At 48.6% G+C, this 58968-nt stretch overlaps 1 protein-coding gene across 3 annotated transcripts; it reads right to left on the reverse strand.

The window, feature by feature from the left end:
- Positions 1–11765: 11765 nt before the first annotated feature.
- LOC138811382 (alpha-actinin-1-like) lies at positions 11766–54584 on the reverse strand. 3 transcript variants are annotated; one of them, XM_069999117.1, is made up of 20 exons: positions 54467–54584; positions 46550–46636; positions 44693–44780; positions 44075–44153; positions 40706–40787; positions 37806–37891; positions 30583–30675; positions 28874–29104; positions 26735–26882; positions 22560–22710; positions 21885–21993; positions 21257–21397; positions 20136–20318; positions 19717–19851; positions 18130–18309; positions 17106–17252; positions 16176–16256; positions 15737–15802; positions 14399–14557; positions 11766–12478 (listed from the first exon to the last, which is right to left on the reverse strand). In XM_069999117.1, the coding sequence occupies exons 1-20, from the start codon at positions 54552–54554 to the stop codon at positions 12320–12322; spliced, it is 2493 nt and encodes an 830-aa protein (XP_069855218.1). In that variant the 5' UTR covers positions 54555–54584; the 3' UTR covers positions 11766–12319. The 3 variants fall into 3 exon arrangements, with proteins under 3 accessions (XP_069855218.1, XP_069855220.1, XP_069855219.1); XM_069999119.1 differs by lacking the exon at positions 16176–16256; XM_069999118.1 differs by lacking the exon at positions 15737–15802.
- Positions 54585–58968: the final 4384 nt, after the last annotated feature.

Consider the following 58968-nt stretch of genomic DNA (forward strand, 5'->3'; position numbering starts at 1 on the left):
GGGAGGAGTTGGGGAGGTGGGGAGAAAAGAAATGGTAGGAACAAGGAGGGGTTAACAATGCTTGATAGGAAATGGACTCATTACCTTGCTCCTGTAACTATAACCCCTCTGTACAGTATCTTTACAATAATATATATGTAACAAATAATACAATATAATATAAAAGAGGCTGTAGAGACCACCCCCATTCCTTTTGTCTGGTAAGAAGAACACAGAGAAAGAAGGCTCCATCTATGAACCTTCACTGCACACCAAAACAGCCAGTGTCTTGACCTTGGACTTCCAGCTTCCAGAACTGTGAGCAGGAAAATCTGTTATTTATAATCCACCCAGTCTGCAGCACTCTGTTATATTCTGTCTTTGTGGACAACATAACTATTCCACTTCTAAAAAGCCTCAGTTCTCAGCTACAGCCCACCTGGCCCCATAGCAGCTCAGTAAACTTGGCCTCCAGGATCTCTCCCTCCCTCCCTCTGTCCCTCCCCAGCCCTAGCTGTGGTTTCCTGTTGCCTTTCCAGGCCTACTGAGGTTTTTACTGGCCAAGCCTGTTCCTCCGCCCACCCCAGGCCCTGGGGTAAGGGAGGCTGAAGCTTTTCCCCAAGGTGGTAGTTTGGGGGAAAGACAGTAATTGCAAGGTCTCTCAGCAGACTGGAACTGGCTGGCACAGTAGCCTCCCAATTTCAAAGCAGCAACAACAGAAGCAACTGGGAAGGCCTATTTGGGTTCCAGCCTGGGGGGACAACAGGTTAAATCAGAGTTTCTGTACCTTAAAGAGGCAGAGGGGCATTTCTTTCTCCTTCTCCTCACCCCATGCCCTGGCTTTGTTCTGGTAGATCTATGTGAGTTCAATTTCTCCCTGCCAAGTCTTGTGGCATAAGTTTATGTTTGGGGCTTGAGCCTCTGCTGAGAGGCCACCTCCAGGCAGCCGTCAGTGTTCCCAGGCTCTGTAGCCCTGGCCTGTGCCCAGGGAACACTTCCCTGATGGCTGGCCTCACAGTACCACGGTGCCTCTCTCAGTCTCCGGTACTCAACAAAGATGTGAGCCTCTGAAGAGTGGACCTGTGATGAGAACCGGGGCAGTTGGTGCTTCAGATTGGGACGATGCAAACCTTCTGGAGAAGATGGTGGTGATGGTTGTATAATATGAAGGTACATATTATCTTCACATCATTCTGTCTTAAAGGACTACTTAACACCCACCCACTGTACACCCCCAAAATGATTAAAATAGAAACTTGATGTTGTATCTAGTCATATATTTAACCATAATTCAGAAACTCCACAGAATCAAAAAAAAAGTTTGAGAACTGATACAGGGGTTTGCCTCAGATGCCAAGTGGAGATGCTGTGGAAGGATGCTGGCCTGGGGTTTGGGGATGAGGAGCATTTACTGAGATGCACATGGCATTCTGTCCTCTTCCACCAGCCACTCAACCAATAAGCAAATTAAAAGTTAGAGAACTAAGCCAGATGTAAATCCCAGCTACTCAGGAGGCTGGCAGTTCAAAGCCAGCTCAGGCAGGAAAGTCCATGAGATCCTTTTCTCCACCTAACCACCAGGGAATCGGAAGTGGTGCTGCGGCCCAAAGTGGTAGAGCAGTCTTGAGCAAAAAATGCTGAGGGACAGTTCACAAGCTCTGAGTGGAAGCTCCATGACAGATTAAAAAAGAAGAAGCACTGAAATAATTTGTCAAGGGTGAGCACCCTTGGGAGCTGGGCCTAGGCAGATGGCCTGAGCCCACAGTACTCACTCAAACTCTGGATGAGCCTCAGGCATGGTGGTCACATCCATGCTGGACCACCAGCAGCAGAAGGGTCTACCTCAGCCAGGGCTGCTTCCCTAAGGAGGACATGTACCAAGGCCTCCACCCCACCACAGAGTTGTCAGCCAGTCATTTCCCCAGCTCTAAGATCCTTCTCCCACTGATGAACAAAATCTCAGAGGGGGCTGGCATCACCAAACACATCACCACTACAAACAAGAAGGGGAAAGCTGCACACAGGTAAACAGGATGACACAGGCAAACCCATCCTATGGAGAGAACAGCGTCTGCTCCTTGGGAACCCCAAGAATGGAGTATCAAGGATGGTGCTGCTGCAGACACTTTTACTTCCTTAGAGAAGTTGTCTGCATAACAAAGATGCCTTGACTCCCTCTCTCCCTCCTCCCTGTGACTTGTGTTCCCATCACCCCGCAGAAGTCTCAATCTCCACTCTTCTGGAGCGCAGGGAGCTACAGAAGCTCCCGTCATTTGACCCCTCCCTGACCTGTCTAGGACATGTGGGCCTTGCTAAGTCTCCCCAGTGTGTGACTTTAGTTTGGACCTTGTTAAAGACTTGGTCACCAGCCTGGGGTGGAACCTTTAGGAGTTGGAGCTTAGGGGGAGGAAGTTAGGTCCGTAGGGACCCAATCCCTTCCACTCTCACATTGCTTCCCCGCCTCTGTGAAGTGAGCAGATTGTCTTCCATGTGGCCTCTGTATGATGTGCTATGCTGCTACTGCAGGCCCAAAACAGCAGGGACAAACAATCATGGAGTGAAAGTGCTAACACTAAGTTCCAAATAAATCCTTCCTCTTTGTAAGTTGCTTAGCTCACATCTTTTGTCACAGTGATAGGACACTGACTACCACAATACCCTAAAGTCATATCCGTTTTTTATCCAGGCATTCTCCAGCATGAGTACCCACTTAATCAAACCTAGGCATAGAAATACACAGCTTCCCAGGGGTCTATGCATCTTCATTTCTGAAGGTTCTCATGTCATATAAAACTGATTCAAGATGGGGCTGGGAAGGTGGCTCAGTGGCAGAGCGCTTGCCTTGCATGCATGAGGCCCTGGGTTCGATTCCTCAGCACCACATAAGCAAAAAGAAAAAAGCCGGAAGTGGTGCTGTGGCTCAAGTGGTAGAGCACTAGTCTTGAGCTAAAGAGCTGAGGGACAGTGCCCAGGCCCAGAGTTCAGGCCCCACGACCAGAACCCCCCCCAAAAAAAAAACCCAACTGATTCAAGAGCCAGGTGCTGGTGGCTCACGCCTGTAATCCTAGCTACTTAGGAGGCTGAGATCTAAGGATCGTGGTTCAAAGCCAGCCCAGGCAGGAAAGTCTGTGAGACTCTTATCTCCAAAAAAACTACTAGAAAACCAGAAATGGCACCGTGGCTCAAGCGGTAGAGCACTCATCTTGGGCTGAAGAGCGCAGGGACAGCACCCAAGCCCAGAGTTCAAGCCCCACGACGGACCAAAAAAAACAAAACGAAACTGATTCAATAAACTGTTCATGCTGTTCTCCTGCTAATCTGTCTTTTATGGTGGAGTATAAGCCGTGGCCTTGACATGGTAAGGCTTTGCTTCTTCTCATCCCTACATGTCACTCCTCTCAGAATCAGCTTGGAGCTGTGTGTGGTAGTACAGGCCTGTACTCTCAGAATGTAGGAGACAAACAGCCTCAGCTACATAGTGAGACCTTGCCTCAAAAAAAAAAAAAAAAAAAAAAAGAGATTTTAATAGACTAAAACTAGGCTAAAGGTCCAACTTAGAATTTCCCAAAGTCAATTCTGGGAAAGTTTGTTTAGAAAATCCCTTGTTAGTCTGTCTTTTGCTATAAGGTCTTAGCCATGAGCCTACGAAGGGTGTGTAACGGATACTTTTTCTTCCTTCAAACCTGGTTTTCTGAGATTTATCCAAGTTGTTATCTTCTTAAAAGAAAAGAAAAAGAGAATATATTATCATAAAAGTAAACCTTGCTTCAAGCAAACAAAAAAAAAATTCCCATACAAAATAGTACCAAGGGGATCTTGGGAACGATGGGAGCATGCTTGGGAAAAGGGCCTCCTGGGTTTTGGGGTGGGCAGTGAAGAGGCCCTACCTAGTGACTGTGAGGAAAGTGAGGGGCCTACCCTTGTTTCAAAGCAAACCTTAAACCCACTGCAGCTGACCTCTGACCCTGGCCCCTGCTCTCCTTGGGCCCCAGCCCCCAGAATTCATCCTCAGCTTCCAAGAATGGAAGTAAAACTTATACAGCCTGGCAATTGCCAAAGATACCCCCCCCCCAACACACACACACACACACACACACACACACACACACACACACACACACACACACACACACACACACACACACACACACACACACACACACACACACACACACACACACACACACAGATTTGCCAAAGATACCCCCCCCAACACACACACACACACACACACACACACACACACACACACACACACACAGAGATTGAAAACACATGGTTGGTGCTCCTGCTTGGCTTCCCCAAACAACAGCAAGGTGTCCCTGACCAAACTGCCCTTCCTTCCAGCAACACATAAAAAACTTCACGGAAACCTCACCTGTGGTCATGAAGGTTAAAGGCCCAGAGCTCCTAGAGCTAAGGACAAGGGTAGACAGCACATTCTTCCCTCTGCCACTGAGGGCTCCACCATAGAGCCAACAACCTCTTCCCCTCACGGCTGAGAGGGCTCAGCCATTGTTCCTCAAGCATGGTTGAACAACTCTCCCATGTCTTTTCCCCTCCAAATCCCTGAAGGTGCAAACAGAAGCCTCGAAGACCTCAAAGCCTTGGAGTCTGGGAAATCAGCAGTCTTGTGGCCCCTGGCCAGGAGTTTTCCCATCTTCCCTCAGTGCCACCGATCAGCTGGAAGGCCGGCCAAAAGTTCCCTGTGTGCAAGGCAGTTGGGGGCCTGATTGTGGGTGGTCTCCCCACCAGCCCTCCTCAGAGTCTTTGCAGGACCCTGGATCCTGGGGCGCTGGCAGGACGCTGGGCTTACCTTTATGGAACCCCTTCCCTGTAAAGGATGTGTACTGATTGATAGACTCCTGTGAGTCCCTAGGAAAACAGTCCATGGTGGCCAGGACTCAGCTCCCAACAACCCATTCAGTACCGCACCTGCCCTTTCGGATTCCCCAGGAGTCAGCTGCTCCGGATACCTGGATTGCTGCTACCCCAGCAACACCTGGGCAGCGGGCCTTTCTCACCCCAGCCTATTCACAGAAGAGAGGTATTTCAGCTCCACAGACACTGGTGTGCACAGACTGTGACCCTGGCCAGGCAGCACAAAGCTCCCTGCTGTCATGGAGGTGTGGATTCCCACGGGAGACCCATGGGAATTCACAATGGAATGGGGAACACAAGTGGGTACAGGACCACACGTTAAAAGAAAAAAAGGAGAGATCAGACCCAGGTACCACACCTACAAATTGGGGACGCCCCACTTCAAAGAGCCACCAAGGGAAGGAAGTGAGTATGTGCATGTGAGAAACCTATTAAAATGTTTGTATATGGCCGGGCACCGGTGGCTCCCACCTGTAATCCTAACTACTCAGGAGGCTGAGATCTAGAAGATCTCACTTCTAAGCCAGCTCATACAGGAAAGTCCCTGGGACTCATCTCCAACCAGCAAAAAGCCCAAACCAGAGGCACGGGTCAAGTGGTAGGTAGAATATCAGCTGTGAGCAAGATAGCTGGGTGAGAACACAAGGCCATTCAAGGCCTCATAATGAACTGGAAAAAAAAAGCTTACATGTGGAATTAATTAAATCAGAGTATGTGTTTATCCAAAAGTTCTTCTTTGAAGCCTGACAAATTCTCTTTCTTAGTAGTGATGAGACTTCAATGCTTCTCAAAGTTGAGTTTACAGTGCTTCCTGTGTCTCACTCAGAATATCCAAGGGACAGTTGTCTTTGGCCTTTTAAGACCAATTCACTCAAAGCTTTGCCATACTGTTTCTTTTTAAAATGGTGATACTGACATCATATTACAAGTACTTAAGGATTCAGGGTCTCTTTATAGACTTATCCCTCTATATTGAATGAAAGCCTCTGTGATTGTGTTTTGACTGGAAATTCCTTTAAGTGTCAGTTATTTGGAAGCCAATGATGTTTGCCACTGATATGTTCATATAAGTGTGTTGTATTTTCGTGAACTTTGTTTTAAGTGACATGCATACAGGGGTCATTTCTAGCTCTTGTTAGAACTACACGACTTTGAAAGCTGTGGCAATTAGTTTTATCTTACTGTTAAAAATCTAATTACAAATGCTTTTTTCTTTTTTTCCAGTCCTGGGCCTTAAACTCAGGGCTTGGGCACTGTCTCTGAGCCTCTTTTGCTCAAGGCTAGCACTCTACCACTTGAGCCACAGCGCCACTTCCGGCTTTTTCTATGTATGTGGTACTGAGGAATCAAACCCAGGGCTTTATGCATGCTAGACACACACTCTACCACCAAGCCACATTCTCAGCAAGCCTTTGAATTTTCGGAAACAGTCCTTTGGATCCATGTAAGTGACTTTTGATGTAATAACTGCTAGTGAACTTATATACAAACACTGTTTTACAGAAATAAAATGGTGGTACTAATAGTATGAACAAAGATTAGAGGCACGTACATCGATTAAGAGTTAGGCTGACTGAAGTTAATGCTTGACAAATGTTAGCCATTGTTTTTTCCCAACCAAATGTGCTTAGTTGCTTCTTCTGTACCTCTACACCACAATGTAAGTCCCTCACCATCCCTCCCCTGCCTGCCCCCACCCCGCCCCCCCCTTCCCCCTCTTCCCAACAGGCCCCACTTATAAAATGCTGTAATGGCACATTTGACCACTGGAGGGCAGCATCCACCCATCTACATTTTCCCCTGTACTTGGGAGAAGTTTGGACAATGGCAGATTGAAGCAGGATATTATAGCTGAAATGCAAAAAGAACAAGGCCAATAGAGAAGTTCATTGATGGCATATGGTAGGAAGTGAGCCAATAAAATCCTTCATAGAAAAGTAAACTCAGGAGAGAAAGGACTTCAGCTTAGAGAAAAAGGAAAGTCCCTACAAACAACCCCTTACAATTTTGTGAGTTGTAAGAAGGAAATGGAGATCATGTTGGAAAGGAAAACCAGCATCCCCTAAGCCTTGGGACTTATGACTCTGGAAATCATATACTTTCCTCTCCATTTGCAGCTTTTCTATTTTTTTTTCTGACCTTTATCACAGGATGGAAGAAGTTCCATATGAGTATCCAGTGTGCAGAAAATACTCAAACCATCTGGCAGGATCACTTCATATTAAATTTGATGGCTCAGTGGTAGAGCGCTTGCCTTGCATGCATGAGGCCCTGAGTTCGATTCTCCAGCACCACATAAGCAGAAAAAGCCAGAAGTGGCACTGTGGCTCAAGCGGTAGAGCACTAGACCACTAGCACTAGTGGAAGAGCTGAGGGACAGTGCCCAAGCCCAGAGTTCAGGCCCCAAGACTGGACCAAAAAAAAAATGCATATTGAAATAAAAGCACAATTTCCCACAATCTATTGCTAAAATAGAAATGTTTGTTGAAATGTCTTCTCAAAGGGTGCTGCGTAGTAGCATAAGGAGTTCTATTGTATTGTAAATGTTACTTTCAATATGGACTTCTTACTGTATTTGGTATTCCACAGATAACAGAGATTGGCCCCTATGTAGGTTAACATCAAAACGAGGAACAAATGGCTGCCACCATACTGGAGGCAGAGTTGGTTTTTGGGTTTTTTTTTTGTTTTTTGTTTTGTTTTGCTGGTACTAGGTCTTGAACTCAGGGCCTAGGCCCCTGAAGACTGGCACTCTACCACTTAGCCACAGCTCTTTCAGCTTTTTGATGGTTCACTGGAGATGAGTCTCACAGACTTTCCCACTGGGGCTGGATTCGAACCATGATCCTCCGATCTCAGCTCCCTGAGTAGTTAGGATCATAGGTGTAAGTCACCAAAGCCCAGCTAGCTATTTGTTTGTATTCCCAGGGGACCCCACAGTGATGCCGGTGGTTCGGATTCCTGTGCCCCAGTGTGAGCCAGCTTTTGAACTTGATTTCGCTGAAATACAGGAAGTAGCAATGACAGCCACAACTCAGGCTCCCCAAATGATCTGATATAAGGAAAGCAGTGAAGAGTTCCAGTGTCTTTCAAAACCACAGTGCGCCTTGAGTGGAGGGGAAAGTGGGGTGCTGCCCCCACCCAGCTGGGTGTGCCCCTTCACCTTTGCCACCCAGCAGCCATGAGGGGGACCAGCCAGCCCTGTGCTACTTGCTCCCCAGAATGTCCCGCCTCGCCACACAGGTCCAAAGAAAACAAGGCCAAGTGACTGTGACCCACAATCTCTGAAGCCATGGACCAAATCTGTCTACTTTATTAACTGGGATCTCTGCATCAATGGAAATCTAGCCCACCTAGCAACTCTCTAGCCACGTGACTGCACTGTGTGGGCATTAATCAAGGTCCAGGAGCCGGGTCTGAGCTAGTTCAGAGATGGAGCTGGGTACTCAGAAGAATGATGAAAGTTTAGGGAAGGATTAACAGGGCGGCAGTGGTGGTGGGAGATGCTGCTTACATAGATGCCCCTTCATGAGTCTGTCAACCAGCTCTAGAGTATCAGGAAGGAGGTAGATTAAAATACAAAAGAAGTGCATGGTCCACACAGGTAGGAAGAACTCACTCCACTGCTGCAAGGACAACCCTCTGGCCGCTGGGTCAGGTAGGGAACGCATCTACACCAGCACTTAGTGACAGGTGATGCTGGACTGATGGTAGGCACAGACTCTGGGCCCCTGGTGCCAGAGCGGAATCTATGAGAGGTGACACTGAGTTGCCCTTGAGTGAACTTGCGTGGAATGGCGTTGGAAGGGAGAAGGCTCCTCACTGTGCGTCACAACCCCTGTTACTATATAATCCCAGTTCTGACAGCCCGATTCCCCAAAGTCAGCAGCAAGTAGTGAAGGGTTTAAAAATCTGTTTAAAAAAATAAGCAGATAAACTCGGTACTAATACATTACCAATGTTCAGTTGAATACCCATTGTGGCAATCTATAGATTAATTTAAGAGAATGAACACCTAAGGGAATCTCGCCTATATTAGCTTTGTGGTTTTGGTCTGAAATGTGTCACTGAGATCAGACACGTGACTTTAATTTCGGAGGTGGAAGGGAATTGCTGGTTGGTAAATTGCATTAGAATGTTCTGTGGTAATAATAATTTTTAAAAGAAGATTGCTCTGCGGGCCTTGGTTTACCACATGGACATTTGCAATTGCTTTGTGCTGAGCCAGATGCCACTGCTTGGATTTGAAAATGCCTGAGTTGTGAATTCCATGTCCTAGAGAGAATTAGGAAGGCTTGTAAATACAGTTTACCATGTTTAAAGGAATTTAATGAAGTTTGAAAATGGGGTTAATTGCTCTGGGGGAACAGTCTGTGAACTTGTTTTGATTTTTACAGAAAAAAATTGTACTATTATACAACATGTGCTTGACAACCCTAATCTAGGTTTTTTTTGTTTGTTTTTTCAGTTGTGGGGCTTGAACTCTGGGCTTGAGTGCTGTCCCTCAGCTCTTCAGCTCAAGGCGAGAGCTCTACTGTTTTAGCCACACGGCCACTTCCAGTTTTCTGGTGGTTAACTGGAGATGAGTCTCGTGGGCTTTCCTGCCTGGGTTGGATTTGAACTGTGATCCTCAGATCTCAGCCTCCTGAGTAGCTGGGATTACAGGCGAGAGCTACCAGTGTCTGGCCCCTAATCTAGGTTTTAAGGGCTGAAGTGTAGCTCAGTGGCAGGGTGCTTGCCTAGCATGCATCACACTGTGGGTTCTATTCCTCACTATTGAGCCCTTCCTCACTAAAGCCCTTCTGTCCAGATCTTCATTCCCAGGGCTGATAGCATCCCAGAAACTCACTGAACTCATCTCTAAATAAGAGGACCTCAAAATGAAGTTTGTCACTCTTCATCCCAGCCATGGAAGTTCTTAGTCTTAGTCCTCATAATTGAGGGGGCAGATCTTATTAGGAATTCTATTTTTAAGACTGGATCCCCACAAAGCTAAAATTGGACTGGTCATAGCTAACACCTATGCACTAGTGTTCTCTGATCACTATGTTATATTATCATGACCAGCCCCAGTTAGAAAAGAAACTGCAGAGCACAGCATATCATTTGTTGTTGCTTCTAATGTGCGTGTATGTTGATACTGTGGCTTGAACTCAGGGCCTTGAGCTGTCACTTGGCTTTTTCTGCTCAAGATTGGTGCTCTACCATTTGAGCCATACCTCCACTTCTGCCATTTTGCTGGTTAGATGGAGATATGAATATCTCAGATTTGTCTGCCTGAGAGAGCTTCAAACCTCAATCCTCAGATCTCAGCGTCCACAGTAGCTATGATTACAGGAATGAGCCATCAGCACCCAGCTAGTTTATTTGGTACGGGTCCTGGGGCTTGAATTCATGGCCTGGACACTGTCCCTGAGTACAAATTTTTTTTCTCAAGGCTAGCCCTCTACCACTTGAGCCACAGCTCCACTTCTGGCTTTTTGGTGATTAATTAGAGAAAAGTCTCGTGGATCCTCCTGCCCAGGCTGGCCTCCTGAGTAGTTAGGGTTACAAGCATAAACCACTAATGCTGCTAGTTTACCATACTTTTAAAAGGCGATCATGGGCTTAAACTCTACCTAGATTCCAGGACACCCCCACCCCCCACCACCAATGCTAAAGTAATAGTTCTGTACCACAGTCTGTAGTTCTCATGACTCTCTTCACTGCCCTCTACTTTTCATGGAGGCCTCAGGGAGGGGACAGAAAAGGAAAAGAAAATGGGGAAAGCACAAATCACCTGGGGAATCTTTCAAAGCACTTGGACTGATTCCATATGGCTGGGACAGGACCTGAAACTCTGCATTTCCAACAAGCAGGCGATGCTGGACAGCTGCTCGCTGTGAGACTGGGCTCTGGGCCTCAACCTCACACATGATGGTCACACACCCTACCATGGAGCCACACCCCCAGCCCCTGTGGGACATTGTAAAGAGGAAGGGGTAAGGTGACAGGCAACTCAAGCAGCTGCTGCAGCAAAAAACAAAAGGACTAGGCTACATCCAGAAGTCACAGAGAGTCATTCGAAGCCACCAAGGACAAACGAAGGCAGAGCCTCTCATCACAGGAGTCTCCTACACATTCATGACTTCATTATGAACTTAAGTCCTGTGAGCAAGCCACCTTTTCCTTTTTACAATGGAGAAACAGGTGTAAGAGTACTGAACCCATCAGGCTCAAAAAACCACACTCCCATGACTAGGAAAAGAGCAAGCAAGGAGCAGAGTTGCAATGAGAGCAGTGGTTTTACACAATCAGTGCCACGCAACATCAAAGGTATCCGAGAGCTCCAAATGTGTCCTTTTTTTTTGGGGGGGGGGGGCAGTAGTGGGGCTTAAACTCAGGGCCTGGTTGCTGCCCCTAAGCTCTTTTTTTAAGGCTAGTGACAGCTTCACTTCCAGCTTTCCAGTGGTTAACTGGAGATTCAGAGTCTCACTTGGACTTGAAGGGCTAGCCTTATATTTCAGCCTTCTCAGTAGCTAGGATTACATGAGAGTGTCTTTTTAATAGGCTATATATAGTGTGCCAATACTAGAGCTTGATCTCAGGATCAAGGACACAGTTCAAGGGAATTGTCCCTTAGCTTTTTCTACTCAAGGCTAGCCCTCTACCACTTGAGCCACACCTCCACGTTTGGCTTTTTGGTGCTTAACTGGAGATGTGTCTCATAGACTTCCTGCCCAGGCTGGCTTCCAACTGTGATCCTCACATTTCAACTTCCTGTGTAGCTTTTAGGATTACAGGCATGAGCTACTGCACCTGGCTAAAAGTGCCTGGCTAAGATTTAAGTATGTTCTGATAAGGCTAGTCACCCCTCTGAGATTTAAAACTAAGCCACACAAATTAACTTCCTTATAAAACAGCCATTTCAAAAGATTTCCTTTAATATCATAAAATATTTCCATGGACAAGTGAGCTAGCAAACACACATGCACCCATGTGCCTTCCGACAGGACCCACCCCCATCCCCCACCTAGTGGACATGAGATCAGAAAGATGAATACAGCAGATGGAACAGAAGAAAAATCAGCAGAAAGAATGGAATATAACTTTGTGCTTGGTTATTTTCCTACTGTCACGACAAAACGACATCTCGGTGCAAATAATTTTTCCTCTTTTCCGTGTAAGTCTGGTAGAGAAAAAAAATACTTTTTTTCTATAATAAAATATGTAGGTTTTTTTTTTTTGGTGTGGTTTTTTTGTACTTTTTTAATGTAGTTTTTTTTCTTTTTTTTTTTTTGCAGAAAATATTTTTGTAAACTGTCCCTTGGCGGGTAAGGTGGCTGGAGGCCGCGTGGGTCCCTGCGCATGCGCGTTCCACGGGAGGCCCTGTGGGAAACCCCGTGGGAAACCCCGAACCTGGGCGGCAGACGCGACGGCCGAGGCAGCGGGGCGCGAGTGCGCAAGCGCGAGGGGCAGGTTAGAGATCACTCTCGCCGTACAGCGCCGTGGAGAAGGACATGTAATCCAGAGCACCGGGCACGGAGTCAGGACCTGCATAAGGCGCCATTCGTGCGATGCAGTATTCAGCCTGGTCCGGCGGCAGCTCCCGGCGTAGCTCATCCTCTGTGATGTAGTTCTGTGGAGACAGCATGGCCATCGGTCGCAAAGCCAGCAGCGGCTGTAAAGCGACACTGTGCGGCAGTGCCGCAAAACTGGCCAAGCTAAACTTGCTCTGCACGTTAGGGACCCAGGGTGTCCGCTTCTTCCCTCCCTGCGGGGCCTTTGGAGCTATGCATGCACCCAGGCACGCATGCGCACACACACAAATGTATTTTTAAAAATAATTTCTTTTAATTGACACCTATTTTACAGCCTTCACAAAATAATTTCACAAGATTACTCTAGTTTTGTTTTGTTTTGTTTGGGGGCTTGAACTCTGGGCTTGGGTGCTGTCCCTGAGCTCTTCAACTCAAAGCTAGCGCCCTACTACTTGGAGCCATAGCGCCACTTCTGTTTTTCTGGTGGTTAATAGGAGATAAGAGGCTCACAGCCTTTCCTGCCTGGGCTGGCTTCAAAATCGTGATCTTCAGATCTCAGCCTCCTGAGTAGCTAGGATTACAGGTGTTAGCCACCCACACCTGGCCTCCTATATTCTATATTTGTCCTGCTCCTCACTCATCTGCACTAAACATGCATTTTCAACAGGCACAATAAAGGGACATATAGATTCCTGGCGTTTTCCAGACCCACTCATTGGACTCTGTGGAGGCCTACAACACTATCTTTAAGGAGTGCCAACAAGGTTAAGATGGGTGTCCAGTATGAGAATCACTACTACACACTGCACCTTGGCTAGCAGCCAAAATGTCAACCTTGTTCTAACTCACTAAGCTCCCAGCCTGGGTTGTTCCTGCCTTCCCTGCTCCCTCTACTTGAGAGGTGTGTGTGGAAGCTGCTTCATACAGGAGCTCAAGGGTCCAAGAGCCTTCACCCAGCTCTGCACCACAGGGTAGTTCCACAGACTATCCCCGAGTTCCCTGAAAATGGGTGTGAGGAAGAATAGGGCTGCCTTCTTGTCACCTGAAAGTTAGGCCTTTCTGGGCTTATGTTCCCCTCCTACAAAATTAGTCAGATGTTTTCTGAAGATCTTACCAGCTCCAAGGTGCCCTCGCTCTAATGAGAGGGTCCTTGTACTTAAGTTAGAATTTCAGAGAACCCCCTTCATCGCTTTATCTTTACTCCTTTATAGATTGAGATATTTCAGAAGTTATGCTCCCTACTGGGTTTTGCCTTTTCATTTCAGTTTTGAAGCAGAGATGACATAAAGGTTCCCCTGCGAATTTTACAGAAAGGAAACCCAGCCCTCAGGCATTCCCTTCCACTGTAAATATTCTCTGGATCCTCCTTGAATCTTTTCTTAATATTTAGGGGGAATCTGTGGCTCCTGAAAATCCCTCCAAACCCCAGGACTAAAAATGGCAGTGGGTCTGAGTGACATCCAGGTCCACCGATGTCAAGGCCTGGACTGAGCTTCTGGCCTCCATGGAGACAGCCCCTCTGTACCCTGCCTATTTTCCTACTGCCAGGCATGGAGTCAGAGGGTATCTGGAAGGTTTGGGAAGCTGAAGCAGTCTACTCTTGGGATAGAAAAATGAGACGTTCCCTACTTCTCTCCATCTTCGTCCTGCTAATCACCAGCATTCTACGCCTGTGCCCCAGGAGGATTTAATGGCCAAGACTTAGATGTCTTCAGATGGACTTTTCCATTATCCAGCTCTACCCCCCCAACCCACTCCATTGCCCCCAAACCATCACAAGGGCCCCTCTCTGACTTGCAGCTTGCCAACTTGTAGGAGCCCCCTTAAGCTAATACTATGTCCTAACTCCTTAGCTGAGCCCAAGGCCTTATAGAAATAAGTAAATAGGTAGAGGCTCATAGCCATGGGAGACCCAATGGGGTCTGGGAAGAAAGGATGGTTGAAGTGCTCACACTCTGGCCTTGTCTCCTCCAGATCAAAGTCTAGTCAGTGCCTGTCACCCCCAGCGCAGTGCTCACCTTGTCCCCAGCCAGGATCTTGAAGGAAGCCATGACTTGATCTGCAGTATCTGTGTCGGCAGTCTCTCGGGACATGAAGTCAATGAAGGCTTGGAATGTCACTACCCCCAGTCGGTTGGGGTCCACAATGCTCATGATGCGGGCAAATTCTGCCTCTCCCTAGAGGGAACAGCCAAGCCAGGCCTGTCAGTCCATGGCCTGCTGAGAATCTCAGGTGGACCTCAAACCCCTGGGTAGCATGTTGTTTAGAAGAGAAACATACAATAGCCAATGACCTAACCTGGCTTTGGGTTAAGCCCAACTCAGGGCTTCCCATCCATTATAGGTATCTGGATTCTCCTTAGAAAAAAGAACACTGCTACTAATTATAATAACAAAGGCTAACATCCACACAGCATAGATAGTATGCTACATATTTTATATATTTAATCCTTACCACTACCATATAAAATCTTATCATTTCTGTGCACGGATAGGAAGTCCGAGGCCTATTCAGGCTAAGTAAGCAGAATTTGACCTCAGGCAGTCTGGCTCCAGAATCTGTAGATTCTCTCTACAACTCTGTATTTTCTAAGTGCCAGACACGTGCACAGTACTGTGTTAAGGTCCTTTGTTTAATCCTTAAAATGGTCCTTCAGGGCTCTTCTCACTTTGTATCTGAGGTCACAAGCTGGCGATGGCAGTGTGTTGCTAATTCCTAAATTGACATTGCCTAGCACAAGCCCTTGGCCCTGCCTTGTGCTTCATGTAGGAGGTGAGGACTTGGGGTTGTTACCTATATCACAATCCAAACTAAAAAGGTAGGACTCTGCAAGTAAGCTCTGCCCTTGTCACCATGTCTGGAGTTATCTGCCTGCCCAGAAAGCCGGATGACAGAGGGCACATGAAGAAGGTTAGAGAGGAGCCTGGGATAGTGGCAGAGTGATGGCAGACTTGGTTGGAGTCATCATCAGGGCAAAGGAAAAAAATCTAAACCTCCATGCCTCATGTAAGATGAGGTAGAGCCAAGCATATAGTGGGAACATCCACCAATGCTTCCTGCTTGCCTCAGGCACAGACCAGGTACCCACACGAAAAATAACAAAGCCCAGTTGCCATAATAAATAACAGAGGACGAGCAGGAACAAAGACTAAGGCAAAGAACTCTGCGTCATCCGACTACACAGACCCTTGGCTTGGCCTGGCTTTTCCCAAGGAAGGACACTTGACACTCCTCGGGGAAGGAAGCCTTAGGCAGAGGGCTTGGGCCCCCCCATTACTAAAGACTTGGCCTCTTCTGTGTGCTGGCTGTCTCCTGGCCAGGGCAGGTTAAGGCCAGGAGGGTGGGGTTTACGTTACCATGTTGTAACCCATGGAGATCAGGCAGGCGCGGAAATCATCCGTGTCCATCATGCCTGTCTTCTTCTGTGAGCCAGTGTCACAAGGCACAGGAGGAACAGACAGGGAGGAGGAAGAGGAAGAGCCATCCCGGGACCAGGAGGACAGGGCACAGATGGAAAGGAAAAGGAAGGTTATGATTGGAGGTCAGGAAGGGCAGAGGAATGTAGGAGAAACATGGCCACAGAAAGGAGGAAGCGGAGCGGGAGATGTCAAAGGTTGGAGCAGAGGACGGAGGAGCCCGACACAGAGGAGGCAGGGACAGCAGAAGACGAGCCCCATGGCCCACAGGAAGGAGGGACAGGAAGATCCAGACAGGGAGAAAAGAGAAAAAGAAGAAACGCGTTATTTCTCGCCCCAGAGGCCACCTCTGAGCGTGCTCCATGCAGGAGGTGAGTACCTGGGGGTCGTTGCCAATATCATAACCCAAGCTGATGAGGCAGGCTTTGAACTCCTCGGGACCCAGCGTGCCGGAGTGATCCTGGGGCCGTGGTGCGCCAGGCAGCGAGCCATGCGGTGCCAGGGAGGTGGAGGCCGTGAGGGGTGGGGGACGGGGTGGGCCATGCCCCAGGGGGAGAGTGGTGTGTGTGGAGGAGACACAGGAACAAGGCATGCGGGTGGAGAGGGTGGAGGGTGGAGGATGGGGGAGGAGGGAAATAAAAGTGTACACGGTTAGACACACGGACGAGCTTCCACAAGGGGACCCTGTCCCTGGCACACACAGCCCTGCTTCGGGAAGCAGGGCCACAGGGGTGCACAATGAACCAAGAGGGTGAGAAGCTCCCCCAGAGGGGTCCTAGGCCACCCCAGTGTCCCCAAGGGCTCCACCCACCCAGGTGCCTGGAGGGCAGTGAAGCAGGCAGGTGGGACGCAGCACCTGACCCCATGCTCCCCACCCTTACGGCTGCCCTACATCCCAGGGAACTGGGAAAGGACAGCCCCATCCCCCAGAATTGAGATGGGACACAGGCCTCTGCTTCTCTGTCTTGGGGCAATGGGGACAGCCAGAGGCAGAGGCCTCCAGCTGAGACTTTGGTAGCCTCTTCTCCAAGGGTTGAGTCCTCACGGGAGGAGAGGAAGGGTTAAGGGTCAAAGGCCCTCTTCCCACCAATGACATTAGCACTCTCCCCGGGAAAGCAGGGAGGCTTATGGGACACCAGGATGGCTTTCTAAGGCTAGCTCAGAAAGCCTGACTCTGAGGTGCACTGAGTCAGAGCAGGCCCCAAGAACTTAGGCCCAGCATAGTGGCCCACACCCTGGGCGGTGCCCTCCAGGGCCCTGGGTCAGGGGCTGGGAGCTGCTCTAAGTGAGAAAGGAGTGGGGCTCTCACCCGGTCAAAGTGATTGAAGGAGGCCCGGAACTCATTCATCTGCTCCTGGCTGATGCCCTTGGCATCTCTGGTCAGGATCTGGTTCTCCACCTCATTGATGGTCCTGGCAATGGTGGTGAGCAGCTGCTCCCAGCCCACGCGGATGTGCTGGAGGTAGGGGTGAGGTTGATGGGGTATCAGGCCTGGGCTCTAAGTTGTCCCTGCCCATTCCTTTCTTTTGACTGTTATGAGCAGTCAAAGCAATCAAACTCAGCCTTCTGTCTGGAGCCATAGTATCAGCAGGGTAAGGAGCAAGGACACCTTACCAGGTCAGAAGGACCTGGAGGATAAAGGGGGCTGGGTGTTGGTCTCCGCCTGGAACAACATTGAGACCAGGACTTGCCAATGGGGGTCTGATAAGAAAGGGAGGTAGATCTGATAGTGGGAAAGAGCAAAAGACAAAACGTGTGATTCCTTGAACATCCCACCCCACAGCCACACATGAACGTGCATACCTACACATACAAGTCAAAACAAGTACAGCCATGTGCCACATAATGGCCTCCTAGCCAATGAAAGGCCAAATACACCACGGTGGTCCCAGGGACCACCTAGTGACATTGTAGCCATAACAGTGTGTCACTGGGGTGTCAGAAAATCACCTAAGGACACATTTCTGAGAAGGTACCATCAGTAAGAGATGAATGGCTGTAGTCTTTGAAAGGTAGGTGCCCATTCCGCTGAGACTTGGAGGAGTCCACCAGCATCGGAATTGCTGGTGAGGTTTGTGAAACATTGAGAATTAGGGAGTCAAATTTTGTAGCTGGGGCCTGCGTGAATTCATTTTTCAAGGAGCTCCTGGGGTACCCAGAAAGCCCTGCAGATTGAAGACACAGAGCTTCAGGGATGCAGAGAAGTGAGCATTCATCTTCCTGCTAGGACCAGATTCCTTGGGGAGACGGGTAACAACCCTCACCCTAGCTCGGGTGGAGGGCAGAAGGAGATGCGCGCCTCTCCTCTGAGAACTGGGGCTAGCCCCACCCACCTCCATGGTGTAGTTGGTGTGCTTGTTGTCGAAGATGAGCGCCTCCTGGATCAACTGGTGGTCGCCCTCCAGCTGGTCAATCTTTGGCTTGTAGTTGACGATGCTCTTCTCGTACTGCCGCAGGTGATTGAGCTGGTCCTCCAAGGTCCCGTGCATCTCGATAGAGATCCTGCCGATCTCCTGCTCGTCCAGAAAGCAGCACCTTGTCAGACCTCTCTCTTCCATAGAATTAAAGCCCTCCAGGTCATTAGTTACCCCCACCTTTCTCCCACACACTTGGTGATTCTGGGTTTCTATCTCAGCCCTAGGGAGGCCAGCACCGGGAATGAAGGATACACAGCTAGCATGGGTGCATCTTGGTATGGAAATAGCATCCTAAAAGTATATAATAAGCATCATCATTGCATCAGAGCTCTGCCATCCCTTAGGTTAGACTCAGAAAGGAGATGCTGGCTCACTTGCTTCCCATTCAAACTCCCACTCCAAGCCTTGCTCTCAGTTATTTCCTCCCATGAGGGCCTTCCTGGTGCCCACTGAACCAGGATTGCCACAGCCTCAGAATGCCTGGCTTACCTCTTCAGAAGCTACACTCTGCTCTTTTGACTCCTAAGATGCCTACCCAAGTTCCATCCCTCCCCACAGGTCCGACCTAATGTCTATTTCCACCTGTCATTCATCCATTGTAAGGAGCGCTTGTGTGTAAAACCATTTCTGTCCATTCAAGTCAGCCCTGATTTGATATTGAATATCAACTAAGCACAGTATCTTGGGGGCAAAGGAAGGGGTGCATACAGTACCAGGAATTTGACCTGGTCTCTGGCCTTAAGAATCTCAAAGATTTAGCTGGGCGCTGGTAGCTCATGCCTGTAATCCTAGCTACTAAGGAGGCTGAGATCTGAGGATCATGGTTCAAAGCCAGCCTATGCAGAGATCAGAGACCAGTCTCTGTGAGACTCTTATCTCCAATAAACCACCGGAAAACCAGAAGTGATACTGTGGCTCAAGTGGTAGAGCACTAGCTTTTAGCTGAAGAGCTGAGGGACAGCACCCAGGACCAGGGTACAAGCCCCATGATAAAAAAAAAATCTCAAAACCACATTCCACTCAAGCTAATCCCCTATGAACCCCAACATCTAGCCTAAACAATTAAGCAAAAAAATTCTGCATTTCACTGGGGATGGCTCGGCTCTCTGGCAAGATCATACTCTTTGACTAGGCCCTTTGCCAGTGAACAATAATAGAGGCAGGAATACCTGGCGAACGCAGCAAGCCAAAGGGTTAATGAAGCTGACCCAGGCATTCAGGAGCTGGTCATCCTGTGGTACTTTCTTATGCAGCTCCATAGAAATGCCCTCCTGTCTATCTTTGCTCCCAATCAGACATCAGGATCAAGCTTTCCTTGCACAAGCCTCCACACCCCACCAGAGGGCATCCCTTAATCAGGGGCTTGTAGTGGACAATGCTTTTCTTGTACTGCCGCAGGTGACTGAGCTGGGGTTCCTGCCCCAGGGGAGACAGTTGACCTGCCTGGCACAGATGGCACTAAGGAGAAATGGGAAAGCAAATACTTCTCACAAGGGGACTCACCTCCATTTTGGTCTGGATCCAGGGCCCAATGACATTGGCCTGGGCTCCAAACTGTTTGCGTAGCCTCTCATTGTGCTGCTGGCGGGCATGCTCTTCCGTCAGAGCCTGGTCTCTCCGTGGCACCAGCTGCCGAACCTGGGGCAGGAACAATCATGAGACCTTGGGGATAGGCCAGCCGGCTCCTCATGCGGCCAATGAAGAAATGAAGAGCCATGAAAGGGAGGGGTGGGTCAAAACCAGAACAATAGCAAAGATGCTGACCTCATCCAGCAATTCATGCATTATTTGGGTCATGTTTTACTACATGATAATGAAGTAAATGAAATCCATGAAAATCAATGAAAAGAAACAAAACACTTTGTCCTTATCAAATATCCAATGGCTCAGCCTGTGCCCTTCAGCCCAGCCCTTCCACTCACGTGGTCCCATTTGCCATTGATCTCCTGAGGTGCGATGCTTGTATAGGGATTGGTGCCCGCCATGTTGACATGATAGGTCTGGACAATCTTGGACACCTCGTTGTGGATACCCAGGATGGCCAGGCGTTCCTTGTCAGCATCGGGAAGGGTGGCCTTGAACTGCTCATGGGCTGTGGTCAGTCCCTGAAGAGACATAGAGATATAGGACAAAGATAGATATTCAGTGGGGCTGGTGCTTTCCTTGGGTAAGATAAGCAAAGGGAGCCCTAGAGGTCCCAGGTAGAAGATCACAGGACAAAGGATGCAAAGTCCCACACCAATGGGAGAGCCAGAGGCATCAACTCAGATTCTCCCAGCTGAGGACTAAGGCAGGGCAGCTACAGGAAGGAGAAGACAGGGCTAGCAGTACAATGGCTGCATCCCTGGAGCTGGTGAGATTGACAGCCATCTCCCTGAGATATTCACCATCCCACAGGGGACCAGGGAAGCTCTAGATGACCTCTGGGTCAATACTGGCCATGGGAGCACTCTGCACAACCTTCTGAATCTAATACCCTGTAGTTACATCAAAGATAAAGGAAGGAGCTCATTTCAATATAAAATGAACTCCAGGATTCATGGTTTTCTAATTGTTATTATAAAAGTGATATACAGATGGGTTATAGTTTCGTAAGTCAGGTAAAGAGTACATTTCTTTTTGGACAATGTCACCCCTTCCCTGGCCCTCTCCTAGTTTTCTCCTTCCATCCCCACCCACAAGTTGCATAGTTGATTTTCAACAAAGTGTCTAGTGAGTTCTGAGATTAATGTTAAAAGTCAAAGACCTGGGATATAATCAAACTACTTTTTATAAGCAACAACAAAAGAAGGGTGTAGAGAAGAAGGTGCAAATAAATATGTTGACTATGTGGCCATATGGCTTATACTTGTTGAAGGGAGTTGGAGGGGAGGGGATGAAGAGTAGCAGGGGACAGGACCATAAATGTCTTTACCATTTGGTCAAACTACTTGGTCAAACTAACAAATCAAAGGTTTTGGATGATCATCTTCAGTCTACCCTACAGGGCAATCCTACAGGAATGTGATCCAGCGCAGGGGCTTGGGGGGTATGACTGGCTCACCTGGATCTCCTCAATGGTGTGCACAATGAAAGTGTCCTGAAGGTCTTCCATGGCCCCTTCCATCCAGTTGTTGAAAGGTGCAGCCCGCTTGGCGTACTCCAAGTACAGCTGGTCAATGGTCTCCAGTAGCTTCTCTGTCCGCTGGAAGTTGCCAAGCAGGTGTTTAACAGAGTGATATTCAGAGCTACCTCCCACCTCCATCATAAGCCTCCAGGCCAACCCCAAGGGGTCCTGGTCTGGAAGCACTGGACTAAAGCAGAAAGAACCAGTTCCACAAGGGCACTGGTTCAGTGCATCAGGTGATGGATCACCTCACAATGAAATCACTTGGCCTGGCCCCCACAGAGCCTGATTTGTAGCCCAGATAAGTTCTCAAATAGCTGGGGTTGGGCTGTTAGGTGCTGAGATGCCACAAACACTAAAGAGGACGAGACACCATTAAGGCACAAAAGGAGGCATCTCCACGAGGGCCTGTGCCAAAGTGAGTCTCCCAGTTAGGCCAGGGTGGGGATGGATCCAGGGAACCTTGCAGACCTTTAAAGCACAGAGAACCAAGGAGGAGGAAGATGCATGTGCACATACATGCGTGCATCCATGCACACAGCCCTGCTCTCTCCAGGGCCCTTACCTCTAGAGCTTCTCTCCGCTTCTGAGTCAGGGCCCCCAGATTGTCCCACTGGTCACAGATCTTTTGACAACGAGCGTTAACACTGGGTGAGTCGTAATAGTCCAGCTCACTGGGGTTGGGGAAGGAAAGACAAGGAGTCAGGTGATGCATGACACAGGCTGATTATGGAGACTGATCTCCCTTTCCGTGGGTGGGGTGGGCTGGGGATCACTACTGGTGCTGGAAGAGTCAGGGGTGCTTCCATCTGCATGACTTGCAGTCCCACCTCCTTGTCCTTGAGGAGACCAGAGGTGGGAGACTGAAGGCAGCCATTCTTCTTCTCTGACGCCCCTTGCCTCCAACCAACGCTGGAGGTGAGGCTGGCCTTGACCTGATGCTCAATGACAGGGAATCCTAGGGTCTATGAAAAAGTCTAGCACCTAGAACCAAGGCTTGATCTGCCTTAATGACGATGAAGACCCAAGGTCTGTAACAGGAATGGCGTAGTCCTAGCTCCTTTCTCCCTAAAAGGGACATTCCTTGTTTTCCATATGACTCACTTCCTGTTTGGGCACCATTTCCCATCCCCACTACAACAGTAGCTGACAAAGCCAGGCCCCAGGCCCTCACAATTGGCACCAAAGGATGGGGGGGGGTGTTAGGGGAGGGAGGAGGGGGACACTGGGGCGGGCCTACTTGAGCTCCTGTGCGATGGCGGCAATCTGTTCCACACGATCTTGGTGAGCAGCTAGGTCACTCTCGAAGGCCTCGTGCTTCTTGAGCAGGGCCTTGATCTCTGACAGGGTGGCCGTCTCATAATCCTTCTGCCGCAGCATGGCCTCTTTGCCTGGATGCAGAGATGGGATCACAGCTGAGTAGGAAACAGAGTATCTTCTTAGACCTAGCCACCCACCCCTCAAGGCCCCAGGACTCCACTTCTGGGGTTGCTTCCCTTAGAGGTGTATCCTCCAGACTGTGATCCCCAGTGTGAGAAGCAGATGTGTGGCTGGACATCTAGTCATGGTAAGTGAGGGGGAAATTACCGCTCTCCATGGAGCATCTCCAGAGCATTTAGAGCAGTTATGAATGAAGGCTAGGCAGGAATACATGGGAAGGTAAAGAACACAGCATTTGCAAAACAAGCATTCGCAGGAAGCACAACCAGCTACACCCCATGACATACTTAGGGGAAAAACTTGCCAAGCACACCAGCATTCCTCCAGTCACTATGTGGCTGGCTTCAAACAGCCCTGCAGGGAGCCCCTCCGCAGTTAACTCTCAGTGCAGACCAGACAGTTGGGTGCATCTAAACCTTCTAGAACCTTCTCTGACCATTAGATGCACAACCCTTTCTCTTTAGAGCAAGACGCTTGCATTTCTTGGATCTCTTTCTACAGGAGGAAAGCAGGGATGAGAAACAATCAAAGCTCCTCAGCTGCTTTATGACAGGCACAGGGAAGGAGCTAGCTGAGCTGGTTCTCATGTCCACTTTCAACGTCAACCCTGGGGTTGCTCAGACTGCCAGAAAAGAGCTGCTGAGCTTCAAGCCATTTTTCTTTCCCCCATCATCATAATAAGTAAGACATATTTACATAAAAGAGATGATAACAAATAAGCTTACTTGTCTACCTACTTCTATTTAGTTTTTCCCTGTATGGATATTAACACATTAGATATACATAAATTGTTTAAAAATATTTAGCAGTACATTTTTGTGTGTGTGCCAGTATCAGGGCTTGAACTCAGGGCCTGAACACGGTTCCTTAGCTTCTCCACTGGCTCTCTACCACTTGAACCATACTGCCACTTCTGGCCATTGATAAGTGGCTCATGAACTTTTTCTGCCATGGCTGGCTTTGAGCCATGATCCTCAGATCTCAGCCTCTTGAGTAGCTATCATTACCAGCATGAGCCACTGGCAACCAGCTGAAATATCTATTTGGATCCATTGTCTTCCTATGTAAAGTCTTTCATTGGTATATCTTTAGGAAATTCACTTCAGGATTCTCAAGGATGCCAAAAATCTGAAGATATGCAAGTCTCTGAAATATTTGCATATAACCTACTCATATGCTTTCAACCATCCCTAGATAACATACAATGCCTAATACAATGAAAATGTTAAGATTATTGTTTAGAGAATAATGACAAGAAAAAAAAGTCTACACATACATTCAGCACAGACGCCATTCCTTTTGTCTGAATATTTTGATCTGTGGTTGGCAGAATCCAGAGATATATAACCCACAGATAAGGAGAGAAGACTTTACCAGGCTTTACCTCCAGGACAGAACCACTCACAGACTTACTGTAGGACACGCAGGACCCTTGGCTTGCGTGATGGTACATTTCTTAGCACCAATGTCTCCTGGCACATGATTTCTCCATGTTTAGGGTCAATTCCTTAGTCTCAGGAAATAGTATTTCCATTCAAATATAATGAACTCATTAGGTATGAAGTTGGGTAGCCAAACTGCTCCCCTCTGAGGCTGTGCTGAATGCTAGGGTTCCTCAAGCTCTTGCTGGTGGCTTGCAAACTGGGAGAAGTGGGGAACATCCTTTGCTCTCACATGGCTGTGAGCTGTCCCTAACCCAGGAGAGAATCCCTACAGCACCTAGTGGGCAAACCAGGACCCTCTTCATCCACACCTGCACAGGCACTTAAATAGGGTGCTATACCCAACCCCTTTAGTCAAGAGCCAATGGCATGCCAATCCTTATATCAAGCCAGGCCATTCCCAAATAGCTACAGATCCTTTCTGTTTATCTCCAGCCTAAAGTCAGACACACAAAACAGGGCTAAATTAGGGAAGGGGGGCGGCGTGTCTCAAGCTCAGGGTTCTCTATTAGCTAATTTGGCCTCCAGCTGACAGAGCTAGCAAGGCCCCTCCCTCCCTACTACTAGCCTAGATTGTGAGGTCAAGAACATCCCAAGTATGAATGCCTCTCTTCAGAGTTAATGCCAGCTGACAATAAGAAGACGTTATATATAGCCCGAAAGCCTGAAAGTCAGATTAAGAAGACAAAGGTTCTAATGTAAAGAAAGGCTTTGGACTGGGCGCCAGTGGCTCACGCCTGTAATCCTAGCTACTCTGGAAGCTGAGATCTGAGGATCGTGGTTTGAAAGCCAGCCCAGGCAGAAAAGTCTGTGAGACTCTTCAATTAGCCACCAGAAAACAGGAAGTGACGCTATGGCCCAAGTGGTAGAGTGCTATCCTTGAGCTGAAGAGCTGAGGGACACTGTCCAGGCCCAGAGTTCAAGCCCCATGGCCGACAAAAGAAAAAGAAAGAAAGAAAGAAAGAAAGAGAGAAAGAGAGAAAGAAAGAAAGAAAGAAAGAAAGAAAGAAAGAAAGAAAGAAAGAAAGAAAGAAAGAAGGAAAGATAGAAAGAAGGAAAGAGAGAGAGAGAAGGAAGAAAGAAAGAGAGAGAAGGAAGGAAGGAAAAGAGAGAGAGAGAGAAAGAAGAAAGAAAGAAAGAAAGAGAGAGAGAGAAAGAGAGAGAGAAAGAAAGAAAAGCTTTGGTTCCCTGTACCTAGAGGCCAGAAAGCAGACAGGAAGCAGAGAAAAAGGCCAAGGGCTGCCCTATACTGAGTGTATTTCACCTGCCAGGCATTAAACACTGACGACATGTCCAATTAACCACAGAAAACCTGGAAGCGGAAGTGTTGAACAAGTGGTGGAGTGCTATTCTTGGGTGAAATAACTAAGGGACAGTGCCCAGGTCCTGCATTCAAGTACCAGTACAGGCACAAAGTAATAAACAAATAAATGCTCCTATCTGGGCATGAGTATTTATGGTGAAAAAGTGGACTAGGGATTGGGTTCAGATTCATCTTAGGATGAGTGCTCCCTCAGATCTCACATTTGATATATTTAGTCTTTCTTGCTGCTACAGTTTTTTCAATTGTCCAGCCTTGTTTGATGCTGGCTCTTTTTGAGGTAAGGTCTCATGAACATCAAACCATAATCTTTCCTGAGTTAGCCAGGATTTACAGGCATGAGCCACTAGAGCCTGGCTTGTTCTCTGATTTTTAAGCCTTCCAACCATGGTGTAATGAGGTAGTACTGGCCAAAAAAATAGATTCAACCCTCTTCCACAAATAAAACTCATTTCAACTAGACCATGGAATATAACCTTATTAGGAATAGTTTTTCCTAAGGTAATCAGTTAAAATGAAGTTAAACCAGAATGGGAGGGGCTAAATCTTTTGAGTGGTCCTTATTAGCAGGAGGAGAGATAAAGACAGGAGAGAATAAGGCTTGTAAGAAGGGAGGCAGAGGGTTGGATAATGTAGTTGGGTTCCCACAGTTCTACCCGAAGTCAGGAAGAAGCAGGGATCATCTCTCTGCTGAACCTCTAGAGAATTCAGTGTAGATGCCTGGCTTCCTGCACTGTGAGGATAAATTTCTGTTGTTTTAAGCCACCAAGTGTGTGGTCATTTGTTACAGCAGCCATAACTAATACATAGATTTGGAAACAAGTCAAGTGAATGTTCACCAGTGAACATTTACACTGCTTCTTGGTAGCAGGATTCAAACCCACCACCCCCATTGACTGGGGAGAAGGAAACTGACAGAGACAAGAATAATTAAAGACTAACCTTACCCAGCACTACACGATGCCAGAACTTGTCTCAGCCCTTCCCATGGCCTTACTGATTCAGTTCTCTTAAATGTCTAAGAAATGTGTAGTAATAAATGTAGAAGATAAGGATACTGAGATAATGCAATGGCTAACAAACCTACCTGATGCCAGAGAACTACTGAGAGGCAAGGTGAAACTAATAGAAGGCCAGAGAAGGAATTGTGGCCAGGGGTTGGGAAGATAGACAGTCAGAACCCTTGGGGTGGTGCGGGCTGGGTGGCCTCACCATCTGTCCAAGCCTCGTGGATGGAGGCCTTCTGCCGGAACTTCTCTGCCAGGTGGTCGAGCCGCTCTAGCCTCCGGATCTCATTCAGAAGCCATTCCTCATAGCCCTTTTCCGCCTGTTCCAGGCAGCCCCAAGCATTGTTGATGTCCTGTAGTGATGGTAGGTAGAGGGTAAGGGTCTGGCTTGGGCCTAACTCCTAGCCACCTGACCCTGGGAACCCTGCAGGTGCTTCAGATTTGAGGGAGAATTTCTTCCCAATCTCAGCTCCCAGCCAGAAGTTTCACCCTACCTCTGAGCTCCTACTGTGTCCCTGGGCATTTCCCTGGGCTCTCAGGAGGCAGGCATCAAGGGCAGAGAGAGGGCCTGCATCCGCATGCCCCACCAAGCTATGAGGATCTGACTGTGAAGCTTTATAGGGTAAGAATTCAAGACCCTCTGTGCCCAGACAGGAAGAGCTTCTGACAGACCCCTGGTTCATCCCAGAGGCCATAGGGCCAGCCAGGAAGCCAGAGCAAGTATGACAGGGGAAGTGGGCACTGGTTTCAGGCCTCTGGGTTGTGTGAAGTAGCCTGGGTGAGGGAGCTATGATTGTGACAGGACAGATAAGCACACATACCGGGCAAGGTCATCCTTGCAGTTAGTATAATCTTGTGGCGCAACTGGAGAAGAAAACCTGCGTGCCATCTAGCCCTCTATGGGCCCAGACTGCACCTGGTCCCATGGCAGGGTACTTCTCTTCCTCAAAAGCACTCTCTGGCTAACAGTGGTTCTGGTTGCATAAAAGCTACCAACTCAGCCTGAGAACCTGAGGACTAGTTTTTCAATCCACACATGATACCAAAGGCCTTTCTTTCCCTTCAAGCTTCCCAGATACTGCTCCTGCCTGGTTTTTTGCTCCTGCCTGGGTTTTTGCTTGTCTCTAGTGTCACACAAGACGCCTGAACATTCTCGTGATTCTTCCTGTGAAAGGATAAAAGCTTCTGCCACAGTGAATTCGTTCCATTTCCTTCTGTATGTTTCTTTCTGGCTTCTAAAAATTTCCCCAAGTCCCAAGGATGTAAAAAGGGACACAAGGATAGCTCATGAAATAGAAAGCTGGCTACAACAAAATATTAGGGTTTTACAAATACTGTTGCCAGGGAAGGGGTGACATTATCCAAAAAGAACTATACTCTTTATCTGACTTATGTAACTGTAACCCCTCTGTGTATCACCTTTATAACAATTTTAAAAGCTAAAAATAAATTGTTAACCTAGACAAAAAAAATTATTGTATTAAGTCAATTAAATAAAACGTACCTAGGGGCGGGGGGTGAGGTGAGAGAATGGGTGAAAATAAGGGAAAGCAAAACACTGGTCAAAAAGAGATGTACTCATGACCTTATCTATAACTGTAACCCCTCTGTACATCAACTTTACAGTAAAAATTGAAGAATCAAAAAAATTCCCTTCAAATTACATTTATACAGAAAAACTAAAAAGCTTTTTCAAAAAGTTTTGACATTGGCAGGCAGGGCACTAGTTGCTTAGACCTATAATCCTAGCTACTCAGGAGGCTGAGATCTGAGGATCATGGCTCAAAGCCAGCCCGGGCTTATCTTATCTCCAATAATCTACCAAAAAACCAGAAAATGGCACTGTGGCTCAAAGTGATAGAGAACTAGCCTTGAGCTGAAGAACTCAGGGACAGCTGCCAGGCCCAGAGTTCAAGCCCCATGATGGGAGGGGGGTGGAAAGGGGAAAAAATAAGTAAAAAGAAAGCTGGGCTGGTGGCTAGGATGTTTTCGAGTTGGAAGAGAAAGCCAGACCCAGAATGGTCAGAGGTGACAGGGACCACAGGTGTGGTAGAGGCCACAGAACCAGCCAGGAAACCAGAACAAGGATGAACAAGGTAAGTGGGTTCTGGGTTCTATGAGTTAACCTGGGTGAATGAGCCGCAGTCATTCAGGAGAGCTGCTGAGGCCCAAGCTGGGTGATATGTGGCAGGAAGAAATGATTTTGGAGCAGCCTGGGTGGGCGAAGCACTTGTCTCACTCCCCGACCCACGCCCATGAGGCTGCATTTGGTCTGGTCAGGAGACACTCAGGGATGAAGGCAAGCCAGGCCGGGCTAGGAGCCTAGACCCTATGTGGCACTCACCGAGACCATCCTGCCCTCAGAGGGCATGAAGGCAGGTCGGTTGCTGAGGCGCAGCTTGGTCTGCAGCGTGTTGAAGTTGATCTCCAGCTGACATTTCTCCTGCACTTTGGGTGGCTTGTGCAGGCGCCGGTAGTCACGGAAGTCCTCCAGCTTCTGCTGCATGGCATGCATGGTATTCTCCGGCACACGGTTTTCTAGCCATGGGATGGTGCGGCGGATCCACTCTAACAGCTAGGGTGGGGTAGGCAGAGGCAGAGCGGTAAGGGTACCCAAGGGGGAAGTGTGCAAGGGCATTTCCTCCCCGCCCCACCCCAGCATGCCCTTCCTGCACAGGGTCCCCTGAAAGCACACTCCCTACCCACTACTATCCAGGGACATCCCTAGACAACTACTGACAGGCTGGCTCCAAGGTGCTTTTTCCGAAAGCCATGGCTCTATGATGCCTAGCTCCCAGAGTATGGAACTTAGAGTGACTATCACTAAGCCTCCAAAAGCCACACGCTCCATGATGCTTAGTTACCAGTGTATGACAACTCAACTCAGAGCCAACATCACTAAGCCTCTCTACCCTCCCAGAGGAAGGAACATAGAGCCATTGTCCACCAAGAGGCAGAAGCCCTGAGCTGTAGCCTAGGTCCTACTAACTGGGTGGGCCTTGGTTTCCTCATGTTTTCTAGAAATGTGGGTTCTAGGCCAAAAGGAATACAGGTTGAATTTTGGAACAGAGCTGCCTGGAGCCCAGAGCAGGAAAGTGCCTGGATTGTTTGCCTGCAGCAAAGGTGAATCAAAGGAACATGCAACACCTGCATAGTGCCAGGCCTGTCCTGTGAATTAACTTCCCAATAACCACAGGAATCCCATAGGATTTAAGTGTTGTGATCTGTCAGGTCACGTGTCTTGCTGCCATGACCTAGCAGGGATTTAAGCCTGGGCACCAGGCTCTATCTGTAGAGTTTAAGAAACTGAATTTTCTTTAAAAAAGACTCAAGTGGAATCATAACCCAAACAAAGCCAATGGCAGAATAGCAAACTCAGCCCTGTCCCATCCTGACCCCGGCAGTCTGACTATTACACCAAGCTGAGCCACAGCCTACACCATCTCCATACCAGACACAGCCCTGTTCTAATTCAAGCAATACTCATACAGCAGCAGTATACCAGGGGAAAGCTTTTGAGATTCCCTGGCTCAGATCTCATTTGATAAGTAAAAAATAAAATGACAAGAGTTAGAAAAGTGAAGGGAAGCTAAGCTGGGTGCTGGTGGCTCACATCTGTAATCCTATTTACTCAGGAGGCTGAGACCTGAGGACTGCAGTTCAAAGCCAGCCCTGGCAGGAAAATCTGTGAGACTCTTATCTCCAATTAACCACCTAACAACCGGAAATGGAGCTGTGGCTCAAAGGAGCTCAAGGGCAGTACCCAGGCCCTGGGTTCAAGATCCATGACTGACAAAAAGAGAGAGAGAAAAGTAAAGGGATTTCCCAGGCTCAGGGTAACCCAGACAGGGCCCTCTGCCTTCCATCTCCCTATTTCTAGGAGAGGCAGAGCAGAACCTAAGCTGCCCCACATTAAATGCAGTGGGAGTGTTAACTACACCTAGCCATAATTCTGTGTCCAGAGGGGTATGGAAGTACTGCCTGGGCTATTTGTCTCAGGATGGGGTGCAAGGTCTTGCGGGAACCAGACAAGAAAAACCCAGGGGTACTCACATCGCTGGCCAGCTTCTCATAGTCTTCCATAAGCTGTTCATTCTCCTGGTTGACGGCCAACACTTTGCAGATGCGATTGGCTGCGGTTTCCGCCTGGCAACAAGACAGAGACAGTTACAACCCATGTACCCCAGCAGCAGGGGCACCTGAACACACCAGTGCTGACAGAGCCCCTCCCACACCCTGCAGCTCTCCATGGTTAGAAGGCACTCTCAAGACTCTGAAGCCATCTCTCTCTTCCCTCTCCTCACCAACTCCTTTGCTAGTCCCTGGCTGGGTCTCATGGGCCAAATGAGTCTCACTAAAGGCCTAGAGAAGAAGGGTCTTGACTTCCCAACATGCCTGTCAAGGAGAAACAAATCCAATAACTGATTGCCATCCAAATGCTCTGCTGGGGGGGAGAGGAATGGAAACCCATGGCCATCCTGGAATTCCTAGAATCTCAAGGCTCAGGACCTCAGGCTGGATTGGTTAGAATCTTTCAAGATGTGGGAATTCAAAGCTGGGAGTCTGTCAGAGTCTCGGAGGCTACCTGCAGAACCATTCTGTGTCCCTAGCTCAAAGCCTAGAGCCTTTAGAGAAAGCAAGGGATGGTGCAGTGTACTGGGGACACAACTTAAGGATCACACTCTCGTGGGCCAGAAGCCCAGGAAGCTCAGCATCCCCTGGGCACCACCACGGGGACAGCCAAGCTCACGCTGGGTACCAAATGCTGGGCAAGCAGAGGCCAGAGATGGATAGCCCCAGCAGTGAGAGAAAAGAAGACATGGAGGAATGCAACCAGCCAACAAATGCCTACAGAGCCAAGGGCACAGTCTTCCCTGACTGGGCAGAGCCTAGTGGACTAACACTCTCAAATCCACCTTGCTCTGAAGGTCAGATGGGTCTTTGTACATATTCTAACCCTCTGCCAAGGGGAAGTAAATAAGGACTCCTTTGGAGACCACAGGGTAGAAAGGATATAATCTGCAATACAGATAGGCAACTTGCAGACAATAAAGAATATCTGGTTTAGGCAGAGGAAGACAACCTCTAGGTGAACAAGACAAAATGGGTTTCAACTGGAACAAGACCAACTGAGGTCACGGATGAGAAAGAACTTCCTGAGAATTGGAAGGGATGACTAAGTAGATTTAAACGTTTTCATTTTTTTTTCCCAAGAACTTTTCAAAGAAGATACATGCCCACCAAATCACATGCCTTCTGGGTGACTGTTTTGGGGCAGAATGAGATCATTCTAAAAATCCCTTGAACTGCAAAGTCAAGAAGAATGTACCCCACAGGGCATCCCATCAGGATGGGCCTCCCAGAGAACCTAAGAAGGGGGTGGGAATTTCAAGTTCCAGGTCTCAAGAAACAGAGGCAAGGAACACATCTACAGGCCCTCATCCCCTGCTCCCAACTCAGCTCTGCCCTGGAGATGCCATGGCCTCCAGACTTGCACACACAACTCCTAACTGATTGACACTCTGGAGGACCTCTGAGTAACCACAGGGTAACCAAATTCCTTCCTCAGAGCCTGGTGCACCCAGCTGGAAATTGACATCATGCGAAACCAAGCAGATGTGCCCCCAAGAGGCTGACAATCTGCCAGAAATCACTCAGATTACATCCACTGCAGGTTCAAACAGGGGGCCATGGAGAGAAAATGTGTTCTCTACTGGGATGGCATTTATGTGAGAAGCAGGAGATGCCACAGACCCCGGGGAACCAACATGCTTATAAGCAGCAAAGAACCATGGGGTGACCTTTACTATAAGCAGGAAGCAGCAACTGCTGCTGTGATTTTATTATTATTTTTTAATATGTATTTATTTATTGGTGCTGGTCCTTGGGCTTGAACTCAAAACCTGAGTGCTGTTTCTGAGCTTTTTAATTTTTTTTTTGTCGGTGGTGGGGCTTGAACTCTGGGCCCTGGGCGCTGTCCCTCAGCTCTTCAGCTCAAGGCTAGCACTCTACTACTTGAGCTACAGCGCTACTTCCTATCCCTGAGATTTTTTGCTCAAGGCTAGTGCTCTACCAGTTGAGTCACAGCTCTGCCTCTGGCTTTTAGGTGGTAAATTAGAGATAAGAGTCTCATGGACTTTCCTGCTCAGGCTGGTTTTGAACTGTGATCCTCAGATCTCTCAGCCTCCTGGGTAGCTAGGATTATAGGCGTGAGCCTCCATGCAGCATTCTACAGGCTGCTGTGATTTCTATGGGTAAGGCTCACCTTGACCTCATTCCTAAGACCCTGGGCCATAAACTTTGATGTGTGAATGGATTCAAACTGGTAGACTAGGTGTGTCCTGTGGGCTTAAGGGCCCAGCTGCCTCCACCCCTCCCCGCTGACTGTTGACTGTTTAGGATCAAGGATCCTGAGGGTGTCTTGAGGAGATTTCCTGTGGGACATCTACTTGTTTCCAAGTCCGCATCTCTGCCTGCCTCTCCTGGGCTGGCCTCAGCAGGCCACAAAGACTTAGCCAGTGTAACCCCAGATCTGCTATTGGGAATAACAAGTCACCAAAGGGTGCTTTTTAAATAAAGGGTTTGCTGCAAGTGCACCGCCAGGCTGGAGTGCCTCAGGGGGCAGCAGGTAACTAACTGCAAGGCAGACTTGCTGCTTAAAGACAAACAAGGGGCAGATTCCCTAGAACTCTGTCCCTCCCATACGCTCCCTCTCAACTCCCTCCCATAGGGCACACCCCTGAGAAAGCCTGCTGGGGGGATGGGTAAACAGATTTCTCTGTGGCCACTTTAAGAAGAGGGGCCTAGTCACCCCCAACCCTCAGCCCAAGTGGTGAGACAAGTCAGCTCAGGAAGAAGCAACTGGACCAATTTACAGATACTAGAGGAAGGGGAGGGGAAAGCCACTCCACCCAGGAAATCCAGGTGTTTGGCTTTCTAGCTTTGTCCTCTCACAACTGAGAATGCTAGACCCTGCAGGAGAATGAGGAGCCAGCACCAGAACCACAAGTCCACATGAGACCACAGAAAGACTGTAGTTTAGAGACTTGGCCCAGAAAGACAGAACTACAAAGAACCTCAAAAGAAAACTCAGGCAAGCCCCAACCCCAGCCCCAGGTTCTTGCCAAAAGAGATGGGCCATGCTGGGACCTAAGGAGAGCCAGACGCCCAGGCCTTTCGGATGTGGACAAAAGTGGCATGAGACCACGTGACCTAAGCATAGCTGCGTCAAGGGGCTGAGAAAATAGTCTTTAGAAACAGGCCAAGGTGCTTTATTTCCAGGTGTCAAAGGAAATGACCATGAGAAATGTGAGTTTCATGTTCCATGATTTTTCTATTTTCATGTGCCTTGGTGACCTACTTTTCAATTGCATTACACAGTGGAACATGCAATTTTTGTTTCTGTTGTTATTTTTATAAGTTATGGTTTATTATCCCTGAAGTACTTAATCCATTGTCCCAGGCCAAACTGCTATCCTTAAGACCAGCACCACATTACTTAGAATAGGTATGGTGCAGACAGGGCTGGCACGCATTAAGGTGACATCAAGGTACTATGCTCTACCCCACACAACCCACAGATTCATATGAACGCCACAAGGATCTCACTGCTGACAGTTTTAGCCAAAAATTTCCTTCTTCCCATAGCCCCTCGCTACCTAGTCTCGCCTCTTATCTTGGACTGGCAACTAAACCCAGTGCCCCAGCTGCCATGAGCCCAGGTTGGCCTCCGGTTGGCAAGAATCCCGGCTGCAGTGCTTTCTTAAGATGAGTGGGCAGGAGGAACTGACAAGTAGATCCACAGCATCCTCTCTAGCTGTGCCTCAGTTTCTCACGACTCCCTGCAACATAGCAGCCTGGCAACAATGACTTGCTCTCATGTCACAGGCTTCATCTCTTGATTTCTGCATGTAGCTCCTTTGTTGACACCCACTGTTTATCCCTCTCCGAGCATTTCTCTGCCTCAATATCCCCCCAGAGCTCAAGACTGCAGCCCAGCAAAAGCCCCCTGGCATTGTGCACAGCCTCAGAGAGCAGCTCTGTTCATATCTGCTGCTTCCATGTCTCTGGGGCTCTTCTAGGTGGACCTGAATTCCCAGGGCAGCAACAGAAGGACCATGGAAGTAGATTGAGTAATGACTTAGGGGTTCACTGGATGGATATGTGTGCAGCCCCATTGAACCCTAAAGTAGGCAGGGACAACCATAGCAGAGTTTGGTCAAGACAGCTCAGAAGCTGTTCCCAAGAGATCAGGAATTTCAAAGCACAAACCACAGGAACAAAACCTATTGCTCTCTCCTCATTCTAAACCTCTATGGGGGGGGGGGGGGGGAGACTGTCAGAGAATGAGAAATAAAAGCAGCTGAGAAGAGGCCAGGCCATCAACAAACATGTGCCCCACGTGCTTGTATACATGTGCCTGGGTGTGCCAGCTGAAGCCTAGCTGGTGCCACTGTCCCATGTGAATAGCAACAGGTGTGGAGGGAGGAGGGCTGTGAGTGAGTTTTGGTGCCTTTCCCGGGGATGGTCAAGACAAGAAGAGACAAGAAGAGACTAGGGCAGAAGAGCTCCTCCCTAGCTCTTCCCCAGCCTGCTCGCTCTAAGCAGCCACCTCAGAGGTGGCCAGGTAGCTCTGGAGAAGGCTCCCGACCCACCACCCAAAGGGCTGGGGAGGAGCCCCTCCCCCACCAACACCCCTATCGTACCCAGACGGTGACCCTGTCCTGAGATGCGGACAAAAGCATGAAATGGTTGCAGCAGGGATGAGTAAGAGGGAAGAGGGCGGGGGGGGGGGGCGGATTTTGGAGGGAGAGAAAGCTGCCACACGCACCCCTAACGCCACCATCGCCACACCCCCCCCCCACCACACCACACACATGCATGCACTTTCCCCAGTATACTCAACACACCCCTTCTGAGCAATGTCGTCAGCCAGGATAGAACCCCTGAAGGAAAGGGGGACAAAGAGGAGGGGTGAGAGTCAGACAGAGAGGAAAGGCCATAGCAGAGCCAGCCTGGCTGGAGCTGTGGGCAAGTGCACTCTGGGTGGCCACCAGGCTGGGGGCCCTACCAGGGCAAGCACACATGCTGCTCAGCCCCTGGGTGGGGGTGGGTCTGAGGAAGCCAGTGAGAGAGCAGCACATATAGGGGACAGACAAAGCAGGAGGCAGGCCAGGAAGGGCTGGAAGGGGCCCGGGCAGCTGGAGGCCTCCAGGCTGGGTTTATCTCCGGCTGTCATCAGTGGCCAAAGGGTCTGAGGTACCTTTCCAGCAAGGAATGGGGCTACAACTGGCCCATCTGGGGGTCTCTGTGTTATTTTTTAAAGGTACCTATTCCTAAAGGGACTTCATCTGAGAAAACACTGCACTGCTTTTTTGTGTGTGGTTGTGCCAGTCCTGGGTCTTGAACCCAGCTGTCGCTGAGCTATTGTGCTCAAGGCTAGCTTTCTACCACTTAAGTCACAGTTCCACTTCCAGCCTTTTGTTGGTTAACTGGAAATAAGAGTCTCACGGACTTTCCTGCCCAGGCTGACTCTGAATTGTGATCCTCAGATCTCAGCTTCCTAAGCAGCTAGGCTCAAAGGCATTAGCTACCAGCGCCAGCAGTATTGCTTTGTTTATTTTTAGCAGGCATTTTAGCAGTATTTGAAGATGCACTGAACTGTGGTACACATGGCACTCACACAGTATGCAACCTGTACAATGATCCACAGTTGCCCTGGCTGAGTAGCATCAGGCAGGGATCTGGCCTGGACACTAGGGAGGAATCGGAAGCCTTCTCCTTGCCCTGGCTGCAAGTTGAATTTAAGGACCTGGCCTAACTCAGGCAGGAGGAGGAAAAGACAGAGGGGTAGGGGCCTGGATAGTTAAGGGAACAGCCAGGAAGCAAGGTCAAAAATTGTGCACCTTGGGATATGGGATTCTGTGCAGGGTCCTGGGAAGAGGCGGGGACCACGTCACCCTTCGTGTCATGAGATCTGCTGTGCCCAGTGCATAAACACAGAGGCACAGGAGGCCAGTCTGAGGCTGGGCTTTTCTGGCATCTTTAAGTGTCCTGGCCAGGGCTCAGAGAGCACCCTATCCCCTGATGGAGGTAGAAGGGCTTTGCCATCCTTCCTAGCACCCAGGGCCTAGGGCTGGAGTGCCCAGCGAGGATGGAAGAGATCAGCCAGAGTGTGGCAGGGAGAGTGGGCGAGGCCAAGGGTGAGCTCACCTTCTGCGCACCGAGAAGGCGCGGCAGTGACATGAAACATGAGATCACATGGCCTCCCCTCCGGCCTTAGCGGGCCTACATATCTGCACAGAGAAGGAGAAGAGGTTGAGAGGAGAAAGTAGCAGCACAGCACAGCACAGCACAAACCCGAACAGCTGTAATGGTGGAATGGACAAAGAGGCAAAACAGACAGCAGAGAAGGGAGGGAGCAGAGAGAGGGGGACCGCATGGGGGAAGGGAGGGAGATGGGGTGGGGGCGGGGCCAAGGGCGGGTGAGCTCCCCATCATGCACTTCAAGATGATCAATCAGACAGGGTGGATGGTCACTCAGACACCATGCAGAGCACATGAAGGCCTGTGGACTAAAGCTGTGAATGTTCTGTGGTCAGAGCGACACTGCAGGATGGACATCTGCTGCCCAAGCTGAGCTTGGGAATGAACGTGTTCTAGTCTTCAAGGCGTGTAGTGTGAATGGGACCCTTGTACAATACACAACCTGCACAACTGGACTTTTAGCCTCAGCCCTCTCTGAGCAAACCTGGACCAGGACACGTGTAGGACTCACAGCTACCCACCTCTCTCTCTCCACCCCCGCCACCCTGGGCTTGTGCTGGCTTACATCCCAGAACACCAGTGGTGCAATGATCATGTGGCCCACAGGAGGTTTATAATGCCTTTGCACAAATGGGAAAGTGAAGAGTGGGGATGATGCTCAGACCTGCCTCTGGAGGAAGCCCAGGGAAACCCATCGCGTCCACAGAGGTAGGCCTGGCAGGCTGCAGCCCACACGGCCCTTGCACCCAGCCTTCACTATCTAGCCCAGTCAGCTGGTCCGGAGGTGAGCTCATCTTCCATCATCTCAGTAACAGGAGAAGATGAGAGAGACAGCAGAGGTGAGGCAGGAGAAAAGGGCCGAGCAAGAACACTCCAGAACCAGAGCTAATGCTACCCATCAGAACAGACTGTCCAGATGCCTGCAAAGGGGCAAGGTGGGGGGCAGGAGGGCATGGGTGGGGTCCCACATGAGGTATGCTGGGCCTGGAAGGAGCAGGGGCCCCGGGTACCTTCTGCGCTCCCGAGAAGGCATGGTAGAAGCTGGACACGTAAGTCATGATGGCTTTCTCATCTGGCCGGGCAGTTCCGACAATGTCTGCCAAGAAAGATCTGTGGTTAGAGCCTGCAGGTGAGTACCCGGTACCTCCTATACACAGATGGAAAGAGTCCTGCACATTGGGAGTTCGTCTCACCAAAAATGCCAAGCGAGCCAGGCTGCCAACAGGAACATGGGATGTAGAGGGATGGGGAAATAGGGGATGCTCTGCTGGGAAGCATTCAATGGCAGGAGTGAAGGGGTCAGAGGGAATAGGAAGGTTGTGTAAGTACTGGTGGCTTGTGCCTGTAATCCTAGTGCCTCAGATGGCTGAGATCTGAGGATCTCAGTTCAAAGCCAGCCCAGGCAGGACAGCCCGTACCAGCTAAGAGACAGGCCCTGAGTGCTGCCACAAATGCCTCTGTACTGGCACGTGCATGCATGCATGCGTGTGCGTGCACAAACACACATACACACACTCACACATACACATTTAAAAAAAAACACCTTTTTAGGTCAAGGGGGAGATCTGATTATGAACTGGAGGTAATCAAGGGATGACTGTCATTTTGTTAGATGTGAAAACTGATTTCAAGATACACATTTTTTTATTTTCATTTTTTATTTTTTGCTTGTTATGGGGCTTGAGCTCAGGGCCTGGGCGCTGTCCCTGAGCTTTTCTGCTAAATGCTAGCTCCCTACCATTTGAGCCACAGAGCTACATCGAGTTTTCTGGTGGTTAACTGGAGATAAGAGTCTCATGGACTTTTCTGCCTGGGCTGACTTCAAACAGATTCTCAGACCTCAGCCTCCTGCATAGCTAGGATTACAGAAGTGAGCCACAGTGCCTGGCTCAAAAAATAAAATAAAAATAAAAATAATTATATATGTATGTATTTGGAAGTAGACAGTGGTACCCAAGATCTGATTTAATATATTTCAATAAAGAAAAAAATCCCAATTATCTTATCTAGATGATCCATATATGAGCTCATTATGCTATTCTCATACTTCTGCTCACTTTTTTTTTTTTTAATTGTTTTGTTGGCTGTGGGGCTTGAACTCAAGGCCTGGGTGCTGTCCCTGAGCCTCTTTGTGCTCAAGGCTAGTGTTCTACCACTTGATCCACAGTGTCATTCTGCTTTTTTTTTTTTTTTGTCGGTCGTGGGGCCTGAACTCTGGGCCTGGGCGCTGTCCTTCAGCTCTTCAGCTCAAGGCGAGCGCTCTACCACTTGAGCTACAGCGCCAATTCCGTTTTTCTGGTGGTTTATTGGATATAGGAGTCTCATAGTCTTTCCTGCCCAGGCTGGCTTTGAACCGTGATCCTCAGATCTCAGCCTCCTCAGTAGCTAGGATTAGAGGCGTGAGCCACCAGCACCTGGCCACTTCTGCTTTTTGAGTGGTTAATTGGAGATAAGAATCTCATGGGAACTTTTCTTTTTTTTTTTTTTTGCCAGTCATGGGGCTTGAACTCTGGGCCTGGGCACTGTCCCTTAGCTCTTCAGCTCAAGGCGAGTGCTCTACCACTTGAGCTACAGCGCCACTTCCGGTTTTCTAGTGGTTTATTGGAGATAGGAGTCTCATGGTCTTTCCTGCCTGAGCTGGCTTTGAACTGCAATCCTCAGATCTCAGCCTCCTGAGTAGCTAGGATTATAGGGGTGAGCCACTGGCACTTGGCTAAAGAAATTTTTAGTAGTATTTTCAACTTTAAGATGTCAGTAGGGTTGGGCATGGTGGCATACACCTGTAATCCTAGCTAAGTGGTAGGTGGAGGCAGGAGGATAGAGTTCAAAGCCAAGCTGGGCAATGTTAGCACAAGATTCTATTTTGAAAACTGAAATCAAATCAAAGGGCTGGGGATACAGCTCAGGTAGTACAGCCCTCGCCTGGCATGTCCATGGTTCAATCAACATAGGAAAAAGAAGAGAAGAGCCACCAGGGTGGGGCAGGAAGCAGAGGGGAAGGAGGCAGCCTCAGACTACTTCCATTCCTCTCCTAGCCCCCGGGGGTGGAGCAGACACACTGTACAGGAGGCCTACAGAGCAGAAAAGCCTTCACTGATGGGGTCCCTTCCTCTTCTACCCAGCATGGGAGCCGCCTCCTCCGGCTGGAGCTGGGCACCAGGGCAGTCCATACCAGAGCTTTCTGGCTCTCTCCTCAGAAGCGGGGGGAAGGGTGTGCCCCCAGGACCACAAGGACTTAGAAGGAGGCAGGAACAGGCAGCATAGCAAGAGGAGGTGAGGGTTCTGAGTTCTACGGTCTGCCAACTACCCCAGAGTACAATGGGTTAGGATGATAGGCTCTGCAGGGCGCCTCTCAGCCCGAGGACCCCATCCCTACCACCCCAAATGGTGGGCAGGAGCTGAGTCAAAAGGGAACACTCCATCCCACTCACCCCCACACCCACTCCCCTGACCCCCAAAGATGAGAGCTTCCTTAGGCCACGGGTACCTGCTCAGCCCAAGGCCCGGTGTCGTACCAGCTAGCTCCTCCTCCAAACCACAGGGAGCTGCAGAATCCTGGCATACAAGGAACCCCAGGCTCCTCAAATGGGGTTTAACTGGGGGGAGGGGGGCATGGGGTTTGAACCCTGGGTGCTGTCCCTGAACTTTTTCACCTAAGGCTAGTACTCTACCACTTTGAGCCACAGCGCCACTTCTGGCTTTCTGGTAGTTCACTGGAGGTAAGAGTCTCATGGACTTTCCTGCGCAGGCTGTCTTCGAACTGTGATCCTCAGACCTCAGCCTACAGAGTAGCTAGGATTACAGGTGAGAGCCACTGGCACCCAGCTTCAAATGGGGTTTAGCAGACAGACCAGGCCCTCCCCCTTCTGCCCCGGGGAAGAGCCAGGGGGCACGGAAGGACAGTGCTTACCTTCAGCATCCAGCATCTTGGGGATATCCAGGTACTTCTCTGCCACGTCGAAGGCTGTATTCAGGTTTGTGAGTGGATCGTCCTGGAGGGAGAAGAGGAGAAAGCCATGACAAAGAGCATGACACTCAGCTGTGGTCACCAAAACTGGTTGGGGTGGCTGGGGTACTTCTACCCATCACGTTCCTCCTTGAACTTCCATACAGAGTGAGCAACACTGGCCTGATGCTAGGATTGCTAAGAAATGCATGCTGGGAGCAGGGCAACCATTCATGCTGCCACCAGCCAGTGGGACTCAGTTTCCCCATCCATAACTCAAGAGTTGAGTTACAAGCTCTGAATCAGGAGCCTATGCTACATGAAGTTTATTTTATTTTATTTTTTGTCAGTCATGGGGCTTGAACTCTGGGCCTGGGCGCTGTCCCTCAGCTCTTCAGCTCAAGGCTAGAGCTCTACCATTTGAGCTACAGCTCCACTTCTGGTTTTCTGGTGGTTTATTGGAGGTAAGAGTCTCATGGACTTTCCTGCCTTGGCTGACTTTGAACCACGATCCTCAGATCTCAGCCTCCTGAGTAGCTAGGATGTAGTAGCTAGGATTACAGGTGTGAGCCACTAGTGCCCGGCTCCATGAAGTTTCTGAGCTCTTTCAAGTAGCCAGAGCCTTCTGATTCCCTGATTCCCTGATATCCCTGTGCCTCTGCCACCTTCTTGGGAATGATGAGGTTGTGGGAAAATGGGGATTCCTGCACATTGGGATATAATGCAAACACTGGTGGGGATATAAAACAGTGCAGCTGCTGTGGAGACCATTATGGCCGATCCTCAAAGACCTAAACACAGGCCAGGCACAGGAGCTCAAGCCTGCAGTCACTCAGAAGACAGAGGTCAGTAGGATCACAATTTGGAGCCAGCAGGACCTGGGAGTCCTTTAGTTTTTGTTTGCTCAAAGCTGGTGTTCTACCACTTAAGCTGAAGCTTTACTTCCAGCTTTTTGGTGGCTCATTGGAGCGAAGAGTCTCTGCCCCAGCTGGCTTTGAACCACAATCCTCAGATCTCAGCCTCCTGAGTAGCAGGGATTACACGTGTGAACCACCAGCTCCAGCCAGCAAAGAAGTTTTGTTTGACAGCTCAGAAATCAGTTTTCCTGTATGCTCAATACAAAGCAACAGAGGACTAAATGCACACATTTGGCAGTTTTCAGAGGAAATTATTCAAAATAGAGCAAGATAGGGGTCCTTCTGGGAACTTGACAGTAGCCAGGTTGATAAAAAAATAGCACCCAGCAGTGAAGGTCATTTCCATCGAGGGCCTGGTACTACTGAGGTTAGTGTGCAGGCTCCAAGTGTATTCTCCCCCTCCCCCCCATCCAAAGCCAGGACCAGAAGAAGGAACTTCCTCGTGGAAGCCCCCTACTCTCAAGCACCAGTTGGCTCTGCAGTTGGCTCTGGGAAGTTTTCCCAGCTCTCCAGGCTCAAGTCTGTGCGGGGACCGGGCTGTGCATCATGGATGGTGCTGAGCTGAAGAGAAGGAGTGAACACCTAACAGGCAAAATGGGCAGAGAGGAACAGAGGCTGAGGGGGGACCCTAGCAGGGTGCCAGACACTCCTGGACTCCTGTCTCCCAAAGGCTTGTAGCTTCTGCAGCCTCCAGAGTGGACAAGTGACTTCAGAGGCTCAGCCAGCATAGGTGTCACTTTCTGTGGAAGGTGGGAAATTGCTGTGCACATGGGTGTGACACACCTGCCAGCCCAGCCCAGCCCAGCCCAGCCGCTCAACAGGAAGGCATGTAAGGCTGCCACCTGGAAAGCTTGCTTTGGCCACACAACTCTCAGGATGCTATAGCTTCTCAATCTGTGTGTGTGTGTGTGTGTGTGTGTGTGTGTGTGTTTTCCTTTGCAAAACAGCTAAGCTAGTAGGCTGGGATCTCCTATAGCTTCTCAATCTGTGTGTGTGTGTGTGTGTGTGTGTGTGTGTGTGTGTGTCTCCTATAGCTTCTCAATCTGTGTGTGTGTGTGTGTATGTGTGTATGTGCACGCGCGCGTGTGTGTTTTCCTTTGCAAAACAGCTAAGCTAGTAGGCTGGGATCTCCCCTGTCCCTAGGTTAGCTTGAGGACTAGACTAAGCCACATACTGAGCCAGGCCACCAACTCTTCTCCTTCAGCAGATGGACCCTTGTAGGTGGGCAGAGGTCCCAGCCCCAAGCTTCAGGTGTCCCTTTCTTCCTCACAGGTCCTTGGTGGCAGCTTGTGAACTACACTCCCCCAAATGGAGGGTGCTCAGCATGGATAATGTATACCTTGCTCAGGCATTGGTTGGCTAGAGACCCTTCCCAGGACACAGGCAGGCAGGGACTGTCCTGAGCACACTGCCTTCCAGCTATCAAAAGGCAGTGCAGCAATGCAAGACCCTCATTCCTAGAAGTCCTCTCGCTACAAGATCTGATCATGGACAGGTGACATTTTTATTTTATTCCAGATCACCAATTAGGGGTTTAGGAGGGCTCAAGTGCTCTTCCCATAGATGCCCATTGGTCTCTTGGCCCTGGGATGGATAAGAGGACAGGCCAATGTCTTTTAACCAGTGTGGATGCCAAGAACTGCTAAGCTCGAAACAGCTCCTGACTCCTTATCTCACACACACACACACACACACACACACACACACACACACACACACACACACACACACACACACACACACACACACACACACACACACACACACACACACACCATTACATACTTGCGCAAGAAAACCACCTAGCAGTGCCATGCCAGCTGCACAAATGAAGTTACCGAGATGGTGTACACCTGCAGTCCCAGGCTCCTCAGGAGCTGTGGCAGGATAATCCCTTGAGCTCCAGAGCCCAAAGACCAGTGTGGGCTATGTAGCCAGCAGCATGGCAAGAGCACAAATGTAACCCAGCAGCAACCAAGAGAATCAAACCTACGGATGGGATACCCTGCCTGAAACTGCACAGCAGGGCAGGGACAAGCCTGGGATTAGTGTCTCCTAGGAGATGCAATGATTGAAATCATGGGACTAAAATCTCCACCATAGAAAGCCAGGAATAATAGAAGAGAGAAGTACCATGCAGCCTGCATCACACTAAGGACACAGCCACCACGGCTCTGGTAGTGGCAGTTATCTGGTGGGCTGTATGTGTGGGGTACCATGTCATGCATGCTGGGTAAAGAGGCAACCCTCACAGGGAAGGTGTGTTTCTTATCACTTCTAGATAGGGCTTTGACTGGCTAGTGTATAGGTTCAAAACCCCTCAGCCTGGACTTTCCCAGACAGACTGTCCTGCCCGCTCTCCCAGTCTACCCCACCCACCAGAGACCAGAGGGCCGGGAGGTGGAGGCCCACATACCTTCCGCAGCTTCCCATAGTCAATCAGTTCTGGCCGGTGTCGGTGAATCAAGGCACAGAAGCCAAGGCCGTCCTTCCAGCTGCCGGAGAAGAGGGAGAAAGAACAAGGTACGCTAGTGAGTGAGCCCCCTGGGGGTGGAGGAGGTAGCCCAGCACCAACCAAGGGCACCATTGCAAGCTGGGACCTCTGATGCTCCATGGATGATTCCCTAACTCCACGGAGCAGGATTTAGAAGACAGGATGGAGATTCTGCTTGCCACACTCCTAGGCACTGAGGTCAAGCTTGGGATGGGGTTGGCCAGTTAAGATGAACTGGGAACATCCAGCTTTCCCCACGCCAAGCTTACAGCCCTGGTCTTGCTAGTCTGTAATTTCTCAGTACCTTCTCCTTCCAGCTCTTCCAGTACCATACCCCTCAACCAGAGGGGTGTCAGGCAGTGGATGTGGCCACGGTACTGTGGGGAGGGTGAAGAGGTCCAAAGGCACAGCAACACCTCTTCCCCCAAAAGGCCACTTCCTCCCTGTGAGGGCCCAATGGTGTTCTGGAATGGAGATCATCCAGCCAAGGGGCCTGGAGTTGCTGAAGGAGGCTGCAGAAGTCCTGGCCCCTACACTCACCTGATGTGGAAGTTCTGGATGTTGACATTTTTGTAAGGGGCCGTCTTCCTCTGACACCACAGGAGCAGCCCTTCCTTGGCTGAGGTCTCTGTGGGGAAGGGGATGGGTAGAGGTCAATGCCTGACCCAGGGGAAGCCGGGGGGGGGGGGGGGTTGGCTAACGAAGGGCCCCACCGTGATGTCTAGAGCCCAACCCTGCTGCTAAGGAGAGAAGAAGCCCAGGCTATTCTCCCTGGCTGTTTGGTAGTTTCAGAAGTTATTTGAGAACAGAAAGGCAAGCTAGCCACATCAGACACTGAAAATCAGAGACAGGAGTTGCTTTTCAGACTTTTGGAGCATCGTCCAGGCTCCTTTTCATTCAAAGAAGTGGTAGCAAGACAAGAAAAGTTAGCAACCTCTAACAAGTGGTAGCTCTGGGGAGAACTCTGAACAGTCTTGAAACTCTACAGGTCCAGAGAAGCCTCAGGATGGTATTATACAGCCTACAAAGTGCAAAGAGCACAGGAGAAGAGCGTGATGATTCTGACCCAGGTTTTTATGTTTACTTAAATAAATAATGGCTGCCTATATTTACTAACCGCTGTGTGTACGCAGCAGTCAGGTGTCCGATGACAGGGGACGCAGGTTGCTCTCAGCATCAATAGGCTGCAAACTGCACTGCCCCCTGGGTCATGTCTATGAATTGCAGGTTATGGTACCCAGTGGAGTGGGTTCATGGTTGATCTCATTTATTTTCACAAAGTGGACTTTAAAATGTTAAAATATGCCTACAAAGATTATAACACCTCAGGCAGGAGCATACAAAAATGGTCTCAGCTAGTGTTGCTACTGAGTTCAAGCTCCCATGTTAAAAAAACACACAACAAAATGGATAATTTGAGTCAACAAGAACTCCACCCAAAAGAATAAAGAAAAGCAAGACAACTATTTGAAAAATTAATTTATATCCACTATCACTAACAAGAAGCACACTTTAAGAGAGTATTATGGGCCATACTTCAAACTTCAGACTTTAGACTTCAGTGTTGAATTATAAAGTATCGAAAACCTAAAATTTGCATAACAAAATAAATGACTCACATTGTTCACATCAAGACATGCCTTTGGATAAAACTGCTTGTGATTTCTATGCCACTAAAATGAACCAAATAGTTCAAACCCCATGACTGACAAAAACTAAACTAAACCAAAAATATTTTTAAAACATGATTTCCATTTCATATTTTAAATATTTGTTCTTGTACATGTGTTTTAGCATGTTCACAACAATATACAATATCATAAAATATATACATGCACATCAAACAGCCTCAAAAACTGCTGTACAGAAGGACCACTGATTGTCCCAATCATTGTGCCCCCCCGCAGATCCACAAAATTGCCACTAGAGGGTGCTGTGGGAGCAAAGTGACAGACTTGGGGCCAGCTCCGGGTCTCTGATCTCTACTTTGTTTTTCTCACCAAGACTGTGGTGGGGTTTCTAATAAACTTCCCACCACAGCTCTGGGCTTCCTCAAAGTGGGAGGAGCCATAATACATCTGTAGGTTGTTTACTGGATGATGCTGATGCTTACTGCTATTAACTTTCCCCTCAAGGCTATTTTCCCTGTATCCTTTAAGTTTTGATCCAACATAACCACAGGAAAAAGCTCCATAAAAAAAAGAAAGAAAGAAAAGAAAAAAGAAAAAAGCTCTTTCCCTACACCAGAACAAGAGGCCTAGGGACAGAAATGACCTGTGATCCAGTATGGTTGCCCCAGGAGAAGGAATTTCCCTGGCTGAGCCCAGAGAGGAAGAAAGATGAAGAAGGCCAGGGAATGGTAACAAGCTTGAGGAATGGAAGACAGCAGAGACCTACCTTCCACAGAGATGTCTTGGATGGCAAAGCGAAGGATGATGGTCCAGATCATACCCAAGGTCATTTTCACGTTCCCGTCCACGATTTCTACAGAAAGAACAGCAGGCTACGTGAGTGAGGACTGATGACAGGAGGCCAGAATTACCATCCCCAGAATTCCCACATAGGTCCACACACCTAGGCCTCCAAACCTACAGAGCTCCTTCCAGCTTGTAGAGGAAAAGAGTAGATTTTTATTTTTATTTTTGTGCTGAGGATGGAGCTCAGGGCCTTGAACATACTAAGTATACACTCTACCTGTGAGCCATCCTACCTCTCAATCCCTAAGAGAAAGTTTTTAAGTCAGTGCTATCAACCAACAGTTAGATGCTAGGAGAGAAGTCTATCTTGGGCCACAGAGAAGAGGTGCCTTAAGCTCTGAGCTGTGTCACCAGCCTGACAGATGAGAGGGGCTGGATTTCTAAGTCATCCCACAGTTTTGGACCACTCCATGAGCTGCGTCCTCTATAATCACTATGCTCAGAATGGCAGTCCACACAGAGAGCTGCAGACTTGACAGTTCTATAAAATACACCTTGAATGGTCCTCGGACTCCCCAATCAACTCTCTTAGGCCATTCCTAAGGTACTCACATAGAATTTTATTTTTTAATTATACATCAAGTTCTTCACTCAGAAACCTGCAGAAATTTTTTAAACTCTTAAATGCTGTAAATTCTATTTTTTTTAAAAAAAATACCAAGCCTAGAAGCACAAATACAAACATAAATCAGTTGTGTTTTTAAGGAGCCTAAGTCACAGGGCTCTTTATGGTCTTGGTGGTTGGACAGTGAGATTCCTTAGCAGACCAGGGAAGGCTGACCTATTACAAGGTGCGCTCAGTTGAGAGTAAGAAACCAAGGAATGTCTTATTTTCCCCTTTTTAGGGGAGATGCAGGAGATCCATGAGAGGGATCACTTCCACATGCATGAGGGTCTATACCCACACACCCCTAACCATGGTGATTCCAGTGAGGCAAGCCTTGCTCTAGGATCTTTGCCCCTTCTTCAAAAGCTAGGGCAGAACTGCACACAGCGCTAGAGCCGATAAGTTTCAAAGCAGAGAGCTACTTCCCTCAAGCAGCAGCTCCACTGAGTCTGCGTGTGGGTAACTGGCAAAGGAAGACTGGTATCCACTTGGGACACCAGATAGGACAGAGTGCTTCCCACTAACAGAGCCCCAGGCTCCAGGGGAGCACTAGCCCATGCTGGAGACTTGGGTTATAAAGATACACACAAGCTGGGTGCCCGTGGCTCACTCCGGTAATCCTAACTACTCAGGAAGCTGAGATCTGAGGACTGCAGTTCAAAGCCAGACTGGGCAGGGAAGTCTGTGTAACTCTTATCTCCAATTAACCACCTGAAAACCAGAAGGGGCGCTATAGCTCAAATGGTAGAGTGCTAGCCTTGAACTGAAGAGCTCAGGGACAGTGCCCAGGCCCAGAGTTCAAGCCCCACAAACAACAACAACAACGACAAAGATATAGACCATCCAGCATAAAACTATTTTCAGTCAAACGCAGTGATTCACATCTGTAATTCTAGCTATGTAGGAGGCAGATGTAGGAGGATCACAGTCTGAGGTTGGCCCCAGCCAAAAAAAAAAAAAAGTGCAAGATTCTACCTGTAAAAAACTAAAAGGCAAAGGACTGAGAGCATCTGCCTAGTGAGCAGGAGGCCTTGAGTTCAACACACAGAACTCTAACCCCACCCCTACCCACCAAAAGAAAATCAGCTCATAAAGTGATGATCATTTTATCTATAGCTTCCAATGCTTTGATATCCCTAACACTTAAAGAGTTTAAAGTGATAAGAAAAAGTCTAAGTTCTCAGTAGGTAAATAGGCAACAGGCACAAACAGACATATCACCATATCACAAAACATGAAATATAAATAAACAATTCATAAGCATGTTTAATCTTGCTGGAAATCAAAGAAATAAGATTATTTTTCCAGTGATTAAGTTTGCAAAGTTAAAAAACTAAAACAGGCATACATCTCAGTGCTTTCAAGATTTACAGCTAGAAGTATAAACTGGCTCTGTGTGTGTGTGTGCGTGCGTGCGTGCGTGCGTGCGTGCGTGCGCGCGCGCCCAAGTGCTTGAATTCGGGGGCTAGGCACTATCCCTGAGCTTTTGTGCTCAAGGCTAGTGGAGCCATGGCGCCACTTCTAGCTTTTTGGTGGTTAATTGGAGATAAGAGTCTCACGGACTTTGTTGCTGAAACTGTGCATTCTGTTCCCTTCTAGGATACCAGCTCCACAAGGTCAGGACTTTTTCCTGGTTTGTATCACTGCATCTGGTGCAGTACCTGGCACTGAGGACATTCTCCACTAATATTTGCTGAGTGAATGAATGAATGAATGAATGAATGAATGAATGAATGAATTAACCTTGGCAGGCACTAATATAATGACTGCATGTTCAGAGGCCTCTAGGAACACAGCGGGCTTTCCCAGAGCAGGCCCAGGCATGGGGCAGAGCATGGATGTGCTCAGACAGAAAACATCCAGCAAAGACTGCGTTCATGAGTTTTTAATGACTTAAAAAAAATCTTGAGGGCTGGGAAGATGGCTCAGTGGTAGAGCGCTTGCCTTGCATGCTCGAGGCCCTGGGTTCGATTCCTCAGCACCACATAAGCAAAAAGAAAAAAAAAAGCCGGAAGTGGCGCTGTGGCTCAAGAGGTAGAGCGCTAGCCTTGAGCTGAAGAGCTGAGGGACAGTGCCCAGGCCCGGAGTTCAGGCCCCACGACCGGACCCCAAAAAAAAAAAAAAAATAAATCTTGATAATGACATTTTATGGACAGCATTTCAACTCTAAGAGAAATCTCACAATAAAAAAAAAAAAAGCTGGGCACCGGTAGCTCACACCTGTAATCCTAGTTACTGAGATCTGAGGACCACGGTTCAAAGCCAGTCTGGGCAGAAAAGTCTGTGAGACTCTTATCTCCAATTAACCACCAGAAAACCAGAAATGGTGCTGTAGCTTAAGTGGTAGAGTACTAGCCTTCAGCTGAAGAGCTCAGGGACAGTGCCCAGGCCCAAAGTTCAAGCCCCACAACCGACAAAAGAAAAGAAAAGAAAGAAAGAGAGAGAAAGAAAAAGGAAGAAAGAAAGAAAAAAGAAAGGAAGGGAGAGAGAGAAAGAGAGGGAGGGAGAGGGAGAGAGAGAAAGAAAGAAAGAAAGAAAGAAAGAAAGAAAGAAAGAAAGAAAGAAAGAAAGAAAGAAAGAAAGAAAGAAAGGAAGAAAGAAAGGAAGAAAGAAAGGAAGAAAGAAAGGAAGAAAGGAAGAAAGGAAGGAAGGAAGGAAGGAAGGAGAGAGAGAGGGTGAGGGAGGGAGGGAGAGAGAAAGAGGGAGGGAGGGAGGGAGAGAGAAAAAGAGAGAGAGGGAGAAAGAGAGAAAGGAAGGAAGGAAAGAAAGAAAGACAGAAAGAAAGAAAGAAAGAAAGAAAGGAGGAAGGAAGGAGGGAAGGAAGGAAGAAAAGAGAGAGAGGGAGGGAGGGAGGGAGAAAGAAAGGGAGGAAGAAAGGAAGGAAAGAAGGAAGGAGAGAAAGAAAGAAAGAAAGAGAGAGAGAGAGAAAGGAAGAAAGAAAGAAAGAAAGAAAGAAAGAAAAAGAAAGAAAGAAAGAAAGAAAGAAAGAAAGAAAGGGAAAAGAAAGGTAAAGCAAGCAAGCTTAGAGCATGTGGTGACTGCGGCTCAGCCTTTCTGAGGGGCTATGTATTGCTCCCCCTGTGCCTCACTCCTTGGTGAAGGCCAAACACCTCAAATTCCCTATGGCCAAGGAAGCTCAGGGCCTGCAAATCTGCTCACCCCAAAAGCTTCTTTTGGGGGTCCTAGTTACTTTTCCAGAGAACCTCTCCTCCCCAGTGATGTCTTCCTAAGTTCTAAGGTACAATAAAGAAGCAGTTTTAGTACAGGAAAGAGAGGCACCAAGAACAAACAAATGAAATGCTTTCCAAGAGCTCCCATTTTACCTGACTCCCATCCCACCCTGGGGGAAGGGAGGGAACCCTCCTAAAGAGGGCCCCCCTAAGAAAACAGGAGATGTTTTATAAAGATCACTATGATTACAGCACAGACACCCCGCTTACAGGCAGTTCTGTCAGGGGACTGCTCAGAAGGTTGGGCCCACACCGAAGATTCCAAAGCCCACAACTGGGCGCCTTGGACTAAGCCACAGGGAAGTTAACAAGGTCTGCCACAGGTGTGGGAATAAACAGCTGCCATCCACTGCAATGTAGAGGAGCTACACAGTGGGGACTGCTTCCCCTCACTCCCCTCATCTGCCCAGGTTCAGAGTAGACTGCATGATGTGCACAGAGGTCACATGATGGAAACAGGAACCCAGAAACCACCACCTCCTACACCTCTGCATGGGCTACTGCACCCCCATCTGCTCCCACCCAGATGCTAAATGACTGACACTACCTCTAGTCTCTTGGCACCCAGACACAAAGGTTTTCCTGCCTACAGATATTCAAAAGTTCTCTTGTGTTCCTAACCATCGATCACTCAAGCCCCCAAGCCCCCAAGTCTAAACATTCTAGAACCAAGTATCACTGGAGAAATCTCAGGGATGCATTCAACCTCTATATGTTTGTAAGTGCCCAGGCTCCATCCTCTACCTGGACACCTTCAGGGACAGGGCTGGTATCACCTTCCTGGAACACCAGTTCTATTCCCTAAGGCTCAAGATGTTGTCTAGCTGGCCTATACGGTCTCCCTTTAAGCCTAGTTCTGTCCTTTAGGGTCATCTAGAGTCCACCCTCGCATCACATGATAATTCTAATGCTGGAGGAGGGAAGAGCGGCTCCTGGGGGTGGGGGCCTTCAGCAGCCCCAGATATAACTCCATCAGGACCGCAGGCAACATGGCCTGCTCATCACCAGAAGAGCTCATTCCAATGACCCAACCTAGTGTCTTTTTTCCCCCCCCCTGCTCCTGGGGCTTGATCTCCAGGTCTGGGCACTGTCCCTGAGCTTTCATGCTCAAGGCTAACACTCTATCACTTGAGCCATAGCTCTACTTCTGTTTTTTGTTTTGTTTTGTTTTGTAGTTTAATGGAGATAATAGTCTCATGGGACTTTCTGGCCCCAGCTGGCTTCAAACCATGATCCTCAGATCTCAGCCTCTTGAGTAGCTAGAATTACAATTGTGAGCGACCAGTGCCTGGCACCAACCTAGTATCTTTTACTTAGTGTCTGGTGCAGTAACTAGCTCCCTGCCCAGCAGAGCAGCCATCCTAGGAGGCTACTTGCAGGATAGATTTTCCACCATCAGGAAGCCTCAGACATACTGGCTACCAGGGAAGGAAGGGAACGTCTTAAGTCAGGTCTGGGTCTGGGTACGGAGGATCAGGACAGAGCAGCAGAGCAGAACACAAGATACGGTGCTGAGCCCCAAAGATTCAGTGTCCTGCATGGCAGAGATGGGGGTCAACTCTCCCATCAAGTACATTGGCATCTGATACTCAGAGAGGAAGCCACAGATCTGACCTGCATCCACTATGAGGTGAATTACCTATACCTATGCAGGTCTGGCTGGGGATCTCATGGGAGGCAGCAGAGATCAGCAGTGTGGAAAGAAGTTCAGCCGGCAGCCTAAGCGTGGGCATTAGAGCTAGCTCTGTCTGATGAAAAGACTGACAATTCACTGGGCTCTGGTGGCACATACCTGTAATCCTAGCTACTCAGGAGGCTGAGGTCCGAGGATCTCAGCACATGCAGGAAATCCAGGACTCCTAGTTTCAATTAATCACACACAAAAAAAGCTGGAAATGGAGCTGTCTAGTCTTGAGCAAAGAAGCTCAGGAACAACGCTCAGGTCCTGAGTTCAAGCCCCAGGATGGGCAAAATAAATAAATAAAAGGACTTGTTTATTTTAATTGCTCATTTTGTCTTTTCTACAATTCTGGATTCCCGACTTCTTTGGAAAAGCTGGAAGATGGTACAGCATCGGACCAGCTGGTCTCAGATAGCATGGTCCCCTCTACAGGACAAGCCTCCCTGAGCTCTCCAGAGTCCCCACCAAGTCCACGCAACACCCCTTCTCTTCCTCCTGCCCTGGTGGGCATGTGAATTGGCACCAGATCCCAGTGGGATTTTCCTTGGCGTCTCCTGCCTAAAAATGCCTGCCAAGTCTTTATTCCTCCCTAACAGAACATATTGTCCTTTTCTTCTTAAGAGACAAAGAATTATTTTCCCAGTCACAAAGCATGTGTAAGGAGTTGGGGCCACAGCCTGCAAGATATGTGCCCCAAAGCAACGCACAACTCTGAGAGGGAAAGGGAGGAGTTTAAGGCACAGCCCATGGCCTCCTCAAGTACTAGTGTCCGCCAACTTATTTTCCAAGGAAAGGCTTTTGGCTCTCAGAGCCTGATGGTCTCTGCAAGACCTACTGAACTCAGCCACCATGACCTAGAAGCAGCCACAGACGCTATGTAAATGACTGGGTGTGGCCATGTTCCAATGCTTACAAAAAGCTACGTGAGCTGGCCTCCACTTCATACGCTGTACTTTGCAGAACTTTTGATTCCAGTTTCTCAATGTAAATGATTGGCATCAACTCCAGTCACTAGGCAGGAGGGGACTCTAAACATCATCCAGAAGAGATCTGCTGCTATGGCCTCTGTGCTGCCATTTAAGGAACAGATGTAATCTCTGATGAAGGGAGATCATGGGCTAGAGGATCATAGCATCTATTTCCCACAGTGAGCAAGCAAGCTCAATACTCAGTGTTCTATCATGAATGAATGAATGAATGGAAGTGTGCTGTATCCATCTTTCCATCTCTGATATCAAACAATAGGTATCCAATAAATACATGTTAAGTCTACAGCTCACATTAATAAAGAGGTCTGTTTCAAGTATTAACCTTCTAGACACACCACAATATATGTGATTCTTCATTAATAAAGATTATACACACTACCTTCATTTGTGTGTGTGTGTGTGTGTGTGTGTGTGTGTGTGTGTGTGTGTGTGTGTGTGTGTGTCCATGCATGCTGGCGGTGGGGCTTAAATTCAGGACCTCACACTCTCACTTGGCTTTTTCACTCAAGGCTGGCATTCGTACCACTTAAACTACAGCTCCACTTCTGGCTCTTTTTCTTTCTTTCTTTCCTTTTTTTGCTGGTCCTGATGCTTGAACACTGGGCATGGCTGCTGCTCCTAAACTTGCCATAGTTCTACTACCGGTTTTTTGTTGTTACCTGGAAATAAGAGTCTCACAGACTGTTCTGGCTGGCTTTTGAATCATGATCCTCAGATGTCAGCCTCCTGAGTAGCTAGGATTACAGGCAGGAGCCACCAGTGCCTGGTGCCTTCTTTCTATTGTTAAGCATGCTGACACTAGGTTTGAGAATCATAGTTTAAGGCCAGACATGCAAAAACATTAGTAAGATCCTTATATCTTAACCAACAAGCTAGGCATAGTGGTGTGTAATCCTAGCTACAAGGGGATAGAGGTAAGAGAATGGATGTCTGACGCCAGCTCAGGCAAGAAGCTTAAGACCTCATTGGAAAATAACTAAAGCAGAAAGATCTGGGGGTGTGGTCAAGGAGTCGAACACCCGAGTTTAAACCCTAGTCATGTGAGAACAGCAGTATCCCAGGGCCTGTGGAGCTTTGGGGGACCTCACTGGCTTCCACTCAGCACCCCTACAGGTAGGAAAGGGCAGTGACATGGCAGGTGAGGAGGGTGGCCCTCCAGAGTGCAAGACTCTGTTGTGCAAGGTACTAGAAAGAAAGAAAGGCTGTTATGGGAAGAATCGCATACAGGCTGACCAGACAGAGATGTGCAGAGATGTGCTGCAGAGATGTGCAGGTCCAGGAGTCAGGGCAGGACGCCAGGACATCGAGGACAGCAGAAGGCCTTGCTCACCTTCGGCTCCGATGGACACCAGCTTGACCCCTTTGCTGGCGATGAAATCTAGGGCCTTGTTGACATTAGAGATCTTGTGGACCCGCATCTTGCCTCTTTCTGGCTTGGCCAAGCGCTCACCTGATCGGATCAAAGGGAAGAAAAGGAGGTGAGATGCAACCCTGCAGATGCCAGGCCACTCTCGATCCATCCCACCCAAGGCACACCTTGGACATGTGTGTGCTTGTGTGCTTGTGTGTTGTCACGCTGTCAAGGAAAGTGAGCGAGGCAGAGACCACCCCATCTCTTCCTGTCCACGGGTCAGGTCCAAAGCTACACACACATTCACTCAATGCTTATTTGTTTATTCCTAATTTTTCAAAGTAGTTGTACAAAGGGGTTACCATTCAACACGTCAGTTTATAAGGACAATGCATCACCATCACTGTCACTCCTCCATCATGCTCACAAGCCCACCCATCTCTCACAACCCACCCCTCCCATCTTAACACTTATTCATGAAGCCCCTAACAAAAGTCAAGGATTAGCTGGGAGGGAATGTGAGAGTGAATGAAACCATTTCTTGTCTTTATGTCATGAAAGTCCAGTGGAAGAGACTGGCCTTAGATAAGGAAATGTACAAGTCAGTGTAAACGATGAAGACAAAAGGGACCAGTGAGAAGAAGGAGAGGGAGGGGAGAGGGGAGGAGGGAGGGAGGAAGAGAAGAGGGAGGAAGAAGAGAAGGAGGGAGGAAAGGAAGAAGGGGAGAAGGAGAGAGGGAAAGGAGGAGGAAGGTAAGGAAGAAAGGAGGGAGGGAAGGAAAGATAAAAGGACTGTGATGGAAGGAAATCCTATCTAAGAAAGCACATTTCTTTACAGAGCTGTGTCATACCATCCTTTGGGCCCTCTCCTGGAAAAGTAGAATTGAGTCTCAATAATGCTTTCTAGGGCTGGAAAGGTGGCTCAGTGGTAGAGTGTTTGCCTCACCATACATGAGGCCCTGGGTTCAATTCCTCAGCACCACATAAGCAGAAAAATCCAGAAGTGGTGCTGTGGCTCAAGTGGTAGAGTGCTAGCCTTGAGCTCAAGAGCTGAGGGACAGACAGTGAGTGCCCAGCCCAGAGTTCAGGCCCCATGACCGACAAAAATAAATAAATAAATAAAATAATGCTTTTTAAAATTGTATCCTCTAGTACCATATCATACCTGCTTGATGATATGTAGTAGTGACTGTGCTTTATCAGAGCTGTTCTTAATGATGTTACTCAAGAATGCTTTCTTTCCAGATGATGATTGAGAAGCTAATTTTAAAAAATGCTGCCAGGTACCACATCAGTAACAAAACTTCTCATTTTTCTAGGTTTTTTAAAAAAAATCTTTTTTCCCCTTTTTATTCATGGAGTGTGCTGTATGTCTAATTTTGTTCAGATGACTACAGAACCTGGAAAAGCCGTTGCTGCTATTGATGTATAACATACTACTATTATTGGTCATATATATATATATATATATATATATACATATATATATAATTTGAATTTTTGAAAACTTTAGCTGTGCTGTCAACTTTGGAAAAAGCATCCCATTCACCGTGTTAAGTTGGCATTGTAAAGAAATTAATAGCCATATGGGTCTAGAAATGTTACTTTTTTTTTTCCATTTGTACAGGGGTAAATGCACCGTATTAAATATGTGAGGTCTTATCTAAGTGGGTTTAATTACAGAAACTAAAAAACAAAGGATGGGGGGAGGTAGGAAGAGAGAGGGAACAGAAAGGAAAGGAAGAAGGGAGGGAAGAATGAACTGAGGAATGGTTAGGGAAGCCCCAAAGTGCAAAGCCAGGAAGAGTGCAGGGACTGATGGCCAAAGCAGAAGGAAGAGCATGTGCAAAGGCCCTGAACTCCTAGACTATTTCACTCAGGAAGGGAGTATAGGTCACTCTAGAGTATTTTGAAAAAGTTCCTTTGTGTTGAAATGTCTGTAGTGCTCCTTCCCTATTTGAGAACCACTGCTGTGGGCTGCCCTGTTATATTGTCTCCAGTGAGTACCCAGGGCTCAGCCAAAGTCAGTCCCTACACACACATTCCTATCACAAAGTGGGTGGGGTGGGCTTCTGCTGCTCAAGCTTCAGAGCAGAAGCTAAGGGAGTAGGGCAAGAGTTCATCTTCCAAATCCCCCATTAAAAACCAAGTGTCCAGGGGAAAAGGCCTGTCAACTTGGCTTGAGAGTCACACCTGGGAGAGGGGAACACTTCAGAGTCCCTTAGGAGTCAAGAACCCTAGGTGCTGAGCCCCAGGCCTCCTGAGCCTGCTGTGATCCCCAGCCCAGCCTGGCAACCGCTGACCAGTGAAGAGTCAGGGATGGCAGCTGGGCCATGGGTCAGGCCGCCCTCCTCAGGGGCAGCCACCGGCTTCCGGGAGACAGCAGACTGCCTGCTGCAGGTGGGCCAGCCTTCCGCTCCAGAAAGACACAGCTGCTTTCTCATTAAACCAAGACTTTCGCGGAGTCGCTCCTCAACACAGACCTTGCTGTTTCCTGACTGCAGAACTCTTGCCCAAGAGCCCAGGGTTCCTGCAAACCTGAGCCCCACCCCCCTCGGCAGCTATACACACAGTAGAAACCAGACTTCTAGGCGACCAGAGGTTGGAAATTTTTCCTGGGCCTAGACTAGCAGTTTGCAAGCTTGTGTCAGCCCAGAATCACCTGGAGAACATGCTGCCCTGATGTCCAGCCCATCTAACTCCGATGGAGAGGGTCTGTGTGGAACAAGCAGTCCTACTGATTCTGGGGTCAGTGGCCCCAGATCACACTTTTAAGAGCCTTGTCAGCAGCATTTTCTTCCCTCTTCACACCCCTTGGTAGCCAGGCCACCTCCCAAGATAAAGGAGGAAGAGGCACAGTGGTCTCTCTGACCCCATCTCGACCAGTTCTGGGAAAGATGTGTGCCGCTCACAGAAAGGCCTGGCTGAGCTCCCTGTGCGTATAGGCTGGACAGCTCAGCAGGCTACCCTGTGGGACCCGGTAGAGCAGCCCAGCTCCTGGGCATGCAAGCATCCTAATATTCTAGGTGTGACTGACACTTGCTTGCCATGCCCAGTTCTAAGTCATCTAAGTTCTAAGTTCTACTGCGAGCTCAGCAAGGAATGGGAAGACAATGAGCTGCAGATTGTAGCACTATGCAGTAAAAGACACAAGAAAGGAAAAAGCAGATGCTGCTGGGGTGAGGGGAGGTGGCGGGGGAGGGAGGTGGCAGCCAAATCAGATTTGGGAAGAAACATCAGGGAGACTTCCCAAGCTGAGGGAACCCCCAAGCTGAGCTGTAAAGAATGAAAGAGTAAATGACACTGGGTGCTAGTGGCTCACACCTGTAATCCTAGCTACTCAGGAGGCTGAGATCCGAGGACCACAGTTCAAACCCAGACTGGGCAGGAAAGTCTGTCAAACTCTTACCTCCAATTAACCACCAGAAAACCAGAAATGGCTCAAAGTGGTAGAGTGCTAGCCTTGAGCAAAAACAGTTCAGGGACAGTGCTCCAGGCCCTGAGTTCAAGCCCCATGACTTAAAAAAAAAAAAAAAGAGTTACTGGAAGGTTAGTTGATTAGCTGGTTTTCAGCTGGGGAAGGTTGGAGGAGGAAGTAGAAAAAAAAATCTAAAAAGCAGAATAGAATAGTATAGTAATTCCTTAAAACTTAAAATCAGAATTGCCAAATGATCCAAAAACCCCACTTCTGGGTATATACCCAAAAGAATCATATTCCAGGAACCCTTCAAATTTATTTATTTACACATTCAAATTTCCAAAGATAGAAGTGACCCAAGTATCATTTTGCAGATGAATGGGTAAATCAAATGGGGCATGCACCCGACAGAATACTATTCAGCCTGAAACAAGAACTCTGACACATATTACGACATGGATGATCCCCAACATGGTTACACTAAGTCAAATAAGACACTGCATGAACCTGCTTACATGAGAGAGAAATCATCATCTTTCATCAGAGAGAGAAATCACAACAGCAGGGACTGGGACCAGGGAAGGGAGAGTTTGCATTAACAGGGACAGAGCGTCAGCTGGGGAGGCCAGAAAGTTCCAGAGATGGATGATGTAGGCAGCTGCCCAACAATGTGAATGACTGTAGTGCCAGTGAACAGTAAGTACTTGCAACTGACTAAAATGGTCAGTGTCACATGATGTGTATACACACACACACACACACAACCACAACCATCACACACAGAGGTTTTACCTGAAAAGGAAGCATGGAGGACTATTATTTTAAGAGGACTGAGCATGTGCAAAGGCCCAGAAAGCAGAGTCCATGTCATCTGGGTGCGCTCACCACTGTAGCAGAGGGCCTCAGGTCTACTACCTTTTTGGGAATAGTTGGTTCAAAATGAAACAGGTGCCAGCTCCCTCAGGCTGCTCTGCGAAGGAATGCGGACTGGGGCTGAAAGCCCTGGGGAGGGACAGCAGGCTGCTGAGCAGGGAACAGTGTGACCATATTTGGGTTGGCAGAC

Source organism: Dipodomys merriami, unplaced genomic scaffold (assembly GCF_024711535.1).
Source record: "Dipodomys merriami isolate MVZ:Mamm:240054 unplaced genomic scaffold, mDipMer1.0.p SCAF_521, whole genome shotgun sequence".
Taxonomy (NCBI): Eukaryota; Metazoa; Chordata; class Mammalia; order Rodentia; family Heteromyidae; genus Dipodomys; species Dipodomys merriami.

Excerpts from the sequence above, each read along its gene's own strand:
- LOC138811382 (XM_069999117.1), bottom strand. The coding sequence starts at position 54,554 with ATGCGGGTCCACAAGATCTCTAATGTCAACAAGGCCCTAGATTTCATC. Across the intron at positions 30,676-37,805 it reads CCTTCTCGGGAGCGCAGAAG|GCGGAAACCGCAGCCAATCG; the intron begins GTACCCGGGGCC and ends TCTTGTTGCCAG. Across the intron at positions 14,558-15,736 it reads TCTCCATGGGTTACAACATG|GGAGAGGCAGAATTTGCCCG; the intron begins GTAACGTAAACC and ends TGTTCCCTCTAG.